Source organism: Podarcis erhardii (assembly GCF_964252035.2).
Source record: "Podarcis erhardii genome assembly, chromosome: 12".
Classification (NCBI taxonomy): Eukaryota; Metazoa; Chordata; class Lepidosauria; order Squamata; family Lacertidae; genus Podarcis; species Podarcis erhardii.
Genome location: NC_138513.1, coordinates 6,080,841 through 6,152,929, shown reverse-complemented (window position 1 = coordinate 6,152,929; position 72,089 = coordinate 6,080,841). Strand labels below are relative to the sequence as shown.

At 45.8% G+C, this 72,089-nt stretch overlaps 1 protein-coding gene across 1 annotated transcript; it reads left to right on the top strand.

The window, feature by feature from the left end:
• Nucleotides 1–26,475: 26,475 nt before the first annotated feature.
• AQP1 (aquaporin 1 (Colton blood group)) lies at nt 26,476–60,767 on the top strand. The gene is made up of 5 exons (XM_081834551.1): nt 26,476–26,493; nt 26,591–27,043; nt 56,125–56,289; nt 58,338–58,418; nt 59,310–60,767. Exons 2-5 carry the CDS (start codon nt 26,651–26,653, stop codon nt 59,481–59,483), a joined length of 813 nt encoding a protein of 270 aa, XP_081690677.1. The 5' UTR covers nt 26,476–26,493; nt 26,591–26,650; the 3' UTR covers nt 59,484–60,767.
• The last annotated feature ends 11,322 nt before the right edge of the window (nt 60,768–72,089 follow it).

The window sequence follows — 72,089 nt, the reverse complement described above, 5'->3', positions numbered from 1 at the left end:
CCCTGAGTCACTTCCAGTTCTTGGGCTCCTATATCTGTGGGGGTAGAATGCATGGGAGCATGCTTGCCAAACCAGTGCCTTTGTCTAGGTGATGGCTTTGGCTGGCTAGTTAAGAGCCACAATTATTGTAACCAAAGAAGTTACACTTCTTTTCTTCTATGTTCTGGTGTTCCTTTGGTGTTTCCCTTTTCCTTTCTCCCTCTGTATTTGTTTTTATTTAGATTAGTTTCTTTTATCTTATCTTTTATTGTACAGTGGTGCCTCGCAAGACGAAAAGAATCCGTTCTGTGAGTTTCTTCGTCTAGCGGTTTTTTCGTCTTGCGAAGCAACCCTATTAGCGGCTTAGCGGATTAGCGCTATTAGCGGCTTAGCGGCTATTAGCGGCTATTAGCGGCAAAGCGGCAAAGCGGCAGAGCGGCTAAGTGGCTATTAGCAGCTTAGCAGCTTAGAAAAAGGGGGGAAAGCGAAAAAAATCGCAAGACTCGCAAGACGTTTTCGTCTTGCGAAGCAAGCCCATAGGGAAATTCGTCTTGCGAAGCGCCTTGAAAACGGAAAACCCTTTCGTCTAGCGGGTTTTTCGGGTTGCAAACGCTGCAGGTTGCGAACGTGCATCCCGCAAAGATCACGTTTGCAACCCGAGCATCCACTGTATTCAGTTTAATGTGTGAACCAGCCTATAGTCACATCAAGGTTTGCAATGTAGTGTGTGCCAAGAGAGAGCGATACAAAGGAAACAAAAACACACACAAACTCAGCCTGCTCCCATTCCAGAATGTATTTCAGAATTCATCCGAGGAATTCAGGAATTGTGGGATGCCGACCAAAAGAGTAAGCCAGAAGAACACGGGATAGAAGAGAACAAAGCAAGCCCCTCACCCCTACCTCTTTCTGATATAACATTAAATATACAAAGCTCATTCCTAATTGCAGAGCTCCACCAAAATGTATACCTCTTCCCTGGGCTTTTTCTTCAGTTCCGGCATCTCTCAGGTGGGGCGCCATTGCCATTCTAAGAGAACGAGGGAGGTGTTCATGGTAAGTTCTGGCCCCTCTTTTTCTAGATAACACCGCCTCTTCCTATCTGCCTTCTAGATCCTTCACAAGCTCTCCAAGATTCATCCAGCCAATGGTAATGGAAAATCGGCTGGGAACTCTGAGTGTGCAGTTTATTTGCAGGCAGTTATTTCATTCTGCTTTTAGCAAGGAGTGGGAATTCTGAGTTCACCAAGTTTTATATATCTATATAATTCATGGTTAAGAATAGTCGGGGGGGGTTCATATTTGCCAAGTGGTACTGTAATGCCTTGACGGGTGACTAAAAAAGGAGGAACTTTTTTTTTTGCCCTGCTTGGTGACTCCCCAAGACAGAATCTGCTGGATCAGATCTTTCCTGGCTCGACTTGGTAACAGAAACAGCCACCTATTGTTCAAATGATGAAGTATTCTGCCGCTGTATTCTGTTGAAAGCGACAGCCACATTTTTATTTTTAACCAACAGGATTATCCATTTTGACGGATTTCTCCCTAAATGCACCACGTTCCTTCTGATCGTTAATCAGAACCTTGCCCATTGAACGGGACCCAAAATACACACATTACATTTTCTCTGGAACTTCTCCAACCTTCCACTCTTTTATGATGAGGATTTGATTTCCTTCCTTAAGCACAGGACGCAAATGGTACATCATGAGCCACACATGAACACACGTCTTGAGGGCCTCTCTTTTTTGGGTGGGAGGAGGAAACACTTTCATCTGTGAACATAACAATCCATGCATCACTTGAGAATCTGATGGGAGGCAGTCATCTTTAGGTAATAGAGTGAGTGGGGAGAATTGCACAGCTAATTCTGAAAAGCTGCCTTTGGAAGGGTAGCCCATGAAGTAGGGGGTCAGCAAGTTGCAACCAGCAGAACAAATGCAACCCAGGGGAGGACCCTCAGGTGATCTGCCAACATCCAACGAGGCAGAATATTGGAACTAGGACTAGGCAATATATCAATATATTGTCCAAAACTAGTTTGAAGTTCATATCGTCCTGAATGGGGTTACTGTGCCCCTGAAGGACCAGCTGCACAACCTGGGAGTCATTCTGGCCTCACAGCTGTCCATGGAGGCTCAGGTCAATTCTGTGTCCAGGGCAGCTGTCTACCAACTCGATCTGGTATGCAGGCTGAGACCCTACCTGCTCGCGGACTGTCTCGCCAGAGTGGTGCATGCTCTGGTTCTCTCCCGCTTGGACTACTGCAATGCACTCTATGTGGGGCTACCTTTGAAGGTGACCCAGAAACTACAATTAATCCAGAATGCGGCAGCTAGACTGATGACTGGGATTGGCTGTGGAGACCACATAACACCGGTCTTGAAAGACCTACATTGGCTCCCAGTACATTTCCGAGCACAATTCAAAGTGTTGGTGCTAACCTTTAAAGCCCTAAATGGCCTTGGTCCAGTATACCTGAAGGAGCGTTTCCACCCCCATCGTTCTGCCCAGACACTGAGGTCCAGCTCCGAGGGTCTTCTGGTGGTTCCCTCACTGTAAGAAGCAAAGCTACAGGGAGCCAGGCAGAGGTCCTTCTCGGTAGTGGCACCCGCCCTGTGGAACGCCCTCCCATCAGATGTCAAAGAGAAAAATAACTACCAAACTTCTAGAAGACATCTGAAGGCAGCCCTGTTTAGGGAAGCTTTTAATATTTGATGAATTATTGTATTTTAATATTTTGCTGGAAGCTGCCCAGAGTGGCTGGGGAAACCCAGCCAGATGGGCGGTGTGTGTGTGTGTGTGTGTGTATTCTGCTTGCTCAGCTCTCCCATGCCTCCTTCCCCTTGATCATTTTGGTTGCCATTTTCTGAACTTTCCCTAGCTCCACAATATGCTTTTTGAGGCATACTGATGTCAGGGAAGGATTAGAGGATTCACACCAATCAGGAAGCTAGACAAGAACTTTAGTAACTTCTTGTTTAACAGGACAGATGTGGATAACTGCTAAATCCCCCAAAATACAACCAAGTGCATTGACATCTAGTGGCTGAAGTGTATACTGATGCTATCCACATGATACAGCAAGCTCACAATTTACATCAGGGTTATGTTCTGGGGATCGCGCCTGAAGCTAAAAATCACATATAGTCAAAACACAAAGGGTGCAATGGTGGTTGGGGTACTTATAATTATTACCTTCATCTATTCATATTTTCTAATACACTCTTACAACATATCGTACCAATTTTCCTTATTTCTTTGTTATTATTTTACACAGGGGTCACTCAAATGCAACCATAGATGTCACACCGCTGTTATAGTTTTGTAAATATATCTTAAACATGACCCATTCTTGAATAAATGATGGTTTTGTATTACCTCTCAACTGATTAGTCAATTGTGCCATTTCTGCGTACAGTGGTGCCTTGGGTTAAGTACTTAATTCGTTCCGGAGGTCCGTTCTTAACCTGAAACAGTTCTTAACCTGAAGCACCACTTTAGCTAATGGGGCCTCCCACTGCTGCTGCGTGATTTCTGTTCTCATCCTGAAGCAAAGTTCTTAACCCGAGGTAATATTTCTGGGTTAGCGGAGTCTGTAACCTGAAGTGTATGTAACCCGAGGTACCACTGTATTCTAGTAATTTATTTTGCCATTCCAATCTCGTTGGAACCCTTTCCAATTACCCACAATATTCACATTTCTCTCAGTTGTGCCACGCAGCTCCGGGAACTGTAGCTCTGAAAGGCGTAAGGGTCTCCTAAAAATTCTCTGCGCGCTTGACAAACTACAATTCCCAGGATTCTTCAGAGGAAGTCATGTAGACTGGGAGTGTTGCGGAAACTCTCCCTTTCCACGCCTGATTACTGATGGAAAGCATATGTGCTCCAAACACACTGGATAAACTGTTCAATAACATTTCCTCCTAGTGGAAAAAGAAAAACCCTCTGTGTTTCTGCCAAAGAGACAGGGAACTGAGGCAATTGGCTGGAGAAGTGCTGCCGATGCAAGTTTGACCAAGCTGTGGCTCCTACAGGTGCCTGCAATGATGATGATGATGATGATGATGATGATGATAATATTAATAATAATAATAATAATAATAATAATAATTTATTTGTATCCTGCCCTCCCCAGCCGAAGCCGGGCACAGGACGGCTAACAGCAATAAAATAATACAACATTCTAAGATGATGTAGAGGGAGCATGAATGGAACAGCAGAGATTAATGGAAATTATATCACCCTGAGCGTGAATGAGACATCTTTAAATAGCTGTGGCTCACCACCCCAGGGGATCACGGAAAATGTAGTTTGAGAGTTGTTAGGCAGCCCCTGTTGCTCTCCCAGAGCCACAGTTCTCAGAGTTCACTGCCAAGAGGGATTGACTGTGAAATCTCTCTGCAGGGCCTTCTTAGTTGTGGCCCCACTACCTGTTTTAAGGTTTGGCGCCCCAGTTAATTGACTGGCCAGCTATTGCTGCTTGACTGTGCTCAAGTTGGACTGTGTTCAAATGCGGCCAAGCGTTCCAAGAGGAATATGAGCTAAAATCATGGAAAGCAACGAAAAGAAAGTTAATATTCCTAGAACCATAGAACTGTAAAATTGGAAGGGACCCCAAGGCACATCTAGTCCAACCCCCCCGCAGCGCATGATTTTAAGTGAATGCAGCAGACCCGAAATTTGGAGACGCCAAGGTACACCCACCATGACTCTCTGTTAAATCATTCTCCCTGAAGACTGCAGATGTCTTGGCCTGCAATCCCAGCCAGCACAAAACACCTGCGGGACATCGGCTTTGGGAGCGGTTTTGCTGGCCATTTCGTATACCAGCATTTAATTTAAAAAGAAGCCCTTCCTGAAATAATATTCCCCCGGGGCGCTCAACCTCTCTCCAGTGCACGTCTCGTCCGAGGTCTCTGATGGAGTTAACGCAAGGCCCCTTCAATCCTCTTAAGCGTCTTGCCTTTCAGAAGACAGTGAGATCATTTCATTGCAATTTCCCGTGGACAATCTTCCCATTATATGCAGAGGGACATCAATTATGGAGTTAGAGCGGATTGCTTTGTGTCTTCATAAAAGGCCATTTAACCTCGGGTTGCATGTGCCTCTCAAGACTCCGGATCTCAGGAACTGGCAAGACATCAAAGTAGGCTGGGCACACCAGTTAATTGACCACTCGGCTATTGACAATCGACTGCCTATTATTTGACTGTCGTTAGATATGGTCAAGCATTCCAAGAAAGCCGCTGGGTAAATGGTACCGAACCTTTCTTCTTTTAACAAAATCATTTTGATGCCCCTTGTTAGCAAGGGAGCAAATCACCTCCCTCTGTCTTTCTCCTACAACAGGGATGGCAGAAAAGTCCAGCAAGGACTGGAGAAATTCTAACAAAAGAAAAATGGCAAGAAAAACTGATTAACTATGTGGAGTTGGCAAAGCTGACAGACAGACTTTGGGAAAAGGACAATAGTGACTTTGAAAAAGAGTCTGGAACCTTTTATATTATATTTGCAGAAACAAAGAAAGGATATTGACTCGATAGCAGGATTTAAATAAACATTCACAATTTTGTGGATAGGGAACAAATAACGTAGCAAAGGGAAAATAGGATATATTGTAAAAACAGCAGAATACAATGGAGAGGATAACAAATCAGAAATGGAAGTTGAGGGAAGTCAAAAGAGAGGGAGGGGAATATGTTATTATATTTGTGATGAAAAAAAAAAGAAAATTAATATATATTTTTTTTAAAGAAAAGTCCAGCAAGATTGGAAGTGGGAGTTGAAATTGCCAATGTTCTGGCCTTGTCCAAAATATAAAATTGATTGCAGTGAATATTATTGGGACAATAGTGTCAACAAACTTAGCCATTTGGATATTCCAGAGGTCAGCCAGAGCTTTGACAGGGAAATAATTCATAATTGATTGTGCCCAACCCCAACAAATTTGCATCGTGTTTCTTTTGCACTGAAATGAATGTGGTAGAATAACAGAATGACTATGTAATTTGCACAGTCAGTTACATACTTTACCCGAGTTACTTAAGTTTGCCACCATGGATGGTGAGACAAATTGCATAGGTTTTGGTGGAAGAGAAACTGCAGGGGAACAGCAACAAGTGCTGCATGTGAATAATAATAATAATAATAATAATAATAATAATAATAATTTTATTTCTATCCTGCTCTCCCCAGCCGAAGCCGGGCTCAAAGCAGCTAACAACAGTAAAATAATTCAGCATTCTAAAATGGAGTTCTGTGAAGAATTACCAAAGGAGGGGGTCAGGCTATGCCTTGGCCAAAGGCCTGGTGGAACAGCTCTGTCTTGCAGGCCCTGCGGAAAGATGTCAAGTCCCGCAGGGCCCTAGTCTCTTGTGACAGAGCGTTCCAACAGATCGGAGACACAGCCGAAAAAGCCCTGGAAGTGACCGTCGTGTGGATCACAGTGGCTAGGTCAGGGCGAGAGAGGTAAAGAGCCAACTGCTTAGTTTGGAGGAGATGAAAAAATGCTGCCTTTGTTATAGCTGCAATCTGCGCCTCCATGTCAAGGGAGGTGTTGAAGATTACACCCAAACTCTTAACGGATGGTGCTGGCACTAATTACACCCCTGCAAGAGATGGGAGTTGCCCCCCCCCCCAATCCCAACCCAGCCAAAGGACCTCTGTCTTTGAAGGATTTAACTTCAACCGGCTCCCACGTAACCATCCAGCCACAGCTTCCAAACATCTGATCATCTGAACATCTGATGTAATGCAAGGTTGTTCTTCAACCCTGGATGTTGTTGAATCACAGCTCCTATCGTCACAGACCACTCGCTAAGAGTTTTAGTCCGGCAACACTTGGGAACTCAAGGTTGTAGGACCCTGGTCTAGATGTTTTTCAGCTCCAACTCCCATCAGCCCCAATCAGTATGGCCAACACTTAGGAAGGATGGAAGCTGTAATCTAAAAATATATGGTGAGTCAACATGGAAGATGGAACACTGCTGTGGAGCCCTCCCATTGGTCAATGTTCCTTTTTTTTGGCAGGAGTCAGTTACTGTACCAGTCCCATATTTCATGGATCGGTGCTCTGGTCAGAGCCTTTGCTGGTGTCATCAGTTTCTCATTAGTGGAGACAGTGGAAACAATATTGCACAGCCTGTATCTATAACTCCAGGAATGCGTAACTGGATTACAGCAAAGAGGAATCCCAAGAGATGAAGGAGATTAAGGGAAGAAGAGAAAGCTCAGGTCAGTGGAGATGGGGAGAAGATTGAAATGTGTAAGGAAGTCTCCAGAGCTAATTGGGGTCACCTACACTAGTGGAAAAATGCATGCTGGTTCAGCTGTCAGTCAATGTAAAGCCATCAGAAGTGGCCTGTTCATCATGTCAATGTAAACAAGCTGTGCAAAGCAACCACATTACTTGAAAAAAACATCCCACACGTCTCTGATGTTCTATCTTGGCACCATGTTCTTCCCCCCCTCGCCTTCACTGTCCTTGCCTTCATTTGCCTACCCAGCCTTGAAATCCAATCAGCTGTGGTGATTTTCTTGGCAAGCATCCATGACATTCCCAAGTCCAAAGTAGAACTGTGGCCTTGGGGACAAAACTGTGTGGATCATCACTGCAGGATTGAAGGGCGATGTAAGCAAATGAAGGCAAGGAAGTGCAATGGTCTTCCAAGAGGAATAGCCTGTCGGATGTGTAAGTTACAAATGGGAAAAGGTGGAACCCTCTCACCAAACAATTAAGACATAGGCTTATGGAAATGATGCTGATGATGAACTGATATCGAAGCATCTCATAGAATCGTAGAGTCGGAAGGGACCCCAAAGGCCATCTAATTATGGTAAACTCATTGCAATACAAGCACTTTACAAAGTACAAGAGGACAGGTGCTTATCCCAAGGAATGTACAGACTAAGATATGATACACAATAAACACATGAGACGTAACTGGCTGTGTTCCTAGACAAATAAGATATACTATTCATAGTATCAAATTGTAAATTTCAACAGAAGGAACTCATCATCATCATCATCATCATCATCATCATCATCATAAATTTTATTTATATCCCGCCCTCCCCAGCCGAAGCCGGGCTCAGGGCGGCTAACAATAATCAAATAATCAAACAATCAAATAATCACACATTCTAAAAATATTTCATTATAAAAATTAATTAAAATCAAAGTAATGGCAACCGATTAAACAAAATTCTGTGCAGGTTGCCAGAGGAGGGAGTCAGGCTGCGCCCTGACCAAAGGCCTGGTGGAACAACTCTGTCTTGCAGGCCCTGCGGAAAGATGTCAGGTCCCGCAGGGCCCTAGTCTCTTGTGACAGAGCGTTCCACCAGATTGGAGCCGCAGCCGAGAAGGCCCTGGCTCTAGCTGAGGCCAGCCTAACCTCTCTGAGGCCTGGGACCTTGAGGATGTTATTATTTGCAGACCGTAGGTTTCTCTGTGGGGCATACCAGGAGAGGCGGTCCCGTAGGTACGAGGGTCCTAGGCCGTATAGGGCTTTAAAGGTTTAAACCATAAAGTTCAACAAACGAACAAAGCAGAAGACCCGGTGGATCAGATCATTCTATGGTCAGGTCCATCCGTGGAATGGTGTCTGTTCCACCTGTCTGTTCATAAAGTCCAAACCATCCACACGAAAGGTTGTTACTGTTCCACAAAATCCTTTCACAAAGTCTAAGACAAGGATTTCCGGATTTTCTTAACCTCATTCTGGAGGTCCGTTCTTAACCTGAAACTGTTCTAAACCTGAAGCACCACTTTAGCTAATGGGGCCTCCAGCTGCCACTGCACCGCCACTGCACGATTTCTGTTCTCATCCTGGAGCAAAGTTCTTAACCCGAGGTACTATTTCTGGGTTAGCGGAGTGTGTAACCTGAAGCGTATGTAACCTGAAGCGTATGTAACCCGAGGTACCACTGTATTGGCCTTGTTTTGCTGTCCTGGGCTTCATCAGTAGTTGAAGCTCATATGTGGTATTACAGGGCAGTGGATCTTATGGCATAGTAGTAGAACTGTAAAGCGTGTTCTCACTAGCAGAGAGCACGTGTTGCGGTTGGGGAGCAGGCCACCATCATGACTAGGCAAATTTGGGAACCCAAGTAGGAAAGGGTTAACTGGGTCGCTGGGGAAATTTGGATGTTGCAAAGTTAGAGGAGGGGTTTAGAGTCTATATATTGAGGAGCTAGACCTGGGGACTTCCTCTTGGCCGTTTTGCATCGGATCACCCGCCCCCCTCCCTTTTATAGGGTGGTTCTTGGGTTCATTTGACCTTGCTATGCCTGTCACGGGGTCGTTCGCCTTTGAGCGGGGGCCTGGTAGGAATTTTGCCATTTGGCTGATTGGCTTGCCACTTGGTTTTTGCCTACTGCGTAGCAAATCGTCACAACTTGTAAGGTTGGCGGTTAGGCATTGGTTAAATTGGTGATTGGAGGGGTAAGGTGCCTATCCCTCCAAATGATGCGAATGGGAATTCCGTTAAAGGAATCCAGGGGCTTGCCATCCTTTCGTCCTTGTCCGTGGAGCCGGACCTGGGCCGGGCAAGACCCCACCGGAACATGAGGGTGAGAGGTGTTGGACTGTATTTTACCCAGCCTCATTTCTCCCCAATACTTGTTTCCCACGCTGGCTTCCGGTGGTGTCCGGAAGTGCCAGCTCTGTCCTTGGGGGGCAAGGACAGATAGTCATAACCAATGCCTAAGCAACCACTCACATTTTCTGTATTTAAATAAAGTTGTGGCCAAAATTATGCCAAAAACCTTAAACAAAAAATTAACGTGTGCTGTGTGAATTTTTTGGGGGGTGGCACTGCGGAACTCAACACGCAACAACCTTTGTTGAACTTTATGTGTTACTTCTGCTGAACTTTACAATTCGATACTATGAGTAGTATATCTTATTTAGCTAAGAACACAGCCTGTTACGTCTCATGTGTTTATTGAGTATGCTTTACGTGACCATAGGTTTGTTTGTTGTTGTTGTTAAGATATGATACAAGCAAGAATATGCATTTATCTGAGTTGCAGCAGTAAGATTTGACAGGATTCAACACTTTCAAAATGGCAGTCTTAGGTGACATTAGTTGACATTATTGCTCTCAGTGATTTTGCAGTAGTAAAGGTAAAAGGTAAAGGACCCCTGGACGGTTAAGTCTGGTCAAAGGCAACTATAGGGTTGTGGCGCTAATCTCACTTTCAGGCTGAAGCAGCTGGCGTTTGTCCACAGACAGCTTTCCGGGTCATGTGGCCAGCAGGACTAAACCGCTTCTGGCGCAATGGAACACTGTGACGGAAACCAGAGCACATGGAAATGCTGTTTACCTTCCCACCACAGTGGTACCTGTTTATCTACTTGCACTGTTGTGCTTTCGAACTGCTAGGTGGGCAGGAGCTGGGACCGAAAGACGGGAGCTCACCCCATTGCGGGGATTTGAACCGCCAACCTTCTGATCAGCAAGCCCAAGAGGTTCAGTGGTTTAGACCTCAGCACCACCCGCTCCCAGGTTTTTGCAGTAGTAATCGCTTGTACATGGACATTGTAAATGTTTTTTTTTTAAAAAAAAAAAGTTATAAAAAGGGGGCCTGACCCTTTTACCTCTGAAGATGACCAAGGACTTTGTGACTGACTTCAACGCAAACAGACACCATTCCAAAACTAGCTGTAGGAAATCCAGCATTTGGAATGTGGTTGTGTGTGTGTGAACCGGCCCAGGTGAGACATATAGGAAAGAATTTTCAGGTTTCCATTCATGTCACCTGAACAGCCTTGATTCCTTTTTAGGTCATTCTTAAAGCTGCAGGGCATCAGGAGCCAGGGATGGGCAAATGTGTTAACGTTGAATCCTCCCTTTTCTAAGCCTAAATTCCTCTCTCCACATCACTTTGCTTCCTTAAAATGTCCTCTCGAAAATCCATCACCATGTAAGTGCAAACTTCTGATACACCTGTTTTACACAATTTTGCCTAGCATGCACCTTGTCACAGAGCATTTTTCATCAAAATCTTGTCAGATGCATTCATTTGCATGTTTAACCGCAGTATGTGCAGTTTTGTATACATAATTTTTGTTCAATGACTGCACTGACAAATTTAGGAAAACGCCGGTTTTGAAGGTCGGCTGTCTTTCTGGTTCATGAATTGCTTCAGAAAGTGTAAATCAGGTGGGTTCACCTTTAAATGTGAACTGGCTTCCAATTTCACTCCCATCCTGCTTAGGAATACAGATCTCTTTGCTCTGAAGGTGGAGAGGAGCTTGAGGAATTTCCAAGAGCAACAGAAATCACCAGTAAATCCATAGAGCATTCACTGCGACCTGAAATTATCAATAATGCAGTGCTTTTCATTTTGGGTTAAATTCACTCTCAGTGTTGCCCATCTGAATTCAGGGAAATGCTGTTGTGGTGTGTTTGATTCCTGAGCTGCTACAAGCGGCTTGTGGAAGCTTATTATGGGATGTGGGTTGTTTTTTTTTCTTAAGTTGTAAGAGCAGAAGAAGGACCCACAACAAAATATCCATTATTCTGTTTACCCTTTGCCCCATTTCCCTCCCTGTCCCTGCTGGGAGGAGCCCACAGAGAAGAAACGCCATAGTGAATCTGCAGCAGCCCAACTGGACACCTTCATCTGCCCCGGCTGCAACAAAACATGTCCCTCCCATATCGGTCTCTACAGCCACAGCAGGTGCTGCAACCTTCCAAAAGTTTGACTTCCTCCCCAACGGCGCACTCCTCTTTATTGGCACCCTAACACCCATCTCAGTGGATGCGGGTGGTGCTGTGGTCTAAACCACAGAGCCTAGGGCTTGCCGATCAGAAGGTTGGCGGTTTGAATCCCCGCCATGGGGTGAGCTCCTGTTGTTCGGTCCCTGCTCCTGCCAACCTAGCAGTTCGAAAGCATGAAGTGCAAGTAGATAAATAGCTACCGCTCCGGCGGGAAGATAAACAGCGTTTCCGTGCGCTGCTCTGGTTCGCCAGAAGCGGCTTAGTCATGCTGGCCACATAACCTGGAAGCTGTCTGCAGACAAATGCCGGCTCCCTTGGCCTATAGAACGAGATGAGCACACAACCCCAGAGTCGTCCATGACTGGACTTAATGGTCAGGGGTCCCTTTACCTTACCTTACATTGTCCGTATTTCTTACATTACAAGTGGGATTAAAATCCTGCTAACGTGAGACAATTGGAAATTGCAGAGTTTGGAGAAAATGAAGGATAAGGTGCGAGACTGGTTACATTACGCTCAGATTAAAGAAGTTTTTAAAAATGACAAAAAGTTAGGGTTCCAGGTGGAGAAATCGAAGTTAGAAACAGAATTGTTAGAACCAAAGACTAAGGTACTATCTAGAATGTATAACTTGCTGTTAAAATGGAATACACAAGACGAAATGGTTAAATTGGCTATGATAAAGTGGGCACAGGACATTGGGCATAACATTATGTTTGAGGACTGGGAAAGGTTGTGGACCACTGGGCTGAACTTCACCGCATGTAATGCTCTGAAGGAAAATGTAATGAAAATGATATATAGATGGTACATGACCCCAGTTAAACTCGCCAAAATATACCATTCGTCTGATAATAAATGTTGGAAATGTAAAGAAAATGAAGGAACATTCTTTCACCTCTGGTGGACATGCCCTAGGGTGAAGGTCTTCTGGGAAATGATATATAATGAGCTGAAAAAGGTATTTAAATATACCTTCACTAAGAAACCAGGGGCCTTCCTTCTGGGTATTGTCGACCAGAAGGTGTTAAAGAAGGACCGAACATTCTTTATGTATGCAACAACGGCAGCAAGGATACTCATCGCAAAAAACTGGAAAACTCAAGATCTACCCACACTGGAAGAGTGGCAGATGCAGCTGATGGACTATATGCAACTGGCCGAGATGACTGGCAGAATCCGTGATCTGGGAGAAGAGAAGATGGAGGAAGACTGGAAGAAATTCAAGATGTATCTACAAAAACATTGTAATTTGGTTGAATGTTAAGAAGGATGCTAGATTATAAAAAATTGGCCACCACTAAATTAGATTTAAATTTGATGATAAGTGAGACTAAAGAAAATATAAATTTTTTTGGAAGAAGTGCTAGATTATATCTGAATGAGTGGACATGAGATTGCAAACAAGTTGATAATTTGTCTGGAAAAAACTTTTAACGATGTAAATGGGAGCGGGAGACGTGAGGGAGTCCAAAGAATTGATGAAATTATGTTTGTGACAGAAGTAAGACTGTTTATTATTTGTGCATTGATATTTAAAAACTTTAATAAATATTTATAAAAAAAATAAAATAAAATAAAATCCTGCTAACGTTTTCCTCTGCTTACAGTGGTCTCCTAAATAAATTATAAACTTTCCCCGTTCTTTCTTGAATTTCTCGTCTTCTTGGTCCCTGAGTTTCCCAATCAGTTTTGCCATTTCGGCATAATCTAACAGCTTAGTTTGCCACATTCCTGCTTAAACCAGGGCCACATCCACGCCATGCTTTTACAGCAGCATCATGCCGTGTTAAACCGCTGTGGCTTCCCGCAAAGAATTCTGGGAGCTGTAGTTTGTTCAGGGTGGTGAGCGCTGTTGGGAGGCCTCCCGATTCCCCCCCACAGAGCTACAGTTCCCAGAGCTCCCTGTGAAGGTTAAAAAGGTAAAGGTAAAGGACCCCTGAGAGTTAAGTCCAGTCACAGACAAATCTGGGGTTGTGGCTTCTACAGTCAGGGGTACCTTTACCTTTAACACCCATCTCAGCTGCTTTCCACATCTATTTGTGTTTTATGAAACTGGGACCGTGGGCTATGCGCTAATGTCATCGCAAATGCTATGCATCAAATGCATAGGGTAAAAATCTGTTTAAAATCTTGGTCTCATAAATCAGACAAAGTACCTGTTGCTTCTTTTTGTTCCTGAGTAGTGCAAATGCAGATTAACTGTGTGTTATAGTCTCCCCCTGAATAACAACACCCCAGCCTTAAAAGTTTCTTCTGCTGAAGTGGAATATGGATCCAGCTGCATCTTATGTGCTTTTTAAAAAAGCAGACATTGTGGAAGCTAAACAGGATATGCAACTATTATTTAAAAACCCCGAAGCCAGCTGAATTTGAATGGATTTTGTGTTCCAAGAGCTTGCTTTTGTTTCTGCCCTGATCCACTCTGTTGAGAAAGTAGATGTCAGCATTTCAAAAAGTGGGAAAGGAAAACCCTTTCGAAATGTTTTGCAAAAGTGTTCAAGCGACCCATGAAGAGCCGTGGCAGTCAGATTGCTTGGATCATAGTATGTCAAAAGGGAAACATTTTGCATGCTTTCTGGGGGCGGGCAGGCGGGTTGGTGTTGGTGGGGAGTTGTTCTTAAAAGAAATCTCAGCTTTGGCATCCTAGGAAACTTATTTTGTAAATTGAGTCAAGTCAGCCCATTTCCCTGCCCAGCTCTCTCTACTTTTTGGCAATACTAGTCAGTTTGGTGTAGTTGAACACCACTCCAGTCTCTGAGCGATGCGAAATTCCAGGGGTCCAAGCATATACCCATGCTTCTTTTAGATATACGATATCTTTATTGTCATTGTCCCATACAGAACAATGAAATTGAAAATCTACATAAAACATTCAAAAACTCCTAAAAACTCTAAAACCCCATTTTAAAATACAATATACTATAGAGACTCCTTATGCTGCGTTTAGAACCAAAATCGCATTTGGATAGAAACTGTTTCTCAGACAGCTAGTCCTAGCCTTTATAACCCTGTACCTTCTTCCAGAAGGCAGAAGCTGAAAGAGATCATTTCTGGGGTGTGCATGATCCTGCACTATCTCTGCAGCTTTCTTATGGCACCTGGAAGCATAGATTTGATCCAAGGTGGGAAGAGTGCACCCAATTATTCTCTCCACAGTCTTTACAACCCTGGACAGCATTGTTTTTTCCCTGGCCATGCAGCTCCCAAACCATACACACGGACCATAAGTTAATACACTCTCCACAGTACAAGTCCTTTGAGAGATTGTTTTTCCGGAGGATTCTCAGAAAATATAACCTCTTCCATGCTCTCTTCATCAGGTCTTTGCTGTTTTCTCCCCAGGTTAGGTCATCTCTCAACTCCATTCCCAGAAATCGAAACACCGAGACCTGTTTCACACACTTTCCCTCAATAATAAGTGGCTGAATATTCAATTTACATTTCCTAAAGTCCACAATAATCTATTTTGTTTTCTTTAGGTTAAGGAGTAAGGGAATGAGAGACAGTGGAGATTGTGGTGTCCTTATGACACATGGTTTATTTACCCATATATAAAACCTGAGCCTGCAGTGGAGGCATTGTTGTTGAGTTGTTTAGTCATCTCCAACTCTTTGCGACCCCATGGATCAGAGGACACCCAAAATGGTCTTGTTTCTCCCATAACTGCAACCTCAAATTCAAGCAGGAATCAAACATTTTTTTCTTCCACATCACATTTCAGCCCCAAAACTTTCACACAATCTCTGGCTTTTCCTTCCACAGCTGTGTGGGAATTAGAACCCAGATCTTTTTCTAAACCATGCCTAACACACTTGCCTAACGCAGCAAGAGGGCAGGGCAAGTCACATGATCACAAGGCCATCAACACTCCAAAGGCCATGGAAAGCAGCTGCTATGATTTACAAACAGGTGAACAACTTCTTGGGAGAAAAGCAATGACAAACCTAGACAGCATCTTAAAAAGCAGAGACATCACCTTGCCAACAAAGGTCCGTATAGTTAAAGCTATGGTTTTCCCAGTAGTGATGTATGGAAGTGAGAGCTGGACCATAAAGAAGGCTGTTCGCCAAAGAATGGATGCTTTTGAATTCTGGTGCTGGAGGAGACTCTTGAGAGTTCCATGGACTGCAAGAAGATCAAACCTCTCCATTCTGAAGGAAATCAGCCCTGAGTGCTCACTGGAAGGACAGATCCTGAAGCTGAGGCTCCAATACTTTGGCCACCTCATGAGAAGAGAAGACTCCCTGGAAAAGACCGTGATGTTGGGAAAGATGGAGGGCACAAGGAGAAGGGGATGACAGAGGATGAGATGGTTGGACAGTGTTCTCGAAGCTACCAGCATGAGTTTGACCAAATTGCAGGAGGCAGTGGAAGACAGGAGTGCCTAGCATGCTCTGGTCCATGGGGTCACGAAGAGTCAGACATGACTAAATGACTAAACAAGAACAGCAGAACAACTCCAGGTGCAAAGCATCCCAAAGGCCAGCCAAACTAATTTTCTATGGCACCAGAGGCAACTAGCTGCCTGGTGGTAGATCATCCTACCATCTAATCGACATTTGCCCCTTGTGTATACAGTGGTACCTCAGGTTACAGATGCTTCAGGTTACAGACACTTCAGGTTACAGACTCCGCTAACCCAGAAATATTACCGTGGGTTAAGAACTTTGCTTCAGGATGAGAACAGAAATCGTGCGCCGGCAGCGGGAGGCCCCATTAGCTAAAGTGGTACCTCAGGTTAAGAACAGACCTCCAGAATGAATTAAGTTCTTAACCTGAGGTACCACTGTACATGCCATGGTACAATGTCTGTTGAATGAAATCCAATTCAGACAGCCAGAAACATAGACTTACGCAAAGGAGATGAAGCTGTGAGAGTTGATGTCAACATGCAGGTCATTTCTCATGCTTATTGGTATCCCTGGGTAACAGTGTACTTTGGGAACCATAGGAACTCCCTTTTTCCCATGGCTCCCAACATCTCTAGTCTGCTGTGTCCACAGGTGTGCTTATGGTCCACCAGAGATGCTGCCAGAACACGGGACCTTCAAGTTGCCGCTGTGTCTCGTGAGCTAAAGGGGGATGGAGGAGTCCCTCCCTTGTGGGCCTCTAGGATAGCGGGGGACCGGTCCACTCCAGAACCAGACCCCCAATATTAAAGGGGAAGGCTTGAAAATGGGGGAGCGCCGGAATCAGGAGGGGAAAGGGTTATGGTGACGGGTGTGGCAGGGACAGAGAAGAAAGAACAAGGAGTGGGGTGGCAGGGAACAATTTCTACGGAGGAAGGAGCTGGAGAGGAAGAAAAATGGGGAGAACAGCTGTTCTAAGGACTGACAGAGGAAACAGAAAGGTCATCAAATACAAAGAAGGGCTTTGTTTCATCGGGAAGAGGCTCCCTGAAAAACACAAACAGGAGGAGGGGAGAAAAAGCTCACAGGCCTGTGGAGCTGGCCTGCATTCTGAACTGGTGTGGTATAGCCTTTGCCTCTCCACACCGCTCAGGAGAAGGGGTTGTGGCTCAGCGGTACAGCCTCTATCTTGCACGCCAAAGGTTCCAGGTTCAATTTCCAACATCTCCTGGGAAATGGCAGGGAAGAAGAAGAAGAAGAAGAAGAAGAAGAAGAAGAAGAAGAAGAGGAGGAGGAGGAGGAGTTTGGATTTGATATCCTGCTTTATTACTACCCGAAGGAGTCTCAAAACGGCTAACATTCTCCTTTCTCTTCCTCCCCCACAACAAACACTCTGTGAGGTGAGTGAGGCTGAGAGACTTCAGAGAAGTGTGACTGGCCCAAGGTCACCCAGCAGCTGCATGTGGAGGAGCAGGGAATCGAACCCGGTTCACCAGATTACGAGTCCACCACTCTTAACCACTACACCACACTGGCTCTCGGGGTTTGGGCATGCACAGAAGTGATTCCCGGCACCGTGGACATGCGCAGAGGCAATTTCTGGCATCTGGGCATGTGCAGAAACGATTTCTGGAACCGCAGAAGAGAGTCCCTGCGCCGTGCTGCACCGGTTTAGTGCAGCACGCGGGGACTCGCCGAGTGGGTGGCTCAGTTCGGGAATGGCTCATGGGCCGGCTAGACGGCCTCCATGGGCCATTTCTGGCCTATGGACCTGAGGTTGCCGGCCCCTAGTGGGCAGTTGGGCAGACTCAACCTAAGGCTGTTTCCTATTCTTCACAGGTGAACCCAAATGGAAAGCAAACTGGTTGGGTGAAATCTCAATGGCCATTACAAGTGACTCACTCCAAATGTAATGGCCTGGGAATCCGATTCAGAGGCTGAAGCGGAGGAACCCCAGCCTGCACAGGAGTCCCCGCCTCCAGGCGGGGCCTTGGATCTGAAGCACCTGCACCTGTGCCAGATCCTCAGGAGCAGGCACCAGGTGATTCCACTCTAGCTCCGGAGGTGATTGAGGACACAGTACCTACAGGTAAGTCTCCCCCTGGGTCCAGTAACCCTTCAGCCTCTCCTGAACTGCAGAGGCTCAGGGCAGAGAGGCGGAGGGAACTGGTTTCTCCCAGGAGGAGTGCTCGCCCTAAGGCCGGAAGAGGCGGGTCTCCTAGGGGCCGGGTCCGCCCCTGGCCTCAGAGAAGATAAAGGCCAGTCAGCCCGGTCCCAGGTTGTGGGAGCAACCTCGTTGAATACCTGCTCCTGCCTGGACCTTCCAGTGTTCCCGTCCCCGCCCGGCTTCCTGCTTCGGACCCCTTCGCTCTTTGTGAACTGTTTCCAGACTAGTGACCCAGGACCAGACTTTGACTACGCCAATGGTAAACCTTCCCCCCGGGACCAGCACACCAAAGTTGGAAGCAGCAATGCTACTGAATGCCAGTTGATGGAAAGCACAGAATGAGAGAGGGCTGTTGTGCTCATGGTCTCCTTGCTGGTTCCCCACAGGGATCTGGCTGGCCCCTGTGAGAACAGGATTCTGGACTAGGTGGACCATTGGCCTGATCCAGCAGCTTCTTCTTCTGTTCTTAGGTTCTTGCTCTGTCTGGTGTTTTGTTGCGGTTTCTTTTCTTGTATAAGGAAGGACCTGATCCAAATAACCGTATGGCAATATATTCTGAACATCTTCACTGTCCCTGAAGGACCAGGTGTGCAGCCTGGGAGTCATTCTGGACTCACAGCTGTCCATGGAGGCGCAGGTCAATTCTGTGTCCAGGGCAGCTGTCTACCAGCTCCGTCTGGTACGCAGGCTGAGACCCTACCTGCCCGCGGACTGTCTCACCAGAGTGGTGCATGCTCTAGTTATCTCCCGCTTGGACTACTGCAATGCGCTCTACATGGGGGGGCTACCTTTGAAGGTGACCCGGAAACTACAACTAATCCAGAATGCAGCAGCTAGGCTGGTGACTGGGAGCGGCCGCCGAGACCACATAAAACCGGTCTTGAAAGACCTACATTGGCTCCCAGTACGTTTCCGAGCACAATTCAAAGTGTTGGTGCTGACCTTTAAAGCCCTAAACAGCCTCAGCCCAGTATATCTGAAGGAGCATCTCTTTCCCCATCTTTCTGCCGGGACACTGAGGTCCAGCTCCAAGGGCCTTCTGGTGGTTCCCTCCCTGCAAGAAACCAAGTTACAGGGAACCAGGCAGAGGGCCTTCTCAGTGGTGGCACCCACCCTGTGGAATGCCCCCCACCAGATGTCAAAGAGAAGAACAACTACCAAACTTTTAGATGACATCTAAAGGCAGCCCTGTTTAGGGAAGCTTTTAATGTTTGATGTATTACTGTATTTTAATATTTTGTTGGAAGCCACCCAGAGTGGCTGGGGAAACCCAGCCAGATGGGCAGGGTATAAATAATCAATTGTTGTTGTTGTTCTCTAGTCCAGCATCCTGTTCTCACAGTGGCCAACCAGATGCCTGTGGGAAACCAGCAATCAGGATTCGAGCACAAAAGCTCTCTTTCCTTCTGTGGTTTCCAGCAACTGCTTTTCAAAAGCATTTTCTGCCTCCTACTGTTGGGGCAGAGTATAACCATCATGGCCAACAGCCCTAGATAACCCTCTGTGATTTTGTCCAATCCTCTTTTAAAGCCCTCTAGGTTGGTGGCCATTGGTGTGTCCTGTGGAAGTGAGTTCCACAGTTCAACTATGTGCTGTGTAAAGAAGTACAGGAGCATTGTGAGATCTTGCAATCACAGCGGGGCGCTTTTGGCTGGGATCACATTAGTCCCAGGTTGGTTCCTGCTGTTTTAGATTTTGCTGAGATCTTATCATGCTGTTTCTTGGAGGTTTCCTCCTCATGCAAGATGGAATGGGCTGGAGTTTTCCTTTTTTAAAATGCAGCTAGGTCTCTGTAAGGCAGTGGTTCTCAACCTGTGGGCCCCCAGATGTTGTTGGACTACAACTCCCATCATCCCTGGGCTCTGGCCTTGCTAGCTAGGGGTGATGGGAGTTGTAGTCCAACAACATCTGGGGAACCACAGATTGAGAAAGGCTGCTGTAAGGTAAAAGGTAAAGATAAAGGACCCCTGGATGTGTAAGTCCAGTCAAAGGCAACTATGGGGTTGTGAAACTCATCTCGCTTTCAGGCTGAGGGAGCTGCCGTTTGTCCACAGACAGCTTCCGGGTCATGCGGCCAGCAGGACTAAACCGCTTCTGGCGCAACAGAACACTGTGACAGAAGCCAGAGCGCACAGAAATGCCATTTACCTTCCTGCCGCAGCGGTACCTATTTATCTTTCTTGCACTGGTGTGCTTTCGAACTGCTAGGTTGGCAGGAGCTGGGACAGAGCAACAGGAGCTCACTCCGTTGTGGGGATTTGAACCGCCGACCTTCTGATCAGCAAACCCAAGAGGCTCAGTAGTTTAGACCACAGCGCCACCCGCATCCCTAGGTCTCTGTGTGCACACTCTTTAGAATGAGTGTCAAGGGAGATGTTTACATAGCACTTCATTCATTCTTTTGAGCATGGCTGACCCAACTTCATTCCAGGCCACTTCTCTGGCCATGGCAGCAACTTGGTGAGACTGAAAAAAAGAGAGAAAGGCTTGAAGTGGTGCCAGTAAGTTGATATTTCCTTATCACCTTTCTCTGAAGCAAGCACCATACCTCCTGCCTTGAGTGATGCTGTTCAACACTCCATGTCCCTCTTCTTTCCAAATTCCCTGGAGCAGTTCATATATCATGGCACAGGTAAAGGCAGCGAGTGTGTTGGCCCCAGGTTTGGGGGTAAAATCATACAGTCATACTTTGGAATTCGAATAGAATCCATTCCAGAAGTCCGTTAGACTTCCAAAACATTCAGAAATCAAAGCACAGCTTCTGATTGGCTTCAGGAAGCTCCTGCAGCCAATCAGAAGCCCTGTCGGACATTTGACTTCCAAAAGAATGTTCAAGAACCGGAACACGCACTTCCGGTTTTCAATCGATTGGGAGCCTATTTGTTCGGGAGTTCAGAATCCAAGGTACGACTGTAGAATCATACACTTGCAGAGTTGGATTGTCTTGTTCAACCCTGTGCAACGCAGGAATCTCAAGGATCCATGACAGAGGACCATCTAACCTCTGCTGGAAAAGCTCCTAGGAAAGAGAGACCCAACCATCTCCCGAGGGAGTCTATTCCACTGACTGATAGCTCTCCGTGCCAGAAACTTCTTCCTGATCTTTAGCCAGAATCTGCTTTCTTGTAACTCTTTTAAAGCCATCCAAGTTGCCTCCCCCAGCAGTGAGTTCCATAGTTTGACAAAACACCGCACGGATAACTGCCGTATTTTTCGCTCTATAAGACGCACCAAACCATAAGACGCACCTAGTTTTTGGAAGAGGGAAAAGCCCCGAAGAGCCTCACACACACTCCACGCAGCTCTTTAAAGGGAGCGCTGAGCAGAGCCTCCATAAGATGCACACACATTTCCCCTTACCTTTTAGCACGGGAAAAGTGTGTCTTATAGAGCGAAAAATACAGTACTTTTTTTTATTGGGGATCTTGTAGCCGGGGCGGAGGAAGGGGGATGCGGTGGGTGCGGGCCGCCCTGGGTGTCGCCACTGAGGGGGATGGCAAAATTCTGGGCTGCACTCACTACAGGGCCGGCACCTCGCTCAAGCCATGCGTCTCTCCTGGGAGTGACGCAGTGGCTTGGGCGCCCACAGGCTCTGCGCTGCTCCAAGTGGTCCGCTCACTGCCTCCCCCTCAGCTGTAGGGTGACTGAGGGGGAGGAGGCAGGCAGACTCCTCAGAGGCCCCATGGAGCATCCTGCCCCAGCTAGCCCCACCCCTGTAGGCAGCTGGCCCCACCCCCATGGATGTCTGGCCCTGCCCCTGGGCGCAGGGCATGGGCTCCGCCCCAGGCGCCTGATCTGGTTTCTCCGCCGCTTCTTGTATCAGGGGATCTTCTCCATCAGCTGGTGTTTAAACTGGGGGAAGTCCATTTCAACTCTTCCCCATCTATGAAATAAATAAGCAACCCAATGTTCTCTCATCTCATCCGACGTAAGCTGTATGGACACTGAATGCTGCCAAAGCTGAAATGTCAATGGAAGTTGGGAGGACAACAACAACAATATTTATTACGGCCATAGGCCCATACAGGTAAAAACAACACATAAATAACAGTTTGTGCACGTGGGAAAAAAACAGCCGCTAAAACACCACTATAACAATAAAATACTATAAGATATAATGGCATACTACGCCTTAGTTAGCTTGTAGTGCTCCTTGGCGTCGCTTTTGGGTAAGGACAGCGACCAGGAACCTTGCCACATTCAGGGTCGTATGAGTATCCTTATCCTGCAAGATTTGAGCAAGGTGGAATTTTGGTGGGGTACCCTCTAGTTTCTGTATGATTGATCCCAACAAATTTGCCTGTGGCACATTGAACAGGGGGCAAGTGAACATGATGTGCTGGAGCGACTCTGGCGTCTCCTTATCACATTCGCACGTGGCGGGGGCTTGGCCCTTTGAGAATCTATGTCTCAAGACGTTGGAGGGAAAAACGTTGAACCTCGCTTTGGTGAAGGCCAGTCTATGGGCAACAGTCGAAAGGGAGGAGAGGTATGATGGAACGCAGTAAGTTAAAGTGATACCAATGTTCTGGGGCGAACAAACACCTCCCCCCAGCATATAATTTTGCTGTAGATCGATGTCATCCAGTCTTTGGCGGATCAGTCTTTGAGCAGTAATTTGGTCTAGTTTTAGGGAATCTGAAGGAGAGATTCCATAACTCAGGAGTTTGGCATGAATTCTACTAGTCCAAAGGCTAGAGAATTCATCTCGCCATAAGCATTGGACAAGGTAGTGGTTTGGTAATCTATGCCACAATGATAACCAATAATTGAAGACTTGCTTCCACAGGCAAGTTTCTAAGGATGAGATCTTCAGTTCTAGTCGCATGGCTGCGTTGCTTACGCACAGGGGGAGCATTAGGAGCCGACGCAGGAATTGATTTTGCAGTGTCTCAAGAGGAGCAAGATCTGTCATCACGGCCCAAAGCGGGGCAGCATAAGCAAGCACGGCAACCACTTTTGCCTTGAACACCTTTAGGGCCGAGGGAACATGCAAAGCTCCATCCGAAAAAAAGAATCGGAGGAGCGCATGTGACAGAGTTTTGGCCTTGTTAAGTAGGTGTTGAATTTGAGCTTTCCACCCCAAATTGTGTTGAAAAATAACTCCTAGGCATTGAAATTTTAGGACTTGCTCTATTTTTGCTCCACCAAGCTTCCATTCGTATAATCTCCGGCTTCTGGAGAAAATCAGAATCTTGGATTTAGCATGGTTGATGGTTAATTGGTTGAGTTGACAATACGTGGCAAAGATCTTCAAAGCTCTGGTTAGTCCAACACGTGTATAAGATAGAATTACCGCGTCGTCCGCATATAAAAGGAGTGGGCAGCAGTAGTCCGCTAGTCTAGGCGCGTGTGTACTTAGAGGTGAGTTAACTAGGGGTGCTCGCATGTCGCTGATGAATAGGTTGAATAGACAGGGAGCCAATATACATCCTTGGCGCACTCCCTTGTTTATTGGTATCGAATTTGTGAGGTCGCCCGCAGGAGTAAGTCTCACTCTAGCAAGGGTACCTTCATGGAGCTGACTTATAAGCCATAGGAGTCTTCTATCAATGCCCTGTTTCGCAAGTTTCTCCCATAGAATATTTGTAGGAACGCTGTCAAAGGCTGCCTTTAGGTCTAAGAAGGCAGCACAGAGGTAGCCCCGGGGAGGAGAGGAGTACTTTCGTGCCAGATGGTAAAGAACTATCGCATGATCGGTTGTAGAGCGTTTAATTCTGAACCCTGCTTGTTCGTGGCCAATCTGATTAGTCTCATCTACCCATCGCAATAGTTTAGTCAGCAAAAAGCTGGCATAAATTTTCCCTATGATCGAAAGGAGGCTGATGTTACGGTAGTTTTCCGGCTCCATTGGAGAACCTTTTTTATGAATTGGTACTATAATGGCCTCCTTCCATATTTTGGGGATGAGGCCAGAAGCGTTGATTGCATCGAAGGTTTTGGCCAAGATGCCAGCCCACCATTTTGGGTGTAGTTTAATGGCTTCAGCAGGGATCAGATCGGGCCCTGGGGCTTTACCCGGTTTCAGCTGAGCTATTAGCTTGGCTATTTCGTCAGGATCGGTGGGAGGACACTTTCTGGGAAGAACTTTTAAGATTCACAGGGTGTCGCCATGTGTGTGTGGATTCTATACATCTTTGCTAGTGAATGCCCAGAAAACCTTAATGCAGGCCTCTTAATCCTCCCATTAGCAATGGTTTCCTGAAGGTACATGGTGCATCAGTTTTGAGAAGTGGAGTTAGACATGGGTTTGGTCCGTTCCTGGGAGCCTGACGGTGCAAGGCCATATGTGTCTACTGCAAACTAAGCTTCATTGAGTTCATTGGGACTTGCTCCCAGGTAGGTATAGGATTGCAAGCCTAAGCCATTCTATAATTAGAAAGGTAAGAAGAAACAACAACAACAACAATTTATTTATTATACCCCACCCATCTGGCTGGGTTTCCCCAGCCATTCTGGGCGGCTCCCAACAGAATACTAAAAACATGAAAAAACATCAAGCATTAAAAACTTCCCTACACAGAGCTGCCTTCAGATGTCTTCTAAAAGTCTGATAGTTGTTTATTTCTTTGACATCTGATGGGAGGGCATTCCGCAGGGTGGGTACCACTTCCGAGCAGGCCCTCTGCCTGGTTTCCTGTAACCTCACTTCTCACAGTAAGGGTACCACCAGAAGGCCCTCGGAGCTGGACCTCAGTGTCCGGGCAGAACGATGGCGGTGGAGACGCTCCTTCGGGTATACTGGGCCGAGGCCGTTTAGGGCTATAAAGGTCAGCACCAACACTTTGAATTGTGCTCAGAAACATACATATACATGTACATATACAAGGTTAGAGTTGTCATCAATTTTTCTCCTTACGATAATATTTGAGATGATCTCGAAGGGTTCTGCTCCAGCTATGTGAGGAATTTGAAGGAATGAGTTTAGCTAAAGCTAGCACAACTTCATAGAAAGTTTCATACATAGTGTGGCATGTGGAAAAATACAATTCAGTTCTCATCCAAAGGCAATTCTATCCACTTGTACATTCTAAAATAATGTGAGGAAGAACACCATCCATCGGAATTCATACTTGACTGAATTTTGCAATGCAGTTGCCAAAAAATAAATAAAAAAATTCGACACTTTGTGTATTCTCTAAGTCGTGTTTATTTTATTAAGGGAAAGTGTGCTTGAAAAGCAAACATATTTGGGAAGACAATGTACCATAAATGTATGATATTAGGGGGGAATGCTGCCAAAAAAGTCTGTGTCAATCATTACTGCATGCGAACATGTATTGATTAGGAGTAATGAACACAAAAAATGATGGTGAATTTTCATGAGGATTTTGAAACGTGTCTGTGTGTATCTGGGAGACCAGGACTCAACCATAAAACTCATTGGGTGACCTTCGGTCAGTCACCACCCCTCAGTCTAACCTACCTTAAAGGGTTGTTGTGGGGTTTAAATGAGGCAGGAGAGCCACCTTGGGCTCCTTGGAAAAAAACAGGTGAGATATACATGCAACAAACAAGAAGAGCAACAACATATCCAAACTTGGTGCAGAACTGAATTTAAGGCTGGGGAAACGAGAAACAGAGGGGACCAAAATTTGCAGATGCTTCCATCCCTAGTTGGGATCAGAAGCTATTCGTAACAACCTTTTTTGAATAAACCAAGCAGGCACTGCCATGTCTGTTTGCAGCTCTTTAGCATAAGTAAAACCACTTACCTTGGAAATTGCATAACCCAAATTTTAGAAAGAGCTCAGTCCCCATGGAGCGCAATGGACTCCTATGGTTGATAACAGGTGGAAAATATGCAATGGATTTTCCCACTCCCTTTTATTGCAGCAATCAAACTTTTCTTTTTAGCATTCAATTTGCTGTCCCTCCTTGTTCACCAAAGGGGAGAATAAATAGCCCCTGAGCATGTACAGAGACCCAGTTAGTTCAGAGAGAAAGGCAGGGAAAGAGGGATGGAAGAGGAGAGAGATTCAAAAGCCTGGTAAGAGCTTTCGCTCAGGTCTGCCTCCTGCCTCCCTCGCTATCTGGAGAGCGCAGCGAAGATCTTAGCAGCTCTGCAGACAAACCCTCCCAACGGCTCTTGCAGTGAGAATGCCTTTAAAAAGCACTTGGGAACAAGAACGCAGCAGAGTTTGTGAAGGAAGGCAGAGAAGTTGCCTGGGCGGGGGAAGCCGGTGGAGGAAGGAGGGAGGGGGGAAGAAACAAATTGGCAGGCAACTCGTGGTGCCTTGCATCCGTACCAGAGGCAGCATCAATTGTCAGTGTTCCTTTCCTCCCTTTGTACAACACCCCTTTCCCTCCTACAGACCACCCAAAGCCCTATAAATAACCGGAGCACTCTCTTCCTCCCTCAGACTCCTCTCTCTTCTGCAAGGAAGCCTGCGAGCGAGAAGGCAAGAAGGAGCAGGGCAGAGATGGCCAGCGAATTCAAGAAGAAGAAGTTCTGGAGGGCGGTGGTGGCAGAGTTCTTCGCCATGAGCCTCTTCATCTTCATCAGCATCGGCGCGGCGCTGGGCATCAACTTCCCTATCCCCAGCGCCAACGACACCGTGCCGCGGGTCCAAGACAACGTGAAAGTCTCCCTGGCTTTCGGGATCTCTATCGCCACCATGGCCCAAAGCGTGGGGCACATCAGCGGCTGTCACCTGAACCCGGCCGTGACTCTGGGCCTCCTGCTCAGCTGCCAGATCAGCATCTTGAGGGCCGTCATGTACATTATCGCCCAGTGCTTGGGGGCAGTCGTGGCCACAGCCATCCTTTCCGGGATCACGTCCGGGCTGTCGGACAACTCATTGGGGCTCAATGCGGTAAGGCGAGCACATCCCAGACTTCCTTCTCTGCTCCTCCTCCTCTGTACCTGTACCTGTCTGCGGGTTAAGGCTCCAGAAAACCACAAAAGGAGATTTGCTCTACTCAGCTGCTTTGGGGGGCAGGTTATAAAGACATAGCAGAAATTGATAACTGAACAGGTGATGTGTAGGGAGAAGGGATGGAGTTTTGAAATGAAAGTTGGAGATCTTATTGTACTTAGGAACAGCAAAAGAAGAAGGAAAAATAGAAGGATCAACGGGGGGGTGGGGGGGAAGTCAGCTTTTAAAATTGCATAAAATTTGTACTAATTTGGTCAGTTTGTTAAAAAACGATGAGAAATCAATTTTAAAAACTGGCAACCCCCCCCCCAAGAAAACCAATAGCCTCGAAAGGCCAGATGTTTGGCCACTGGTTTCCAGAGCCACTTGTTAAAAGGGTGTGGAGGTTGCTGGGTTTCTTTCCAGGGATGTTGGAGTCGTAAGGTGGCAAAGGTAGCAGATGTGCCAGAAGGCGGCCAGCTTTTATTTTCATTGGTCCAGCAGGACCCTTTCGCTTCTACCCACTCAGCAACAGGACAGGGTTCAGCAGGTGCCCCGCGTTCTGGCTAGATGCAAAGGGAGGCGAATGGGTTTTGCAGAACGAAGGCATCTGGGGAGAGGCAGCTGACAAGTCCTCTCTTTTACAGGAAGGTTCCAAGCTTGGCAGTTGTGCTGGCTGTCTCTGTGGCTGGTCACACTGGGTGGGAATTTCCATACACAGCTGTGAATGGCCATACAGCCCTGCCAGAAGAAAGTTGACAATCCCATTAAGATTCTCTCTCTCTCTCTTTCTTTCTTTCTTTCTTTCTTTCTTTCTTTCTTTCTTTCTTTCTTTCTTTCTTTCTCTCTCTCTCTCTCTCTCTCTCTCTCTCACACACACACACACACACACACACAAGCTATGGAGACAAATGTAACAGGAGTGGCAGATGGGATGGATGTAAAATGAGAGTTCCCCTTGAAGACCATATTAAAGGTGTTCAGGATTTCTGTGGTTTTTCTTGGAAATAGCTTCCTGGCAGGTAGAAATTTCAGCTGCTGGTGGTAACCAATTCCCCATCTCAGCATTTCATTCCAGGGGGAAAAACCACACCTGTTGATTTTCTGCCTGGCAGCTGCTATTCTGAAAATCACAGGAACTGGGAGACACCTGCTTGTCTGGCTAAAACCCCTTTGGCATTGCTTCGCGTGGGCTTTGACCGAATGCATTTACTGGCGAAAAGCACTAACTCCTGGAGAGCGAAGGATTCAACCCTAACCTTTGCCGCCACATGCATATATTGTCATCGTCAGCAACTGTGTATTTCTTATCCCTTTCTCTGGTTGCTTACTACGTTGGAGGTATTGAGAGTCACCAAAGCCATTGTAGGGCTGTCCAGTGTTGAGTTCAAGTGGGCTGAAGTATCTTTAAGAGTGGCACTGAAGGGAGAATTCTGCCAAAGGCACCCCTTTCCTTACCCAGAACAGTAACAACAGTGGCTGGTTCCTCCAGTCCTATGCTGCCAAGTTTCCACAAGTGGGAGCTGCGACAGAAAGTTGCAGTACATCCTTAACCCCTAACAGGACTGCTCCTAATCGGAGTCCCAGTCATGCCTTTCCATTGTTAGGGGCTAAAGCCAATTCACTCTACTTTCTTGGCTTCCCGTCGCTCTTTTCCAACTCAGCAGTTCTTGACTTTTGGTGATCCCTGAGCGTGTCGAATCTTCATTAGCCTTGCTTTTGTTGCGGGGGGAGAGTTGGCCTCTTTCCATGTTTTCATTTTATTCTTTAAAAGATCACCTGCCCTTTTGCAAACCTTGAGGCTCCTCTGAGCATGCTTCTCTCTGGTTTGGCTCCAGTTTTGCTGGCACTGGAGGAAGCAGTGGGTTTGGTCCTGGGGTACATGGGGTACATAATACCTGTACTCCACACCTGTAGAGGGATTTGAGCACTGAGCCCAGGCATCTTCTGCTCTTTGCTGACTGAAGTAGAACCATAGGAACACTGGCATTTGTTGGAGGCAATCTGACTGGTCGTGCTCTACCAGAAGGGATAATTGCTACAGTTGTCTCTTGAGAGCTGACCCATCTCTCAAAGTAGATAGGGCTCTTCTCCTAGAACAGGGAAACCGACACCCTCTAGATGTTGCCGGACTACAACTCCCATCATCCCTGACCGTTGACCATGCTGGCTGGGACTGTTGGCAGTTACAGTCCAACAATATCTGTAGGGTCATAAGTTCCTATACCCACCCTGGATTCGGGGACAGCCATCTCCAATTTGGCATCCTCCACTGTTGTTGGACACCCCCCAGCCAGCATGGTCAATGGACACACTCAGATTGATATTGGACCACAACTCCTGTGGTCAATGGACAAGGACCATGGGAGTTGTAGTCCAATGGAGGTGTGAGGTGGAAGGCAGCATTCAACCACCATGGGGGGGGGCTGAAAGAAGGAGGGGGTCCCACCCATGTCCCGAAGCTGCTTTTTCCAGAGGCCCAGAGTCATAGCAAACTGGGACGCGGGTGGCGCTGTGGGTTAAACCACAGAGCGTAGAACTTGCCGATCAGAAGATTGGGAGGGGGGAATAAAATAGTCTAAACCACTGAGCCTAAGGCTTTCTGATTGGAAGGTCAGCAGTTCAAATCCCCACGATGGGGTGAGCTCCCGTTGCTCGGTCCCTGCTCCTGCCAACCTAGCAATTCGAAAGCACATCAAAGTGCAAGTAGATAAATAGGTACCGGTCTGGCGGGAAGGTAAACGGCATTTCTGTGCGCTGCTCTGGTTCGCCAGAAGCGGCTTAGTCATGCTGGCCACATGACCTGGAAGCTGTACACCGGCTCCCTCGGCCAATAAAGCGAGATGAGCGCCGCAACCCCAGAGTCATCCACGACTGGACCTAATGGTCAGGGGTCCCTTTACCTTTACCTTTAGAGTCATAGCATGTTGTCTGCATCTCCACCGAGGGCCAAAAAGCAGCTAGAGGAGGGGGGAATCTTAAGCTGAAAAGGGACAAGGGGGAGGGTTAAAGACCCTCTCCCTAGTCACTCAGCCACCTTTCACTAAGTTGCAGCTTGCCTTGGAATGTTGTGTGTTAAAAGAGAGAGAGAGAGACCTACAGAGAGTATCGCCCAACTCCACTTAAACATGCCCTTTGGAGCCTTAGAGAGCTCTCCAGAAAATTGCAGTGTCTGGTCGCCCCAGCCGCCTCCCTCCCAGCTGGCTTCCATCCAGCGCACCAGCGGAGCAGTACTTCATTCAACTTGTTTTTATTATTGCTTGTTAGCTGCCCTGAGCGCAGCCATGGCTGCTGAGGGCGGGGTATAAATAAAAAATATTCTTCTTATTATTATTACCGCTCCAGACCTTTTAAACATTTACTCTGCCCTGAACAAGCCCCCTCCTTCTCCGCGGCTACTGCAGACGGGCTCATAGGTTTCGAGGGAGGACTGTCAGAAATTGTGGTGGGGGCGCGAGGGTGTGTGGAAGGAGCCTGCCCCTCGTAGGAGGCGTACAGCAAAGCTAGGGGATGTCGATGGGCTACAACTAAGTATGTACATCCCCCTGAGGTCCTTAGAGAGAAAAGTGGGATATAAATGCAAATGACAACAATGGCAATCATAATATTAATTTCAGTTCCATTTGTTGTTCCTAGTCTTGGGTTTGGTTTACCACTTTTCTATATTGCTTTGTCCTCAAAAGCACTCACGGAAATTTGCCAGCGTTTCAGTGTGCGTTCCTCCTAATCTACACATTTTTGCACACACCCCCAAAAAAACTTAATGCATTTTTGTATGTGATTTTCACCAAATATACGCATCTTCACGAACGTGTCTCTCTAATAAGTGCATTTTCTTGCACGTATTTTTGTTGCTGGCGGAACTGCATTGCAAAATTCAGAGAAGGGAAAATTTCGGATTGCTGAGTCTCATTTTGGGCATTGCTTTTGGAAAGTGCGAATTTAAGTACCAAACTGAATTTCTTCCCCATCCTCGTCTACTTTTTTTAAAATAAAAAGGCACATTAATTGCTTCCACACAATAAATGTGAAGTGCAGTTTGACCCCGAGACGCTGTAAAATATCCACTTGACAGTTAGACAGGCAACACCTAGAATTTTTATCCATTTGCTGCTTTTATCCGTGCTTTATTGTCAGTTTTCTAAAAGTAGTTTTCTCTTGGGTTGCAAGCCAAGTTGGAAAAGCAAAGGGCCGGCCAGCAAATTGTATAAGTAAATCAGCAAATAAATTAGCGGAACGACCGCCTGACTCAGTAGAAGGTAACCACAAATGCCCACGATGAATCAGAAAGAGTTCTAGCCAACGCCCAGGAACATAGGAAGCTATGTTATAATGAGTCAGCTCAGTAGAGTCTACACTGGCTGGCAGGAGCTCTCTGGGATTTAAGATGGGGAGCCCCCAACCAGCCCTACCTTGAAATACCAGGAACTGAACCCAGAACCTTCTGCTTGCAAACCCACAGAGCCACAGCCTGCAGTGAGCCATACTGGTGAGATCAGAAAAGCTTCTGGTCTTATCAACACTTGATTTGCTTTCCTCAGAATCGCACAGGCTTTTATCCTCAGGAGGAAATTAATCTTCACTGATAATTCTTTTGCTTTGGGCACAATGAGGGGGGAGCTCTAAGGCCTTATCAGCTGTGGCTGAGAGATCTTCTTCATCAAGCTCTTTGTGGCTTAGGGCCCTTGTACTTATGGGAATGTCTTTCCTGGTATGCCCTGCAGAGAAGTCCATGAATAATCATAGTTTAGAGGTCCCGGGCCCTAAGGAAGTTAGATTCTCCTCCACCAGGGCCAGGGCCTTCTCAGTGGTGGCTCCGACCTGGTGGAATGCTCTGTCCCATGAGACAAGGGCCCTGCAGGATTTAACTTCCTTCCTCAGGGCCTGTAAGACAGAGCTATTCTGCCTAGCTTTCAATTTGAACCTGACCTGATCTTTTGTTCCCCTTCCTCCCCTCCCCCTCCCCTTTTTATGAAGATTACCCACTCTGGGACCCCACAGCTAATTCTCCCCTGGTCTCCACGCTGGCCCAAGTGGGACTAATTTAGCCAGCGAGTCCTGGTGAAAAGGATCTAGGAGTCTTGGTTGACCACAAACTTGACATGAGCCAACAGTGTGACGCGGCAGCTAAAAAAGCCAATGCAATTCTGGGCTGCATCAATAGGAGTATTGCATCTAGATCAAGGGAAGTAATAGTGCCCTGTATTCTGCTCTGGTCAGACCTCACCTGGAGTACTGTGTCCAGTTCTGGGCACCACAGTTCAAGAAGGACACGGACAAACTGGAACGTGTCCAGAGGAGGGCAACCAAAATGCTCAAAGGCCTGGAAATGATGCCTTATGAGGAACGGCTAAGGGAGCTGGGCATGTTTAGCCTGGAGAAGAGGAGGTTAAGGGGTGATATGATAGCCATGTTCAAATATATAAAAGGATGTCACATAGAGGAGGGAGAAAGGTTGTTTTCTGCTGCTCCAGAGAAGCGGACACGGAGCAATGGTTCCAAACTACAAGAAAGAAGATTCCACCTAAACATTAGGAAGAACTTCCTGACAGTAAGAGCTGTTCGACAGTGGAATTTGCTGCCAAGGAGTGTGGTGGAGTCTCCTTCTTTGGAGGTCTTTAAGCAGAGGCTTGACAACCATATGTCAGGAGTGCTCTGATGGTGTTTCCTGCTTGGCAGGGGGTTGGACTCGATGGCCCTTGTGGTCTCTTCCAACTCTATGATTCTATGATTCTATGATTCTATGATTCTATCTAATATTTACTGGATGGATGTCCCCCCTAAATTGATTTTTGATTTTATTGTTATTTACACTTTATACCGTATTTTATGCTGGGTTGTTTTGTAGCATCAATTAAGTGTTTTAAATTTGTTGTTAGCCGCCCTGAGCTGGTATTTGTATAAATACAAATTTATTATTACTATTATTATTATTATTAGCCCTAAACTCTCAACAAGACCTCTGGTGCTGGTGAAAGACTTTCCAGGGGTGTCAACTTGACGAAAAAATTTTTTGTGGGGAGGTAAACCTCACCCCACATAATCAATCCCATGACGCAATGCACACACACCATTTGAATGGCAATGCCCATCTTTTGGGGGTCAGAAGTGAAGGGACCTCAGCCACTAGGAGTTGGCTCCTACAAGTCTTCCCAACACCCAAACAACAGCTTGGGACCACAACATGGGTTAAAAGGTTGTAGCGTCATATCCCCGCTGGGCCCCAATCCAGTTTACATTTCACCTTGAGCTCATGGTTCTGCCCCCTCCTCGCTGAATTCCCACAACAGCCTTGTGAGGTAGGCTAGGTCCTAGTCCAACACTCTAACCACTACACTACACTGCTGGCCTAAATATGAAAGCCTGCTTACTTTGAAGCAGACTCCGCTGAAATGACAGACTGACCTTCCAGCAAGAATAATGAAGGCTTGGCCCATAGCCAACTGCAGAGCTGCTGTGTAGGGCGGGGTGAATCTGTCAACTGGACTTCAATTCCCATCACCATTGACCATGCTGGCAGGGGCTGATGGCAACTGTAGTTGCAAATCTTTGGTTTCTCCTTTTCTCTGTCTTCAGTTCTCCATAGTCCCACATCAATTTACAACATTCCGTTTTAAGTCCCTGTGAAAATTCACAAGCATTTTAGTACAGATCTTTCCTGATTATCTACTGCGTGCAGTTCATTTTTTGCAAAACAATTTCCCCTGACATTTCCCCTCTTCTGTGCATTTGTTATGTCTGCTCTCCCCCAGCACATTCACCCTTGTACATATTACTTGCCGGGGTTGGGGGTTGGGTGGGGGGTTTGCATTGCATAATTCAGTGAAGCCTGAATTGATTCCCCCCCCCCTCTTTCTTTTTTCCCCCTTTCTCCTTCTGTGATGGAACTCCTATTTGGGGACTTCCCTGGCTTTTTTCTGGCCCACGTAGGACCAGTCTGGATAGTTAGCCTTGGTGAAGACTTGACGTTTTCATCCCCCCAAAAAGTTTTTGATTTGAGTTTGAGTTTCTACTGAAATGAGGCTGCATTTTAATGTTGTGTTTTAATCTTGTTTTTTAAGTTGTATTTCAATCAATTGTTTTTATACCTGGTGTTAGCCGCCCTGAGCCTGGTCTTGGCTGGGGAGGGTGGGGTATAAATAAAAATTATTATTATTATTATTATTATTATTATTATTATTAGTATTAGTATTATTATTATTTGCAAAGGATGGCTGTGTTTCGGTTTATGTATTCCCCCCGAAAAGTGACAATTTAGGTAGGTTTGCCTTTAAATGTGATTCAAATCATTTTCCCTCCCCTCCCCTTCCCTCCTGCCACCCCCATTAACCTGAAACAGCTCAGAGTCGGTCTCTAAAACTGAGGCTTGCTCATTCTCTCCGAAACCGCCGCTGTAGAACTGGCCCACGCAGCAAAAAAGAAGGTAAAGACCGTGCTGGTCGCGATGCCACGGGATGCTGTGTCCTCCAGAAAACAGTTGGAGGAGCTGACCAGAGCTATTAAAGATGTGTGGTCTGGTTTCCAAGGGAGCACGGCTTCCCCAGAGTCGTCATAAAAGAAACCTCTGGTGTTCTGGGATTCCTCAGCTAAGAGACAGCTTTTCCCTTTCAGAAGAATCTTTATTTACACCAGCCACTAGCCACAGCAATAAAATAAAATACAACATACTGAAGACAGAGGTGAAAACTTAGCAATACAAAATACATTCTAGAGCAGGCATAGGCAAACTCAGCCCTCCAGATGTTTTGAGACTACAATTCCCATCATTCCTAACCACTGGTCCTGTTAGCTAGGGATGATAGGAGTTGTAGTCCCAAAACATCTGGGGGGGGCGAGTTTGCCTATGTCTGTTCTAGAGGTTTAAATCAATAATCAAATAATAGATATTATTCTAATTGCCGCTGCCAAAAAATTTGCAGTTTTTGCTGTCACCTGATCAAGATAATTTTTTAGCAGGGGCAATTAGAATACTTCTGCCAGAAGTAAGTAGCAATGGTTGAGTGACCAGATATGGGTATTAATGGAGGGGTAATAACTCCACTCCTCAAATCTTTATAAAGAATGCAAGCTAGAAGCCCATGAGCTACTGATTCAATACTGCTATCTTCACATGGTCATAACCGTTTTTTTCCAGCAGGATTTTTTGAAATTGACCCTCAGGTACACCTAAAGGCAGTATATTTAATCTCGCATAAGTGAGAGCACGTTTGTATTTTGGAATGGTCAAATTTTGCAAATAGGGTGCCAACGTGTCAAAATGACTTTGTTGTTGTTTAGTTGTGTCCAACTCTTCGTGACCCCATGGACCAGAGCACGCCAGGCCCTCCTGTCTTCCACTGCCTCCTGCAGTTTGGTCAAACTCATGCTGGTAGCTTTGAGAACACTGTCCCACCATCTCGTCCTCTGCTGTCCCCTTCTCCTGGTGCCCTCCATCTTTCCCAACATCAGGGTCTTTTCCAGGGAGTTTTCTCTTCTCATGAGGTGGCCAAAGTATTGGAGCCTCAGCTTCATGATCTGCCCTTCCAGTGAGCACTCAGGGCTGATTTCCTCCAGAATGGATCGGTTTGATCTTCTTGCAGTCCATGGGACTCTCAAGAGTCTCCTCCAGCACCGTAATTTAAAAGCATCAAATCTTCGGCGATCAGCCTTGGACAAAATGTCCTTATTGTGGCCAAATTATTCTGTCACTCAGTATCACATAGGCACTGTCTAATTAAATTATTTGCTTTACTGAAGGCCAGTGCTAATAATGGTTGTGGTGATAAACCAGAAAAGTAAAGCTTTTGGTTGACAGTTTTAGTCCAAGCACTCTCAGGACAATCTTGTGATACTAAGGGTCATAGACCGGTGGGGTTTAAATTTAGCCGACGCCAATAATTAAATGTCCTTCACCAAATCTGTAATTCAACTGAGGGGACATTAGCCTCCAAGAGCAATGAAGCATTTGGAACACAGGATAGAAAAGGAAAATGTTTTCCTTAGGAATTTGATTGAACAGCTTCTGTAGACCCAGCATGGAGAAAGCTCCGGAAAAGCAAGCGGTTGTGTGAAGAGGGTTCGTTTCTCCTGAACTTTCTGCTCCTTTATCATTTTGGTTTGATCTTCTTCTTCTTGAGTGATGCAAACTGGGAGTCACGGCCGCCCCTGGGAGACAGGGCTGAAGCCAACAAAGGGAGCGAAAAAAGGAACCAGAGTGAGGCAAATTCACGCCAGGCACTTAAACCACTCATGGCTCCCGACAAATAATTCTATGAGCTGTAGTTTGTTATGGGTGCTGGAGTTGTTAAGAGGCTGCTTATTCCCCTCGGAAAACTTCATTTCCCAGAGTTCCCTGTGAAGAGCGATTTATTGTTAAGTCGCTCTGGAAATTGTAGCCTTGTGAGGGGAATGGGAGGTCTCCTAACAGTTCTCAGCACTCTTCAACTGCAGCTTTGGGGGAAGCCATGACTGTTTAAAGTGGGGTCATAGTGCTTTAAATGTAATATGTGAACGTGGCCCATTTGGGCGAGGCTGTCCCTGGATAACTTTGTCGAGACTCATAATTTCCCAGATGTTTTCCCTCAGGAGGAGCGGCCATCTTAGCTCCAAATGTCACACGAGGTGAAAACCTAGGGGGCTGTAGGATAAATTCCTCCCTTTCCAGGTCCCATCGGCACCAAATATTTAAGACAGTCTCACACCACGTTAAGCAGGCCTGGCTCCCCCACAAAGTCTTCATAGAATCATATAGTTGGAAGAGGCCACAAGGGCCATCGAGTCCAACCCTCTGCCAAGCAGGAAACACCATCAGAGCACTCCTGACATATGGTTGTCAAGCCTCTGCTTAAAGACCTCCAAAGAAGGAGACTCATAAGGCATTGTTTCCAGGCCTTTGACCATTTTGGTTGCCCTCTTCTGGACACGTTCCAGTTTGTCAGTGTCCTTCTTGAACTGTGGTGCCCAGAACTGGACACAGTACTCCAGTTGAGGTCTGACCAGAGCAGAATACAGTGGCACTATTACTTCCCTTGATCTAGATGCTATACTCCTATTGATGCAGCCCAGAATTGCATTGGCTTTTTTAGCTTCCGTGTCACACTGTTGGCTCATGTCAAGTTTGTGGTCAACCAAGACTCCTAGACCCTTTTCACATGTACTTCTCTTCTGGGAACTGTAGTTTATTAAGGGCGCTGAGATCTGTCAAGAGGCACCAAATTCTCCTCAGGGAGCTACATTTCCTAGAGCGGTTCGAAAACCAACCGCTCTTCCCAGGCACCTCGGGGAATGGTAGCTATGGCTACGGCTTCAAATGGTTTAGAAAGAACATCATAAAAATTGCAAATGTGACATGTTAAAACGACTGTAGGAGCTGAAACTCTGCTGGGTCTCAACAAAAATTACCCTGCGCATTTGCATTAGGGGAAGGGCAAAGGAATCTCTCCAACTGCATTATCCCCGCATGAAGGGATGGACAGAAGTGCTAAAAGTGGTTCTCCGGGGAGAGAAAATACATGCCCAATTATCTCGCGGCATCAAGCTGCCAGCTCCTTACCTGAATATGAAAGGTTCAGCTTCCCCCATCCCCCAGTCGCCCGACTCAGTTCCCCTACTCCATCCTCTCCCTCCCCCCTAGGTCTCTACAGACCTCCGCCTGCAATCCTGCAACCCACTCTATATTTATACGGTTTCGAACTATATTATTAACTGTCCCCGGAGCCTTAAAGTTTCCACAGACTTGCAAGAACTTAAAAATATAAGAACTGCTGGAGTGGGTCTGGCCAAAATGAGCCAGGCAGATGTCTCGAGAAAATTCCAAGGTGGGGAAAGATGTGGATATACCCAAGTTTGTAGAATCTGCAAACATTTGGACACTGGAGTTACAGTGTCTCTGAAAATGGAATTCCTATGTTTTAGCTCTTTCAACTTTTTTAAAAAATGTTATAGATTATGTAATATAATGTACTTTGAATTATACTTTTCTTTCCACCTCCTCCACCTCACAGAGGGATGCTTCTCTAAAAGCCTTGGCAACTAATGAACAGAAGCAATAAAGCCTTTGAATCTGTACAGCCCGCTGCAACAAAATGTTGCAGCCTGAAGTGCTTCTGTTCAGGGTTCAAGCCACCCTATTCCATGCTTCAATGGTTTTCTATTCTTGCAGCTCCACCCGACAGACACTCACCATTCTGTAGCCACCGAGCCACTCATATTTCATTGGCGTGTTTCTTTGTTTTTCCTGCAAAGCTTAGGATCCCTTAAACTTTCTGATCCCTTCGTCTTGTGCACGCAAGGCACCTCTTTTTGCTGCATAAGGATTCACACTCAGAGAACAGAGCTTAGTATTAGTATCTGTGGTGGCTGATCTAGGGCATCTTAAAACATAAATGCATCCATTCATTCATGAACTCACGTCAACACTGGCTTGGAACAAATGAGTTTTGACATGCCTTTGAGAAACAGCTAAACGAGGGTTTCCGTCGATCATTCAAAGGAAGACATTTCAAAACCAAGGATGCCACCATCCAACAGATCCAACAGATCTTGCCTCATTGGGAGGCCGTATACAGGATAGGATCTTTCCTAGGGATCACCATCTTCGGTGGGGAGTGGTCTTCTGGGAGAAGCATAAAGGTAAAGGGACCCCTGACCATTAGGTCCAGTCGTGACTGACTCTGGGGTTGCGGCGCTCATCTCACTTTATTGGCCAAGGGAACCGGCGTACAGCTTCCAGGTCATGTGGCCAGCATGACTAAGCCACTTCTGGCGAATCAGAGCAGTGCATGGAAACGCTATTTACCTTACCTATTTATCTACTTGCACTTTGACGTGTTTTCGAACTGCTAGGTTGGCAGGAGCAGTGACCGAGCAACGGGAGCTCACCCCATCACGGGGATTCGAACCACCAACCTTCTGATTGGCAAGCCCTAGGCTCTGTGGTTTAACCCACAGCGCCACCCGCATCCCACTCCAGGGGCCCTTTACCTTTACCTTTTTACCATGGTACATGCTCATTATGCACGGCTGAGCTGTTTGACGCAGCACTAAGTGGATGCAGCAGGTCTCAGATAAAATGAAGCCACTTTTTTCTAGAATGGCAATATACCCCTATTCTCAGCAGCCAGGTTGGGAAAATAAATGCACTGTCTAATGAGCACACACAGAGAGATACTCCCTTTCCCTCTGACATATGCTTTGCATTAGAGGTGGGAAAATGGAAGGGGTCTCCATGGAAATGGGTAGGGCGGCAGCTGTTGTTTTTCAGCAAGAGCAAAAGGGGAGGAAGTTTATGAAGCCTAGAACTGGTGCTGTAGGAAAGGGAGGGATAGGAGGAAGCGAATGTCCGCATGGGAAAGAAATGCAACAATACCAGAGCAGGCTGGAAGTAGATTTTCCGGAACTCTGCTTGAAGGCAGCACCAAGAGAGAAAGAGAAAGACACACACACACACACAGAGAGAGAGAGAGAGAGAGCTGCGATACTACGGAATCTTCACAAGCATTCCAAGTGCTGAGGTTGGAGGGAGACGCAGGGAGTGTTGAGATCTAATGCTTATAATAGGCGAGGGAGCCTCACACAGGATCTAGGAACAGATCGAGCTTTGTGAAGTTCTGTGAGGTTGATGCCAAGTGCCAGGATCCTGTCAGTTCATTGGTAGGCATGTAATAGAAATCTTGGCTTTGCAGGATGACTCAGTAAGAAAATAATAATAATAATAATAATAATAATAATAATAATAATAATAATAATAATTTCATTATTTCTACCCCGCCCAGCAGTATGCCCTTACTGCAGAAGGAGAAGCCTAGTTCATTTTCAGCAGGGTGGGCCATAGTTCCCTTCGGCTCTAACCATTGCACCTTTAATTGATGCATGATGGGCAGGAACACAGTAATTGAAGTTTCTCCTGGCAGGGAGGTACAGTGATGGGAAACGCCTGCCGTGCCCAATCTCTGCCAAAACTGCAAAGGAAGGTGGCACCCTGAGATCTCAGCAGCGGATTATGGCACTGTGGGATCTCTTTCCTATAAATCCTCACCCACCTTGATCTGCAGTGCATGCCAGTGCAAAACCCAGCAGTTTTCTCTCACCCTGTCTGGCACATGGGCCACTGAAATCTTCTCCACTGTGGTCTTCCATTGTCTTCCCACACATCTATCCAGGACTGTGCTGGCAAAATCTCCCTCATTCCCTCACTTTACATGTACCACGTGGGCCTTGACTTCCAATTCAGTCCTGGATCTACTTGGGTGTGAGACTCCATTCTCACACCCAAGGCTTTTTATCTCGGCTGTCCTGCTTTGATACATCCCAGCAAGGGAAGGGAGATCATAGAATCATAGAATCATAGAGAGTTGGAAGAGACCACAAGGGCCATCGAGTCCAACCCCCTGCCAAGCAGGAAACACCATCAGAGCACTCCTGACATATGGTTGTCAAGCCTCTGCTTAAAGACCTCCAAAGAAGGAGACTCCACCACACTCCTTGGCAGCAAATTCCACTGTCAAACAGCTCTTACTGTCAGGAAGTTCTTCCTAATGTTTAGGTGGAATCTTCTTTCTTGTAGTTTGGAACCATTGCTCCGTGTCCGCTTCTCTGGAGCAGCAGAAAACAACCTTTTCCCCTCCTCTATGTGACATCCTTTTATATATTTGAACATGGCTATCATATCACCCCTTAACCTCCTCTTCTCCAGGCTAAATCTGCTATGTTTGCATTTCAATGCCAGCCTACTAATTCTGCCTTTCCGAAGCAGTATTTGACCGGCAAAGCAGCTTGCCTTGGGAATTTGCACTTCTCCAAATGTTGTGATCAGTTCCCCACCCAAATAATGTGTACCCAAAAAGTGGGGGCAAATTGTCCATAGATATGCATATCATAGCAAAAGCAACATATAGAAATGCATTACCGTATTTTTTGCTCTATAAGACTCACTTTTTCCCTCCTAAAAAGTAAGGGGAAATGTGTGTGCGTCTTATGGAGCGAATGCAGGCTGCGCAGCTATCCCAGAAGCCAGAACAGCAAGAGGGATTGCTGCTTTCACTGCGCAGCGATCCCTCTTGCTGTTCTGGCTTCTGAAATTCAGAATATTTTTTTTTCTGTTTTCCTCCTCCAAAAACTAGGTGCGTCTTGTGGTCTGGTGCATCTTATAGAGCGAAAAATACGGTATATTAGGGGGAATTGGTTTGTAGAAGCGTGTACCTCAGGTGAAATTGCATAGAAAAAAGTGTGTACATTAGGAAAGATTTGTTGGTGAATTCTCAAGACGACTTTCAAAAAGAATAATTTCCATCTGATGTAGAAGTCTGGAGAACCAAAGGCTGGAAGAGTCTCTGTTCCGAGTCTGGGAGGTGCTGATCATATCACTCAGATTGGACTCAGCAAGGATCAAATCCCTCAAGCATCCGTACTTGTAACCAACCCTAAGGGCATTGAGCTGAAATAACCACACATAAGAGGCAGTGGTGGTGTAGTGGTTAGAGAGTTGGACTAAGACCTGGGAGGCAAGGGTTAAAATCCCCACTTGGTCGTGATGCTTGGGCCAGTCACTGCCTCTCAGCCTGACCAACCTCACAGGATTGTTGTGAGATTTAAAAATCAGGAGGAAGAACCATGTATGCACCCTTGGAAGAAAAGGTGGAATGTAAATGCAAGAAAACAAACAAATATATAAATTCTGCAGCCCAGCCTCTGATTTTCTTCTCTTCATCTGTTGCTTCCTCTGTGCTAAATATCTGATTGTAGGATCCTTGGGGTAGAGACTTTTTCTCTTTTACTCTGCAAAGGGCAGGCATGTTGGTGGTGCTACATAAAGAATCACCACCTAAGGAGGTAACTTTTGCACTCCTCATTTGCTTGCATCCTGGGACTCTACTTTCTCTCCATCTTCCATTATGAGACACACTTTTAAATTTGTACCATGTATTTTATTCCCCTTCCCAATCTTATTCCATATACTATCTTAAGGCAAAGGTAAAGGCAAAGGGACCCCTGACCATTAGGTCCACTTGTGGTTGACTCTGAGGTTGCGGCGCTCATCTCGCTTTATTGGCCAAGGGAGCCGGCATACAGCTTCCGGGTCATGTGGCCAGCATGACTAAGCCACTTCTGGCGAACTAGAGCAGTGCACAGAAACACCATTTACTTTCCCGCCGGAGCGGTACCTATTTATCTACTTGCACTTTGACGTGCTTTTGAACTGCTAGGTTGGCAGGAGCAGGGACCGAGCAATGGGAGCTCACCCCGTCATGGGGATTTGAACTGCTGACCTTCCAATCAGGAAGCCCTAGGCTCAGTGGTTTAGACTATTTTATTCCCCCCTCCCAATCTTATTGCACATGCTATCTTATTCCTTCCTAAACCTGGGACTTTCTTTATGGCAAACATATATGCATAGCCAACTGAGTTATGAGCGCTTTTTGCCTGACAATTGCAAGTCAATGGGTTTTTATTATTATTATTTTTGGTTGTTGCTGTTGTTTGCTTTTATGCCTAATCACAGATGTAGCTGCTGCTTTTGACATTTTTTTTTATTGTGATTGATCGTATACAGTTATCAGTTTCTTAATGGTCTGGAGGAACGTTGAAGTTTTTGGTTTCCTAAAAAGAAAGTGGAACAGATCCCTTTTGTTAGTGATGCTCAGGTGGTGAGTCCTGTTGGTTAGGAACAGGTACAGAACCGCCCACATACAAATGACAGGCGCCAACAGGCTCAGCGGAGCCCCAAGGTTTGCAAAAGCTAAAAAGAGAAAAGAAAGAAAGAATAGAAGAATAGAATCCCTAAAAGAGAGAGGAAGGAAGGAACAGCCAACAGCCAGATGAGAAGTGGTTGCTTAGTGGCTGTGGCAATGTTGACTGAAAGTTGGGGTGCAAGGATGGAAAAGTGGGAGGAAAGGGGACAGAATGGAGGGGTCAAAATCCCCCAGAAAGGACCATTCCACACTGCAACACTTGTTGCGCATCCCACCTGTATATTAATTTAAACACAAAATTCATTTCAAGGTGATTGCTTCAGGGCTTTGTTGGAGCTGGAGATGAAGAGGGCTGGGTTTTAGGAAGGGAAACTGTTTTTAAGATTGTAGAATCATGGAATTGTAGTAAAGTTTAAAGGAACCCAAAGGGTCTGTGCAGGAATCACAGCTAAAGAATCCCGGAGAGAGGGCAAGGGCAGTCATTGGGCTTTCAAATTCCCACAACACCCTGAGCAAGGTCAAAATTTGGTGCCCCTACCCACTACCTTCCATTCTGTTCAATTCACTATGTCATGGTGAGAACACCCTGATAGATTACGGTCGGAGACCAGCTTATAAGACACACTTGGGGGTACAATCTCAAAAGGAAAACAAACATTTAAAACAATGTACAACAATAAATTTAAAATTTATAAATGCGATAAACGTATAGACACTTAAAACTTAAAGATAAGCTACCGCAGAGAGATGACCCAGAGTCACCCATGGTGATCAGAAGGTCGGCGGTTCGAATCCCCGTGATGGGGTGAGCTCCCGTTGCTCTGTCCCAGCTCCTGCCAACCTAGCAGCTCGAAAGCACACTAGTGCAAGTAGATAAACAGGTACCGTTTCAGCGGGAAGGTAAATGGCGCTTCTATGCACTCTGGTTTCCATCACGGTGTTCCATTGCACCAGAAACGGTTTAGTCATGCTGGCCACATGACCTGGAGAGCTGTCTGTGGACAAACACTAGCTCCCTCGACCTGAAGGCAAGATAAGCACAATGACCCCATAGTTGCCTTTAACTGGATTTAACCATCCAGGGGTCCTTTACCTTTTTTACCTTTAGGGGGGACTGTCATTCCTTGGAGGCCTTTAAGCAGAGGTTGGGTGGCCATCTGTCATGAATGCTTTAGCTGAAATTCCTGCATTGCAGCGGGCTGGACTAGATGACCGTAGGATCCCTTCCAACGCTACAATTCTATAATTCTAAACAGATCAGGAGACCTTTCTCCCACCAAACAGGTAACCGTGCCCAGCTGGGATCCAGGCTAAAGATTTGTCAGGGATGGTGATGGAGGACTGGACAAACTTCTTGAGACTTGCTTGCCAAACGAAACTTTGCCATCCAGACCGAAACAGGAGAGGAAGCCTTTGAAAGTGCCAGCGGAAGGGCTTTAACTTAGCAATCTAGGCCAGGGATGATGGAGAGGCCAAGGGTAAGGTGAACAGATCCGGCCCTAAGTGTTTCCCTAAGTGTTTGATATCAAGGCAGGATTACTACTGGAATGACTGCATTTTTAAAAATGTCTTGATCCAGATCTCAGCGAACTGAGTGGCAAAAGCTTCTGGTTCGCAGCCAGCAGCTAAAAGTCGGGGAATGTGTCAACACTTAAAAGGCTTGGCTCCTTGAGATGCCTAAGCTGGCAAACACGGTTAATTGAGTAAAGCTACTTGTTTCCTCTTCCAGCTAAGTCTCTCTTCCAACTAGCCTTTTACAGTTGGGTCTCCCACCCATCCACCCCACTTCAAATGCTTTCGTGAGAAAAGGTCGCAGCAGGAGGTGCCAAGACATTGGGAAAATTGCACACCCAACACTTAAAGCCCATTTAAAACACATGGGGGAGAAGCCTGGGAAGTGTAGTTTGCCCATCACAGAGCGACAATCCCAGCACCCTTAAAAAACTACAGTTCCCAGAGTTCTTTGCAAGAAGTCATGGGCTTGATTTGTGCTTTAAATGTATGGTGTGAATTTGCAGCCCTGAGGATGCCCTGAAAGAGAAAAGGCTTGGGAAACTCCTTCAACTGTCAGGAAACGCTAATAGTGTGAGGGATTTTGTTGTTGTTTGGGGTGGGGTGGGGGGAAGCAGGCTAAAGCCTCATCCACAATTGGACCGTGCCTAGAAAACACAGATCCTCCAAGTGTCTCTATTTTCCAGGGACAGTCCCAGATTTACAGAAGCTGTCCTGGTTTCTCACTTGATCCAGGAATGTCTGGCTTTTCCTTAGGACATCCCTATTTCCATCGGAAAAATATTGGAGGGTACGGAGTTATGCAACCCCTGAGCCAAGGAGATGAGTAACTAGACAACCTTTAGAAGACATCTGAAGGCAGGCCTGTATAGGAAAGCTTTTGAATGTTTAATTATGTTTTTATATATGTCGGAAGCCACCCAGCATGGCTGAGGCAACCCAATCAGATGGATGGGGTATGAAGATTATTACAGTGGTATCTCGGGTTACATACGCTTCAGGTTACAGACTCCACTAACCCAGAAATATTACCTCGGGTTAAGAACTTTGCTTCAGGATGAGAACAGAAATCGTTCTCTGGCGGTGTGGCAGCAGCGGGAGGCCCCATTAGCTAAAGTCGTGCTTCAGGTTAAGAATAGTTTCATGTTAAGAACGGACCTCCGGAACGAATTAAGTACTTAACCTGAGGCACCACTGTATTATTATCAACATTATTATTATTGAATAGGACACCCCTATTTTCATTGTAGAAATGTTGGAGGGTATGAAAGCACGGGGCTAAGTGTTTTGCCTTTGCCTCACCACTTTCCCCGGAGAACTCACTCTTTAGTGCTAAATCGGAACAAACAGCAATTCGCGGAAAACCTGATTGCTGTTTGTTCTGGTTCCACACTGATCTGTGGGTTTTCCCAGGGCAAACAGCAGGGCAAACAGAAGAATGGACAAGCCCCCCTGTTGATAAGCATGAGCCACTGATGTAGTGACTTGAATGCAACACAGGAAACCCCGGCAAGCGTTGCTATGTTAGGAAGATTGTTTATGCAGCAAGCTGAAATCCATCGTTCGGATGACACACACAGTTGTGGTCACTTAGGGTGCCATGGCAAATTTGGGACAAACAAGGGTGTTCAGCCTGATTGATGGGGCTTCTCCATCTGCAGGTTCCCTGGATACGTTCCCCTTCGTTTCTTCGCTTGCCACACCCGTGTCCTTGGTGATGACATTTATTCCCCTAACATTGGTTTGGTCGCAATCCATTGTGGTTCTGTTTCAAAAAAGGAAAAGTTGGGGGTGGAGAGCGGTTCATATTCCCCCTTTGCTGTTCTTAAATCACTTTCTGAGTAAGTGCCTATTTTAGTAGTTGCATCTGTACCTATCTTGCTGAGATCAGCGGAGTTTTAATTTATTTCTCCCCGTGGCAAAACGCTTTGGCTTCCAGCTTCATCAGCTACTACTCCCCCCCCTTTCCCCTCTTTCATAATAGTAATACTTTGGGTCACCCAAACACACACTGGCAGGAGATTCAGGCTGGGCCAATAGAAATACCGTATTTTTTTGCTCTATAAGACTCACTTTTTCCCTCCTAAAAAGTAAGGGGAAATGATTGTCTGTCTTATGGAGCGAATGCAGGCTGCACAGCTATCCCAGAAGCCAGAACAGCAAAAGGGATTGCTGCTTTCACTGCACAGCGATCCCTCTTGCTGTTCTGGCTTCTGAGATTCAGAGTATTTTTTTTCTTGTTTTCCTCCTCCAAAAACTGGTGCATCCTATAGAGCGAAAAATATGGAACTTGATTAAGCATGGATTAAGCAATGGGGGCCATTGCCCCAGGTGAAATTTCTTCAAGGAAGCATTTTGCTCCACATGCCAGCCCCACACTGCCTTGCAAATCCAACACCACATCCCAGCCTCGCAAAGCAGCATGATCTGGACTGATTCTGTCTGATCTGGACAGATTGAAAGGGCGAGTGCTTGCCCCACTGCCCCCCCCCTCATATCGCCCTCCATGCCCCACCCCACTGGCATTCTGGTGCACGAACACCCTGGGTGCCATGAGGACACGCTCTGGCACTGGTAGAGCATCTCTGCCTTGCATGCATGAGATCTTCAGCATCTCTCTAAAATCTCTAGCATCTCTCTAAAACCCTGGGGAGAAAGCTGTTGCTTGTCTGCATAGACAATAGTGAGCTAGATAGACAAGGTAAATGGTCCCCTGGATGGTTAAGTCCAGTCAAATTTGACTATGGGGTGTGGCACTCATCTCTGCTTTCGGTGTTTGTCCACAGACAGCTAGGTCTCTGTAAGGCAGCGGTTCTTAACCTGTGGGTCCCCAGATGTTGCTGGACTACAAACCCCATCATCCCTGGGCTCTGGCCTTGGTAGCTAGGGGTCATGGGATTTGTAGTCCAACAACATCTGGGGAACCACAGGTTGAGAAAGGCTGCTGTAAGGTAAAAGGTAAAGGTAAAGGACCCCTGGACGGTTAAGTCCAGTCAAATTTGACTATGGGGTGCGGCACTCATCTCTGCTTTCAGGCCAAGGGAGCCGGCGTTTGTCCACAGACAGCTTTCCTGGTCATGTGGCCAGCATGACTAAACCGCTTCTGGCACAACGGGACACCGTGACGGAAACCAGAGTGCACGGAAGCGCCGTTTACCTTCCTGCTGCAGTGGTACCTATTTATCTACTCGAGCTGGAGTGCTTTCAAACTGCTAAGTTGGCAGAAGCTGGGACAGAGCAACAGGAGCTCACCCCATCGCGGGGATTCGAACCGCCAACCTTCTGATCACCATGGGTGACTCTGGGTCATCTCTCTGCGGTAGAGAGGGGGGATTTGAACTGCCGACCATCTGATCGGCAAGCCCAAGAGGCTCGGTGATTTAGACCACAGCGCCACCTGTGTCCCTGAACTAGATAGACAAATGGCTTGACCCAGTTTAAGGCAGTTTTTTATGATCCTAAAGATGCTGGACTCAATCTCTTTTCAGCCCAATACAGCAAGACTCTTCTTGTGTTCCTTCCTTCCCTCCCTCCTCCTCTATTTCCCCAACATAGAGTTGCCCATGGCAACCATTTGTTTATTTGGGAGACGTCAATTGGATCCTTTCGGGGGGGGAGGGCTAAACTTGCTCAAAACGATCTGAAGTCATTGCAAACGACTTCATTTGCATGACCCCCTCCAGGGTGGCTGCAAGTGATTCGAACATCCTTTCCAATAAGAGCCACGCAGGGCCCTGTTTCTTGACAGATGCTTGTTCCATGATCCAGCTATTAATTCAGTTGAGGCAAAACCCCATGCAACACATTTGCTTTCCCCAATAGTGTTCTGGGATCCATAATGATCCCCAACTCGGCTTGCCACACAGATGATGCGTCACCTCTTGGTACATATAAACCAGGGGTCAGCAAACCTTTTCAGCAGGGGGCCGGTCCACTGTCCCTCAGACCTTGTGGGGGGCCGGACTATATTTCTGGGGAAAGAAATGAACAAATTCCTATGCCCCACAAATAACCCAGAGGTGCATTTTAAATAAAAGGATACATTCTACTCATGTAAAAACACACTGATACCCAGACCGTCTGCAGGCTGGATTTAGAAGGCGATTGGGCCGGATCCGGCCCCCGGGCTTTAGTTTGCCTACCCATGATATAAACAATGAGCCGCTTGCGGTAAACTTTGCTGCTGTTTCCAAACTGCTTGTGTTTGTGCAGGGCGAGTTGTCAGTCTAACATCTGCCTTGCAGAGAAAATTTAAGGATGGTCGAGCTGGAACTGCTAGCCCACAAAATTCACGGACCACTTTACGTTTCCTTCGTCTTACAGTTTCTCTCGAGAATCAAACTCCTTGCATTGTTCTCCTGAGATGCAGTTCAGTTGGTTTCTTGAACACTTTTCCTTTTGTGGTTGTGTGTTTTCCACTGTAAACTTCTAAACTATGGTTTATTTGTTGTCACCCATCCTATTGAAAACTCTCTCGCTAAACCTACCGGCTCACACCCTTTAGTTTGCCATGTCCAAAGCCTGTCAGATTTATTCCCAGCTGTCTTTTGCCTCCCTCCATGAAAAGCATTCCCACAGGGATGAGACAATGGCATCCTCTAAACGAGACAACTCAGCAAACGGAATGGTTCTGCGCTGGCAACCATGAATGAGAGACCCAAAGAAATACAGATAGTTACTGTCTGTCTGTTAGGCTCATAATACTCTTCTTTTTATATACCTTGAAGCTAAAGGGGACCATAATTCTTCTCTTTACAGTCTGTTACCCCCACCTGCAACTAAGGCACACAAAAATGATTCCTGGTTTCCTGCCATGCTCTAGAGTTATTGGGGATCTGCCAGTTTGTTGTTAGTTGAGGTTGACTGAGGAATGAGCCATGCTCTCTCTCTGACAAGGACTGGAGCACCTTAGTCTGAAAATGAGGGGCTGCTTGCTTGTCCCGCCTCTCTGAAGAAACCCCACCCCTGACATGGTAGTTGCTTAATAATAATAATAATAATAATAATAATAATAATAATAATATTTATTTATTTATACCCCACCCTCCCCGGCCAGAGCCGGGCTCAGGGCGGCTAACACCAGTAAAATTGCAGTAAAAACATAATAGGGAAAGAAACCAATTTAAAATACAGGTTAAAATGCAATTTAAAATGCAGCCTCATTTTAAAAGTAGCCCATAAATCAAAACCATAAGGGGAGGGAAACATAAGGGTCAGACCGAGTCCAAACCAAAGGCCTGGTGGAACAGCTCTGTCTTGCAGGCCCTGCGGAAAGATGTCAAGTCCCGCACGGCCCTGGTCTCTTGTGACAGAGTGTTCCACCAAGTCGGGGCCAGTACTGAAAAGGCCCTGGCCCTAGTTGAGACCAATCTAACCACCTTGCAGCTCGGGACCTCCAAAGTGTTGTTGTTTATGGACCTTAAGGTCTGCTGTGGGGCATATGCAAAGAAGTCACACCCGTTCCAGAAGTGGTGCAAACTTGGATAGAAAGCTCTACCTCCTGCTCTTGCCGATTGCATGAACTGGGCTTTACTGGGGAATCCAGTTAGGAACGTCAGTTGTTGAAATAGAGAAGTCCTTCCAAGCTTTTACAGAACCCCAATTAGAAACGTTGCTAGTTCTGGGTTTGGAAGAATGTCAAAACGCATCTCAAAATTTCCCTGGGGGCAAAACAAGGAGGCACCTGCTGTGATGCATTGTGGGGTAGTCTCCAGTTCAAGATATTGTTCTCCACCCCTGTCCCTAAATGATCAGCACTTGGTATGTCCTGAACATGCTCCCTTCTCATTAGGCTGTTTTTAGACACCCCTCCCCCAGTTTTTCTACCCTCTAAAGGTATTTTGCACTTCTGCAAACTTTAGAGTTTGCTTGAGCCTGCTGACACATCTGTGTATAGATAGTGCTGTTTCTGCTGCAGAAACTGTGGCGTTCGTAGAATCTTGGAATTGCAGAGTTGGGAGGGACCCAAAGGGTCATCTACTCCAGCCCCCTGGAATGTGGGAATCACAGCTCAACTTCAGAAACAGAGCAATAGATTCCATGCGGACTGTCACCCAGCCTCACCCACCTCAAGCCTGGAGTGGTACAGTCCATGAAATGTTCAATGCCTTGATTCTGTTGAAATTGGACCTCGCGATGTGGTGTGTGAGAAAGGGCCAACAGATGGCGTGGAATTCATGGTGCCCAGATGACCCTGTTCCTCCTCTTTCTCCTTCTTCTTTCTTTGGCAATCATTCGTAGCCAAGTAAGATTGTCTTCCATGAACACAGTTTTAACAATGAGTCCGTAAGTGACTGTGGAGGCCAGTTCTGGATCCACACGTCCTTCCACAGTGGGGACATTGGTTTCCAGGCGGGAGTTGGTCATGGTGTGGATTTGCCAAGCGTGCCTTCCTCTTAGCACGTTTCTCCCTTGCGTCCTGAGTTCGAGTGTCTTCAAAGCCCAGGACACCTTTGGTAAAGGCTGTTCTCCAATTGGAGCGCTCACAGGCAAGTGTTTCCCAATTGCCGGTGTTTATACAGTGGTGCCTCGCAAGACGAAATTAATCCGTTCCATGAGGCTCTTCGTATAGCGGTTTTTTCGTCTTGTGAAGCAAGCCCATTGACAGCTTAGCGGATTGGCGCTATTAGCGGTTTAGCGGCTTTTAGCGGATCTGCTGATAAGCGGCTTATCAGTGGATCAGCTGATAAGCGGCTTAGGTCTTAGGAAAAGGGGGGGAAAGGGGGGGGTAAACCCCGCAGGAACTCGCAAGACATTTTTGTCTTGCAAAGCAAGCCCATAGGGAAATTCGTTTTGCGAAGCGCCTCCAAAACAGAAAACCCTTTTGTCTAGTGGGTTTTCCGTCTTGCGAGGCGTTCGTCTTGCAGGGCACCACTGTACTACATTTTTAAAGATTTGCCTTGAGACAGTCTTGAAACCTTTCTTGTTGACCACCAGCACTATGCTTTCCATTTTTAAGTTCGGAATAGAGTAGTTGCTTTGGAAGACGATCATCAGGCATCCAAACAACATGACCAGTCCAATGAAGTTGATGTTGAAGGATCATTGCTTCGACACTGGTGATCTTTGCTTCTTTTAGTACACTGATATTAGTTCACCCGTCTTCCCAAGTGATTTTTTGGAGACACCATTTTTTGATGGAATCTTTTGAGGAGTTGGGGATGGCGTTCATAAGTGGTCTATGTTTCACAAGCATACAGTAAGGTTGGTAGTACAATAACATAGTACAGTGGTACCTCAGATTACAGATGCTTCAGGTTACAGTCGCTTCAGGTTACAGACTCCACTGACCCAGAAATAGTACCTCGGGTTAAGAACTTTGCTTCAGGATGAGAACAGTAATCACGCAGCAGCAGGAGGAGCCCCATTAGCTAAAGTGGTACTTCAGGTACCAAAGTTTCAGGTTAAGAACGGACCTCCAGAACGAATTAAGTTCTTAACCCGAGGTACCACTGTACTGTCCTAGTGGGGTGGTTTGACCTCTGATTTGCATGTGGGAATTGCAAATTCGTAAGGCCAGAGCCATAAGGCAAGGTGAGGTGGCTGCTTCAGGCAAGAGGATCCAATGGGACAGCAGATCCCGGTGTCAAACTTTCTCCCCTGTCCCTGTTCCTGATGTAGATCTTCCATGACCCCTTCTTCCCTGGTGGGGAAGGGTGGGGTGCCATTTTAGGGCCCACCTCAGGCGCCAAAATGTCTTAGGCCAGCCTTGTCCCTCCTTAAATCCTTCCTGCACGTGCAACCCATCAAAGGAAGAAGAAGAGGCTTCTCCATGGCGTGCTAGGCTTTGCAAGCCAAGGGAGATTTTAACATCTGCTAGAGCTCAGTTTTATAGACGTTTAATAACCCTGTCCAAACATTTCCTATTGCGACCTTTCGCATTCTGGTTTACTGAAGTTTTATGGGTACACTCAAAGTTTCTAATGCACCATGGCCATATTTTGCATGCAATTGAAATTATTGCCGGGGTGGGCTTTCTGTTATAGATTCTTGATTCAGATTTTCATAGTGTTTTCTCCATCAGTTGTGTGCGCGTGATGAACCAGCCAATCCCAGTTTATACAAAAACGAATTTAATCGCAGATATCCTGTTCCCTAATGAAAGGCTGTTTTGATCGTAAGGGATTGTGCTTTGCACACCATGGTGTCCTCTTGCATAACAAACAAATAGCATCATTTTTCCTGCCGTGTTCAGCAATCTTCCCCTCCCCATTTGCTACCCTTTGTAAAAATAACAATGCTAATCTAACAGGGGCAGAGGATATCTAGCTGCTGGGAAAGAATGTAGGCTGGCTTACCTTGATCCGGTTCAATTTCCTGTTTCTTTCTTTTTATGTAAGCGAGATAGCAATGGATATGAAACATTCTCTCTTCATTACTCCCACGCTTCCTTAAAATTCTGGAAGTGGGTCTCCTGTTATGGGAGGAACATGCGCCAGAGCTTGTTTATGCAACCATAACACAAAGGTCAGGTTAGTTTCTGAGCAGAATTCAAACTCCTGGCTTTGACCTATAAAGCCTTAGGTGGCTAAGGACCTCAATACCTCCAGGACCACCTCACTCCACATGAATTGAACGGGACCCTGAGATGGTCAACTGAGGCTCTTCTCCACGTGCCCCTTCCAATGGCAGGTCCTGAGAGTGGCAACATGAGAACGGGCCTTTTATGTGGTGGCTCCCCACTTGTGGAATGCTCTGGCAAAATCCTCAACTATTTTTCAGTGCCAGGTTAAAAGCTTTCCCTTTTATCCAGGCCTTTTGTGCTTAATTTGAAGGGCACCAGGCTGCAGGTTCTGTAGAACCCGTATAAATTGGGTTTTAGGTGTTTATTGATTTTGTCCGTTCTAATTGACTTTAATGTTTAGACCATTTTTGTAAGTCATTTTGGAAGACAGACAGACAGACAGACAGACAGACAAATAAAGGGTGCCATCTCAAAGTTTTCATTAGGAGATAATGTCCTTGGTCCAGGACTTTATGACCTAGTTTTCTATGACGTAATAAACTTGGGTCTGTTCCATACCATATTAGAGGCTGACATCTCGGGGTGCTTCTCCGTATTGAAACAAACAAAAACTAGATGTTCAGGAAAGAGATTCTGCCTTAGTTTTTCCCCCTGATAGGCTAGCTTTCTGTGAGCAGACTGCAAATAATGGCTATTTCACTCCAAATGTGTTGGCTCCACTAAGCGCATGTTTGGATATTGTTAGCGAGGCAGTGGGAGATGATGATGGCTCTAGATATGAGTGGATCTGAAAACATGAAAGAAACCAGCAAATGTTGAAAGACAAAGCATTCTACCCAAAAGCCATGCATTAAAGTCTTCTCTGAAGCCACAGCAAATACTTATCTCCAGGAAATTGTGCTTCAAATTTTGGAGAACAGATTGCTTTCAAGTTTTTCTGAGCACGATTTCCTGTGTTTTTCCTATCCCAGACTGGGCATGAGATGAGTTCAACATGTTGTTGTAATGTATGGTTTTGTAAAATAAAATCCTGGACGTAGCAATAGACTGCTATCAGCTTGTTTCAATAATATATTGAGCCATTTCCCACTTCTTCTTTTTTTTTCAATAATATCTTTATTGAGCAGTTTAAAATATATACACACTTTAGAAAACAACCACATACAGACATACAACATACAACATACAACATACAAAGGTGAAAAAGAACTTCTTATTGTCTTATTGTGGTGGCCTTTGCTGTGCCATGAAGATTTGGAGAAGAAAGAGGGGAACGAAATGGGTGGTTTTCTAATAATAACTTTACGGTGTCTCCTGCAAATCTCCTAGGAAGCTCTTATACAGCTTCTCAGATTCACACAATGCCATTTTTCACACTGGGTGCATGAGAACAGGGCTGCTGCTGTTTCCAAGAATCTGCATGTGTAGAATTGCTTCGTAACACAGTGAACATCTGCTGTCCTCACTTCTCGAAGTGAAATGCACACATTCACAGCTGTGCATTCTCAAGCTTTGCCACATTGCATTTTCCATAGTTGATTTGTTGTGTTTGAGATCATTCCCGAAGTAAATCAAGGAGTACCAGAAGCAGGGTGTTTATCCTCAGATGCGGGGAAAATTGGCATTAACGTACTAACAAAGTGGGGGCTCATTTACCTAGAAAAGTGCATTGAATATAAGTTTGCATAGTCTGAAAATTTCCAAGAAATAGCTTTAGTGTATCCAGAACATTGAAGGCATTCCCTCCCTTTGGGGATGTAGAAAAATGAAGGCTAGATGTTTGCTGCTGACTTTTATCCTCTCAGATACAGATGACTTTTTACATCAGAGAGCAGATGTCTAGTTCCAATTAACACATTCCCTAGGAAAAGGTACCACTTGGACGTGTTGGTGCAAGCCACAACAGCAGCAATTCATATCTGGTTGGCTGGGTTCATGCTTCTATGTTGTATCACCCAATTCTGTTTTGATCAGGATGCTGTTCTCAACAACTGGGACTGTGAACCTGTTACCTTTCCTCTTTGGACAGGGCAAACTGTAGGCTCATGCCAATCCACACCACTTGTTGCAAGTAGAGATGGGAAATTTGTTTTGGTTTTCATTTAAATGTGACCCTACCTAATTCACAGTTTCGGAAGCAACACACAAAGTAAAACGCTTCTCTGAATTTTGCAATGCAGTCCTCCAGCCACGTAAGGTTTACAAAAGTGCATACACTGAGCTGAAGTGCGCACCTGTCTGTGAAAACAGCGTACATAAATTGCATTGCATTAGGGAATGTTGTATTGCAAAAAAATATATGTGTATCTCACGCAAAAAAAAGTGCACGGTAGGAAAAATTCGCCGTAAAATACTGATGAATTTCCATGAGGGTTTTCTCTCTTTAAAGCAAACTAATGTGGAAAACTGAAATTAAGAGAGGGAAAACGAGAAACCAATAGAAGCCAAAACAGATTTTCCCATCCCTAATTGTTGGTCTGGTCTACAGAGTGAGGGAGTGAGAATGAGAGCCAGTGTGGTGTAGTGGTTAAGAGCGGTAGACACGTAATCTGGGGAACCGGGTTCGCATCTCCGCTCCTCCACATGCAGCTGCTGGGTGACCTTGGGCCAGTCACACTTCTCTGAAGTCTCTCAGCCCCACTCACCTCACAGAGTGTTTGTTGTGGGGGAGGAAGGGAAAGGAGAATGTTAGCTGCTTTGAGACTCCTTAAGGGGAGTGAAAGGCGGGATATCAAATCCAAACTCTTCTTCTTCTTCTAAGTAGGGAGTTGAGAGGAATGCTTTCTTGAGTTTCAAACTCAGACTGTCCTTCAGATCCTGTACTTCTTCAGATTTCTAAATGCAGTCCTCGGTTCAGAAGCACGCTAACATTTCTAGCGACTGCCATTAAAATAAGGGCACAATGATGTGCTGCGAGTTTTACATTACATCATTTTAATTTAGTCTGTCCACTGTTTATCTGGCCAGTTCTGTTTGCATATCCTTGCATTTTCTACATAAACAGCCATGGCTGGGTGGCTGATAGATTCTTCAGTCAAGGACAGACAATTTGGAAATGTTGGTAGCCGACTTATTTAATTATGTTGGCTTGGACAGCCTGCACAGAAACTTTGTTTGTTTGTTTCAGGTTCTCCTTGTTAGGTTCTAACCTATAATATCCATCGTCCATAAGATTTATTGTATTTCTCCTAAACTTTGGACTGGCCCTGCTCACACAGAGGAGTTCTGGGTTCTGAGTCATCAAGTGGCAAAACGCTTATGCAAAGGAGACCCTAATACTGAACTGTTGTTTGTGTGAAATTCTCCATCTCAGATACAGGATTCGCAGGTAGAATATTGCCTCCTTCAGCATGTAAGAAATAACTTCTCCTTCTCTTGGCTTTGCCCTCTCACAGCTAGCAAATGGAATCAATCCAGGACAAGGCCTTGGCATCGAGATCATTGCCACCTTGCAGTTGGTGCTCTGTGTGCTTGCCACGACAGATAGGAGGAGGACCGACGTCACTGGATCGGCACCCTTGGCCATTGGCCTCTCAGTGGCCCTGGGGCATCTTCTTGCTGTGAGTATAAACTTGGATCAGAGAACGCTTTGCAGTCTCCGGGACGGCAAAGCACATTAAGGCATCCGCTTGTGAACTGCTGAGGATGAGCAAATGCATAACATACACACACAGGCAGAAGAAGCTGCCCATTTGCAGAAAGCCTGCATATGCTAAGTTGTGCATATGCTAAGTTGTGAAATGAAATAGAAATGAACTGCATCTTGCTATAGGGGAAGTTGCCAGGGACTTCTGTGCCAGCTTAGCCTGCTGCCAGGTGCTTTGGATAGATGACTTCAGTTACTTCAAACAGAGCTGAAAACAAAACTAGGTCTCTCCACACACAGCCTGCATTCAAGCCTGTTTCCTCCTGAAGAGAGATATTTAGCACACCATCCTCTTTGGTGGCTTGAGAGAGAACCAAGACTAACTCACACAAAATGGAGATTTGCAACTGAATACCCCTTGTGCGTGATCTAAGTTAAACACCACATGGGAGAGTAGCAGAGATACATCAACAGTTCATCATTTACCTGTTAGACTCTCCTTTGTTCAGCTACAGTGGAAGTTTCCATGCTGTTTATTTAGCAGCACAAAATACAGAGTTATACAGAGTTGTTTTCCACTTCAGTGTGCAGTTAAACAATTATACTTAACAAATGAGAGTTCCTCTGCAAAGCAGGACACAGGTTCATCTTGGGTTGTATTCAAAAAAGGATGCAGTAAAGACTATAGAACCAGGATCAGTGGGGGTGGAGGTGGTAATCCAAAGGTCTCTCTCCCCAGAATGGCCTTTTGCTCATAGGTGCTGCCACCTTCACACAACTCCTCTGCTCTGGGTTTAGTTATAAAATGGCATAGAAGGTACCGTATTTTTCGCTCTATAAGACGCACTAGACCACAAGTTTTTGGAGGAGGAAAACAAGAAAAAAAATATTCTGAATTTCAGGAGCCAGAACAGCAAGAGGGATCGCTGCGCAGTGAAAGCAGCAATCCCTCTTGTTGTTCTGGCTTCTGTGACAGCTGCGCAGCCTGCATTCGCTCCATAAGGCGTGCACACATTTCCCCTTACTTTTTAGGAGGGAAAAAGTGAGTCTTATAGAGCAAAAAATATGGTACCTCATACCCGGGTCAGACTATTGGTCTGAAGAACACTGTGATGCCCACCTCTTCCCGATCCATATCCGAGTCCTGACAAACATAAACACATAAGAGGAGCCCACTTAGACCACTATCCTCTTCTCACAACAGCCAGTCAGATGCCCAGGAAAGTTGATAAGCAGGACTTGAGTACAACAGTGTTCTCCCCACCTGTGATTCCTATAATTGGGTGTAGAGAGGTATACTGACTCCGCAATGGATGCTCTCAGGAACCGTGCTGAGGAGGGCTGCACTGAGGAAGAATTGTGGGAGCCACCCCCTCCTTCTGATCCTGATCCTGAATCTTCCCAGGAGCAGGAGGACAGTATAGATTTGGAACAGCGGTTTGCAGAGGGGTATAGTTCAGAAGGCAGAAGCTGGGAAATACTGGATGGGGAACAGCTAGCAGTAGAGACACTAGAAGAGAGAGAGAGTTAACAGATTCACAGTCTCTGGGTAGTATCCACCCCCCTTCCTCAAAGTCCCAGAGAGCTCAGAAACTGTCAGAACAGAAAGCACAGAGGCTACAAACTCAGATTACAAGATGTAGGAGTGACGCAGATTAATAGGGATGGAGGGAGGGGTCACCTTAACTGGGAGCACTGCCATTCTGGTTAGATGCTTTCCTTTGTCCTTCGCTTTGTTTATTAAAGAAATTAACGGGTAAAAATTCCCTTTCGTTTGATCTGCTCATTTACGGCCACGGGGGAGGAAGTCGATTCCCCAAAGCCTGACAGATGCTCTCTTCGAGGGATGCTTCCTGAGATCTTTTTCACTGGAAATGTGGGAAAGCAGTTTCAACGTGCAACTGGATATGAATTAACTACCCGTTTGCATTTGGGAGGTAGACAGGGTCCCTCAACAGACTGCCAATACCTGATAGAAAACCTGCCTCCTTGTGATTGTCGCTCTCTCTTCACTCACTTTAGATTGACTATACTGGTTGTGGAATCAACCCTGCAAGATCTTTCGGGTCCGCTTTGATTACCACTAACTTCACCAATCACTGGGTAAGTTTCAGGTCTTTGCACTGAAATGGGTGCCCGTTTGCAGAGCTACCGAATATGCTACTTGTGGTATGTGCTGGAAGCAGAGGAGAGTTCTGCTATGACTGTCAGTTGCCATTTCCGCCTGCTGTTTGTGGGTTGCCCATATAGGAGATATGATAGCCATCTTCAAGTATCTGAAGGGCTTTCACACTGAAGGTGGAGAAGACTTGTTCTCTGCTTCTCCAGAGGGTGGGACCAGAACCAGTGGATTCAAATTACAAGGAGATTCTGGCTAAACATTAGGAAGAACGTTCTGGCTGTTAGACAGTAGACCGGACCGCCTTGGAAGGCTTCATTGCGGTTTAAAAGAGAGGTTAGAAGGCCATCTCTCAGGAATTATTTATCTGTGATATCTGCATTTGAGGAGGGTTGGACTAGACACAGCCGTTTTTTTGTTTGTTTGTTTGTTTGTTTGGAATATTACAACAAAACAAAACAAAACAAAAAACAAAACAAAACACAGAGACTGGATTAAAAAGGGAAGCAAATAACTTAGCAGTGTGCTGTTACCAAGCTATGGGCAAAACTAAAACTAATCCGATCTTCTTAGCTTCTTTTCCCTGCTGGTGTCACCCAGAACTAATCACCTGCATACAACCAGCTCTAAATCACTTTAGTTCCTGCTCACATTATGCCACCTACTGACTACAGCACTATTCATCTTCTTCTCTAAAAATCTTCTCTTGGGTGGAGACAGTTTGAGGACCTCTCTTCATTGCTAGGAAATGACGAACTGGGAGAGGGTGGAAATGGGACAATTGCTTACGCCTCTGAAATAACTGGTGGCAAAATGGCAATGTTTCTTTGTGAACTGCTCTGTCAAATGCGTCTTCTGTTAACCTTGCATTTCAGATTTTCTGGGTTGGCCCGCTGATTGGAGGCGCCAGCGCCGCCCTCATCTATGACTTCATCCTGGCTCCTAGGAGCAGCGACGTAACCGATCGCATGAAGGTCTGGACCAGTGGCCAGGTGGAAGAATACGACCTCGATGCTGATGACTCCAGGGTGGAGATGAAACCAAAATAGAGGCGAACCGAGACAGGAAGAAAAAGAAGACAAACAAAACCAATCTCTGAAGATTTTTATCAGTATTATAGACTCTTTGTAAAGCAACAAGCAATTCTTCCCAAAAATTTTATAAGTCATTAGAGTTTTCCTTCTCTTATTTTGTGCCTATTCTTTCCAGACTTTTAGATCTGTGGCTGCACAGTGAAACAAAACAAAATTGGTGGGGCGGGTGGGAAGGAGATGACTATATTTTGTACTATATATGTGTGAAAGAGCTAGGGAGAAGATTTGCAAGTAATGATTCTGGAAGCCCAGGTTTAGATTTCTTAATCCAAAGGGACTGGCTTCTCCTGCAGTTTGATGGGCATATTGCAATGAAGCCCACACGAATAGCCTACAGGCAGTCAGAAAGGGATATCTGAAGAGATTTCACCTGCCAAATTCTAGAAATGAAAAATAAATAAATCAATGGAAGTGCCTGGTGAGAAGATTTTGAACACGGAGGGCCAATTTTCATATTCTACAGATTGTGCCGATCTCTAGAAAGTGTCTGAGACACCAGAAGTGGTTTGTTGTTTTTAAAAATCACATGCAGACCCATTTAAGAACAGGCTCCAGAAGGAAGTCAGTGTTATTTAGTGCTATTTTTCCAGAAAAAGAGGTGCTGGAACTCACCATGAACATTTCCCTTGTTTTCTTATAATGGCAATGGCACCCACCCAACTGAGTTCTGGTGAGTTCCAGCTGAAAAAAAAAGCCCTGGTGATACTTAGGTGCATAGTCTTACTTACAAATAATATGCATTTATATATTATATGCATGTCGCTGCATACAAAATCCAAAAGAGAGGCATAAACGCTAAAGTATGGAATATCTCTTATTTCTTACAACTTGAAAGGACTTCTCTTCCCCTTTGTAGACATCTGTTGGCAATTTATTTATTTTCAAAGCCACAGCTTGACGAAAAGTTGGCAGGGGCCAGGTATAATTTTTGTCATGAACTGGCCCACCGATTGCCTTGGAGATCAAAGGCTAGCATACCAGCTACAAGGAAATTCCCAAGTCAAGCGTCAATGAAATTAGTGGGGGTTAATGCAATTGGTTTTTCAAAGCTCCTCTATATTCCCAATGAGGTTTGTGCAGGGTAATCACCTGGTGGGTTGTGCCAGTAACTTTATTGTATGTAATTAACGTCAGCCCAGGTTTATTCATGTCTGTTAACACGCATTCCTCTTCACAATGCACCATTAATTCTGCCGCATGTAAAAACGCTACCGACTCCCAATAAATGTTTACACCTTATAGTTTTGCATGTATGTAAACTGTATCTGTACATACCCGTATTATAAATCAGCTCCCCTCCCTGCCCCACCAACCTGCTTTGGGATGACATCAGTCATCAACTCCAATCAACATGGCAGCGGATGATGGGATTTGTAGTCCAAAACATCAGAATGGGGCCAGAGAATACACGTCTAAAGAATAAATCAAATACTTTCACAAATTCCAAATCAGGAAAAACTTCCAAATTCTTTTATTGTTCAAAAGTTTGCTTTGAGGGATACTTAAGGTAAAGTATCAAAATTTTGTGGATGGATTTTATAGCAATGACGTTGTGCATTAGCTTGAACTCATTAGATTTGCAAGTTTATTTAATAATAATAATTTTTATTTGTACCCCACCCTCCCTGGCCGGAGCCAGGCTCAGAGCAGCTAACATCATATAAATAATACAATATGCATAAAAACAAGCAGTCAATCGATTAAAATGCATCCCAAAATTAATTAAAATAAATTAAAATTAAAACTGGAAAAATGGCAATCCTCAGGTTAAAATTGAAAGCAGTTAATACTCAAAAGAACCAGCTGTTTCCATTGATATTATAAAGACCTGTGAAACCTTTCTCCCCCATGCTGACATCCCACCAGCAACGAAAAATGCGATCCTATCCCGGGTTAGGAATATTGGAGGAAAAAATAGATGGGGATAATCTGAACTGGATTTCTACAAATGAATTTAAATTAGAAGAATGTACTGGAGATTCTTCCTCCCGGAAAAAAACACTTCAGCCCTAAATCCTCAATAAACAGCAGTAACCAGGAAAAAGATACGATGGTAATTTGTCCTTTATCTCTCTTTCAAGAGCAACATCCATTTCCCAAGGTATTCTGGAGTAGTTCAGTTCTCACAACAGCCCTGTTAGGTAGGCGAGATGGAGCGATAGGGACTGTTCTGAGGTCACCCAGTGGGCTGAGCTATATGGCAAAGCGGGAATTTGATTCAAACTCTCTGTAGTTTACCTCTGGCACTATTTTACTTGACCTCTCTGGCTCAGTTTAGCAAACACTCAAATCTTCATAACCGTCACAACACCCATATAGGGAAGTCGCTCCCCTAGGAGGAAAGATAGCGGTCTTGGGGATTTTTTTTAGTTCAGAGAAAAGGTAACTAAGAGATGGGGTAGGAGAAAACAACACATATATATTGGCTCCCAGTACATTTCCGAGCACAATTCAAAGTGTTGGTAAAGTAAAGGTAAAGGTACCCCTGCCCGTACGGGCCAGTCTTGACAGACTCTAGGGTTGTGCGCTCATCTCACTCTATAGGCCGGGAGCCAGCGCTGTCCGCAGACACTTCTGGGTCACGTGGCCAGCACGACAAGCTGCATCTGGCGAGCCAGCGCAGCACACGAAACGCCGTTTACCTTCCCGCATGTAAGCGGTCCCTATTTATCTACTTGCACCTGGGGGTGCTTTCGAACTGCTAGGTTGGCAGGCGCTGGGACCGAGCAGCACATGGAACGCCGTTTACCTTCCCGCTAGTAAGCGGTCCCTATTTATCTACTTGCACCCGAGGGTGCTTTCGAACTGCTAGGTTGGCAGGCGCTGGGACTGAGCGACGGGAGCGCACCCCGTCGCGGGGATTCGAACCGCCGACCTTTCGATCGGCAAGTCCTAGGCGCTGAGGTTTTAACCCACAGCGCCACCTGCGTCCCTACAAAGTGTTGGTGCAGAACTCTAAAGCCCTCAACGACCTCGGTCCAGTTGAGGGAGCGTCTCCACCCCCATCGTTCTGTCCAGACACTGAGGTCCAGCTCCAAGGGCCTTCTGGCAGTTCCCTCACTGCAAGAAGTGAAGTTACAGGGAATCAGACAGAGGACTTTCTCGGTAGTGGCGCCCTCCCTGTGGAACGCCCTCCCAGCAGATGTCAAGACAATAAACAACTATTTTACTTTTAAAAGACACCTGAAGACAGCCCTGTTTAGGGATGTTTTTAATGTCTGAAGCTGTATTGTTTTTGATATTTGGTTGGAAGCCGCCCAGAGTGGCTGGGGAGACCCAGTCAGGTGGGTCGGGTATAAATAATAAATTATTATTCTTATTAACTCTCCAACATGCTAACTCTTCAATGGCTTGGCTTCATCTAAGAAGCTCCACACTTCCACTGTCTCCCAAGACAGATGGATTGCCAACCATGGTAGAATTTAATAAAATTATGCATGGAGAAAATGGATAGATATATTTCTCTCTCTTTCTTGCAACACCAGAACTCTCAGACATGCAATGAAACTGAATGTTGGTAGATTCAGGACAGATAAATGGAAGTACGTCTTCATGCAGAATATAATTAAACTTTGGAACTCACTGTCACAGGATGCCATACTGGCCATCTTTGAAAGAGGCTTGAAAAGAGGATTCAACAAATGTATGGAGGACAAGGCTATTAATAGTTCTCTCTCTCTCTCTCTCTCTCTCTGTATATATATATATATATATATATATATATATATATATATATATTACCTCCACTGTCAGAGACAATATGCCTCTGAGTATCAGTTTCTGGGAATCGCAGGTGGTCAGAGCATCCTTGCATTCATGTCCAGTTTCTTAGTTTCCCACAGACATCTGGTTGGCCACGTTGAGAACAATATACTGGACCAGATGCTGAACCGCGTTGTTGTGATGTACGGAAGCCCTCAGGAGTCAAACTGTTTTTCAAGTAGAGCTTCATTCCAATTACTGTCTTGCATCCCCGTAAAGCAGTCTTCTTAACATCCAGGAATCAGCACACACAGGCAGGATTGCATACAAAGTGAGGAAGTCTACCAAGAAGAGATAGGGGGAAGCAGGTTCTGGCACCTGCCGGTCTTGCCCATAAGTTTCTCTGTTTGTATTCTGTTTCCTTGAATAAAGAATCAACTTTACGGATCGTCTCTCAGTCTCCGTGCAAACCTGCAGCTGAACCAGACCTGTCACAGAGCAACTTATAAAATACAAAGCCTTTTTTTACAAAAATCGGAAAGCACAATACAAGACCTAGGACCCATGTACCTACGGGACTGCCTCTCCTGGTATGCCCTTGAGGTCCACAAATAACAACACTTTGGAAGTCCCGAGCCTCAAGGAGGTTAGATTGGTCTCAATCTCAGCACTGGCCCCGACTTGGTGGAACGCTCTGTCACAAGAGACTAGGGCCTTGCAGGACTTGACATCTTTCCGCAGGGCCTGCAAGACAGAACTGTTCCGCCTGGCCTTTGGTTTGGACTCAGTCTGACCCTTATGTTTCCCTCCCCGTATGGCCTTGATTTATTGGCTACTTTAAAACGAGGCTGCATTTTAAATTGCATTTAACCTGTATTTTAAATTGCCCCCCTTCCCCCCATTATGTTTTTACTTTAATTTTATTGGTGTTAGCAACCCTGAGCCCAGCTCTGGCTGGGGAGGGCGGGGTATAAATAAAATTCATTATTATTATTATTATTCCTAAAAAGTTCAATGTCACAATAAGACAGGCAACAGCTAGCTCTAACCCAACCCCACCAAAAGATGGGCAACACAGAATTGGATACCTTAACTACCAAAGGCCTTAGTGTACTAAGATGTCTCAATGTTGTCGGGGGGGGGGCGCATTTCCCTAGGGACAGCATTCCACACACAAGGGGGCACCCTTGAAAAGTCCAAGTAAAGTTTGTTGCGCAACTGCAACTTTTCAAAGAGGTTTTTTTTAATATAAAAAAGACAACTTACTCAGGGAGTGGGGGAACTGGCTCTATGATGGCACAGAGGCTAGCCAATCAGAGCTGTGCGCAGATGGCTTTTGCTGGAAACACAGCAGAATTGGTTCCTCCTGGGCTCGATTTTGTAGGTAAGATGGCGCAGGTGGCCCCAACAACTTCATGGTGGCTTGACAGCGCTAATAATAGCCTTGCGTGCCCTGAAAACAAAAATGTTAATGAATCCCACTAGGCAGGAAGTTTCTATTGTCTTCCTGATACGCAACAGCTGCCCGCCGGTTCTTTTGTTAAAATGAAACATCATCTTTCATAACATTGTCGTTTGGGGGGAAGGGGCTTATGTTTCTCTTTGTCCTCTGGCAGTCTTGCGTGTTGGACTCAGATAAAACCAGGAAGTGAGGAAACAAAGACAATTGTGACACTGAAAAGAAAGGGAGGGGGGAGACAATGGCCTTTGGTTTGGTTCTCCAAGGTTTGCATATAAATTCCAGCGTGGGTCCCATCAGAACAGAACCAAATTAAGAATTCATTAAACACATGAAGAATTGAAGTAGGAGGTTTAGGGAGGAACTCATGGAAAACAGAGCAAGCTTATTGTCTTGTGCTCTGGAGGCTAGGACTCAAACCCATGGATCCAAGTTACAAAAAAGGAGATTCTGACTAAATATCAATAAGAATTTTCTGACAGTAAGAGCTGTTGGACTGGACTCCCTTGGGACATTGTAGACCTCCTTGGAGGTTTTGAAGTAGAGGTTGGGTGGCCATCTGTCATGGATGTTTTAACTGAGATTCCTGAAGTTCTATGGGGTACGTTGGCAGGACACATGCTGTGCATGCAGAGGGTCCCAGTTTTCAGTCCCTGATAACTCCAGCTAAAACGATCAGTTGGCAGATATGACAAGTCCTCTTCCAGAGACCTTGGAGATCCACTTCCAGTCAGAGTAGACAATGTGGGCTATCATCATCATCATCAAACCTTTTATTGGCATCACATACATCCATCCAAAACAAATCAATACAGAATTACCGCTTGTGCCCCAGTGGCACAAAACATTTGCTAAAAGAAAGGGGGCAGAGAAGTCTATCGTCACATCTCTAGGTCTCCGGGGAGATCAGACGTCTGCAGTGTGTTTCGACGACAAAAAACCAAATAGAGATATTTAGCCACTAACTTGGTTGAACTCCTGATCATTTGCCAGTAATAGAAAATGTATGACCTCCGACTCTGGTTTCCATTTGGGGATACAGAGTTGATCTAGAAATTGCTGGCGGAGATCAGCATACAGTTTACAATTGAGAACCATATGTGTAAGGCTTTCCACCAGGTGGTCTTCACATGACCAAGTTCTTCATCCTCCTCCTCCTCCTCCTCCAATCCTCCATTCAAAGATCCCAGTGCAGTTCACAGGATAAAGTTACAAAATTTTGTTGTTTAGTTGTTTTAGTCGTGTTCGACTCTCCGTGACCCCATGAACCAGAACATGCCTTGGAAACTCTCACTTTTCTTCTCAAAGCTTCTCCTTCTTTATGTCCATGGAGTTTTCTTGGCAAAATGCTGGAGTGGTTTGCCAGTTCCTTCTGCAGGTGGATCACATTTAGTCTAAACTCTTGGCTATGACCTGCCCATCTTGGGTGGCCCTGCATGGCATAGCTCAGAGCTTCTCTGAGTTATTCAAGCCCCTTCGCCATGACAAGGCAGTGTTCCATGAAGGGGAAAATTACAAAATAAGAACCCACAAAAAAATGACAAAAACATTTTCGTCCTATGGTTGGGGAAAGCATTCTGCAAGTGGGGAGCCCCTTACCAAAAAATGCACCAACAGATGTGGAAAGGTGAAAAACTGAATTTAAGATAAGGATATAGGTGCAATGGCGGGAAACCAAAATGGACAGATCCTTATTCATGACCCACCATGACAAATGCAATCTGTGGGTAATGTATTGCTCCCAGGTGGAGCTGAAAAAAAATATGTTTTTTACCCAGCTTGCTTGATGCTGCAAAAAGGAATGGCAGGATCTGGCTTATATTGAAGGCCTTTGGGACAGCGCCTTTGGCTGGCTAAGACCTTGGAGAGTTCCTGCTTATGCAGCTGGAGAAGCTAGTAGCTAGTCTGAGAGTATATAAAGCAGTTCCTTATATTCTTGGGAAGATTGTCTTGCAAATTTCCTACTGGTTTGACCTGCTATCATTCTTGTTTCTGATATCATTTCCAGCTAAGGACAAAACAAAGCCATGCTTTCTGCGATTGCAACGAATAAATGTGGTTGCCAGCCAGAATAGATGAAAAGCAGGAAATGGTGTCTGAAAAATGTATTTCTGATAAATTTCTAGTCTATAAACATGGGAAGGGAAAGGCCAGCACAGTTCCAATTTCAGCTCGCTCTTCTGAAATCTTGGGCTGTGCAATGATCTCCAAATTGGCCCTCCATGGGGAACACACACACAGACACATCTCTGGCAAGCTACAGAGGATATTGTGGAAGTCCAAGCAACTGATGGATTTTGTGACAGGCCAGAGCACCACAATACGTGCCGATGTTTGCGCAGAATTTGGGACAAAGAATCATAGCTGATTTGGGCTTGAATCATCACAGTGCTTCTAGTTTACAGGGCAGATGGGACCCAACAATGGCAAAGGGCAAAGTGACCTCCATACCCGGCAAGTGTCCTGGGAAAACTAGGACAGCTTGTTTTTATCATGCGAAAGCATGGTGGCCATTTTGGGCACTGTGATCTCATGGAATTTCACAGCGAGATCTCACCTTGAAAAAGCTCTTTCTTCGAGGCTGTGATCTCACAAGGTGCCCCAAAATGTGTGTTTTGGGGCACCATGCTCGCCCTGAAAAAAAAGAGTGCCTTTGGGACTCCATGATCTCGTACACATCCTGTGACTGGTGTGGCAGCATGACTAGGAAAATACGGGTCACTGGTTGGGCCCTGGTTCAGGCTGGATCACTCTGGGCCCAGCCCAACCTGTGTCCTGAACCAAGTCAGAGGCCATGGATTGCCCTAGGATAGGTCAGCAACTGTGATGGCCTGGGACTCGGGCTCGGACTTGGAACTAGAGGAGACTCAGTCCGCACCGGATCCTTTGCCTCAGGCATCATCTGAACCAAGTCTGGGGCCTGATCCTGAAGAGCCCCAGTCTGCACAGGTTCCCCTGCAACAAACACCAGCTGGGCTGAGTCAGGGGTCTGAGCCTGCCCTGGCTTCAGATGCGGGGATGACCTTGTTGCCTTCAGCTGGGCCATCACTTACAGCTGCTCTACTACTGGTTGGGTCAGGGGAGGCTGAGGTGCCCCCTGGGTCTAGTAACCCATCGACGTCTCCTGAGCTGCAGAGACTGAGGTCTCAGAGAAGGAGAGATCTGAGTACTCGGAGGAGGAGTGCTCGCCTTCAGGCAAAACAGGGAGGTGAGTCACTGGGGGATCAGGACCAGCCGCTACCCCGACAAAGATAAAAGGCTGTCGAACCCTGCCCCAGGTTGTGGGAGCAATGTTGCTGTATGCCAGATCCTGTACCTGTCCTTGCCTGGTTTCCTGCCTCATGTCCTGCCTTGGCCCTGTCGGACTGACTTCCAGCAGATCCTTCAGATTCTGGACCAGTCCTGGACTGCGTTTCACAGGTTACCCCCAGAACCAGCACAGCAACAAATGGGGAGAAGGAGAGCATGCAGGCAGGACTTTGTTTAATTAGGGCTACAGTGGTACCTTGGTTTTCAAATGCAATCCGTTCTGGAAGTCCGTTTGAATTCCAAAATGTTCGAAAACCAAAAACTGAAAGCAGAAGCCTCAAAATGGAAGCCTCACTATGGTAAACTCAAAACGGAAGCCGTGCTTCCTTTTCAATTTCCGGGGCATGTTCTAAAACCAAGGCGTTTACTTCCCGGTTTTTTACGTCCAAGTTCCGGAACATTCAGCTAGAGAGGATCTCGAAAACTGAGGTAATACTGCACTTTAAAATGAAGCCAGTGCACAGACAGGATCTTGAAAACCTTGAAAAAAAGTTCTCAGTGGGGATAGATGGATCTATTTTAGTTCTCATCTGTTTCCCACATGTCCTTGTCATCGATTCATCCTCTCCCATTTCCTTTCTTTCCCTTTTTTATGTTTCTAACCTTTTGGCAATTATTAACTATAATCAACAAAACTCTGCCCCTCCCCCCAAAACCCCCCCTTCAAATAATAATATTTTGCATCCTGCCCCATGTTTCACATTAAGCAGAGATGGGGGGTGGGTTGGTATAAGACCCACTAGAGGTCAGGCACAGGCCAAACCATTAATATTTTTGAATTCACATATATGCTTCATGCAGCATGAATTAGGCAAGTTCACATTAACACGCGGACCAAAGAGAATTCTTGCTCCATTCCTGTTTGTTGCTAACTTGAAACACACACACACACAGGCTTTTTAATACTTGCTGACCAGCTTCTATAATGCATGCAGATGGAACAAGGAGGGATTTATTCGTTCACTTTGCCATTTGGAAGACAAAAAGCTCCCTCATGCCACAGGGAAAATGGAGGAAAACATGCTTGGCAGAGATGTGGAGTTTTTCAAGGCTATTTCTGGGAAGTGTTTGCAACTCTCTGCTTAGAACTGACTGCTGCAGAACACTGACTGCTGTCTGCCGAAAATGCATCTTTTGGCCACGTACAATTGGGAAGGGTGTAGAATGAAGGGCTGAGGCGGCAGTGAAAATTTGGCTCAAATGGAGTATTTGGCTCAAATGGGGGAAGTTCAGGGTTTGTTTCTTTTAAAACTTCCCTCCCAGGCTGACTGATGATGTTTTCAGGTGCATTCAGATGTGAGGAATACTGCATTAGTTTTCCTGATTGAACCTTGATGCTAGATTACTGCAATGCACTATTTGTGGGGCTGCCCTTGGGTCTAGATTGCAAAGTCCAACGGGCACAGAATTCTGCAGCCAGATTGCTTCGGGTTGAGAACGTGGGACCCCTTTGTTAAAACAGCTGAACTGGCTGCCCATTTACTGTTGAGCCAGGCTCAAGGTATTAATTGTATCAATTAACAAACCAAACAACTTAGGTCCAGGGTGCCTCAGGGACCACATGAACCCTTACACCTCAGCTCAAGTCTCTGAGATCATCTGCAGGAGTGTCTTTGGTCTTTCCCCAGGTTGGGGAGGCTTGCTAGACAACAATGAGAAATGGCGCCTTTAGAGTCATTGGCCCAGTCCTGTGGAACTCTCTGCCACAAGAGATTCAACGGGTGCCTTCTGTGCCAAAGCCATTTCCGAGCTTGGGAGGAGAGGGGGTTGCAGGCTACCCCCTCCCACACACGCAGGGGCTGGCCTTTTGCTCCCCCGATAACCAGGGAATCCCCGGTGGACTGGGGAGGTGTGGCCTATCCTATTTAAGGCCAGGCACACCCGGGGACCGCCCTCTTTCCCCTTTCCAGCTGAGCGGTTTTTCCCATCCCACCCATCCTTTAGGCTTAGCTAGCTATGACCTTGCTATGGACTCCGGTTGGTCGCCGCAAGGGGCCTGGTAGGAATTTTTCCAATTTGGTGCACTTCCAGGCTTTTGGTTTTTTCGCCTACCTCATAGCAAACGTCACAACTTCCGCGGTATTGGCGGTTAGGCATTGGCAGGGGTTAATTGTTATGCAAATGAATGGGGGGGAGAGGAAGCGCCATCACCTTCCCCCAAGGAAAAGGGTAGTCCGGTAGAGGACTCCGGGGGGCGTTGCCTTGTCCGAAGCCTAGGGAGGTCAGGGCCCCCGGCACGCCCCCGAGCAGTGACACCCGTGGGATCCTAGTTGGCGTACTTCAACAGGACTCCCACGGCTTGTGGATAACCCTTCCCAGTCTCCGTACCGGGTAGTTGATAGGAGCCAATGCCTAAGGCCAATACCTTTCAATTCTGTAATCAGTTAAGTTGTGGCCTTTTCATGCCCATTAACCTTAAATAATGTGTCCAGTGTCTTCATTTCACATGGGGGAGGGGACTTGCCACGCAAATTTTAAATGCCTGCTGAAAACTTTTCCATTCTGCCAGCCCTATGAATGTATCCCCCAACATGGCTTATTGATGTTTACTTTAAAATATCTTTTTGCAGAACTGGCAAAACTGACATACAAGCTACGGGACAAGGATAACTGTGACTTTAAAGATGAATGGGGACCCATTACAAAGTATTTGAAGACGCAACAAAGCGAACTGGACTCCTTGGCTGGTTTTGAATAAACATTCACAAACTTTTTATTGGTAATTATCAGCTAAATAGTTTGGCGATCTATACAACCGTGTAACATGCAGAAAACAGCATTTTTAGAGAAATCAGAGTGGAACTGAGGGAAGTCGGGGGATGGGGGTGGGTGGGTTCTGTGGGGGGGAGGGAGGAAAAATAGGGGGAAAATAAGGACGACATGTTTCTGGATAATATGTTTTGTTTTAATTTTGAATAAAAAAGTAATTAAAAAGTAATTTAAAAAAATCTTTTTGCTTTTAACTTGTTTTTAACTTTGTATGATATCATTGCTTGGCTTTACGCTTTTATATTGTTGTAAACCACTGTGATATATATATATTTACAACACAGGGGTATATCGATATTTTCATAATCAACAAACAAATTATAATGCTAGTGCTTCTGTCCCTTTTTTTGTTGTTCCTTTCACAGCACAGTACCTGTTGCATTACGAACTGTAGCAATCTGACCGCCATGCCAGTGTGTTATTCTAAAGTTAATGCACACAAACTTTAACCAGGTACAAGGTAATAGGAAGCTCCAGCAACCAAATATTTGCCTCTCTTACTGAACCTTAATAGATAGATAGTTTATTACGGCCATAGGCCCATATTCAATAGATCATGCAGCAAAACAGGTATAACAAAGTAAAATTAATAAATTAAAATACGTTTAAATCAAGTACATCTCAAACCGTAAATTTCTACATTCCATTAAAATAAGAACAATATAGCGCTTAAAATATCAAATTATCAATATAAATCAATATTCTTTAGGCAAAATCAATAATCATAGAGTAATCCATTTTTCCTCTTATAAGCTAATACTGTTATCAGAAATCTGGCAACAGAAAGAGACCTACTCGGATCAGAATCTTGCAGTAAATGTATTAGCTGTTTTTCCAAGGAGTCACCCGAGATTTCCAATAATAAAGGGGACAAAAATCTGATCCGAGAAACTGAATGTAGTGAACAACAGAATAGTATATGTTGTAAGGATTCTATAGATCTATTATCACATACACACACCGCTGAGATCTGACCATTGGAAAATCTATTATTCAAGACATTGGAAGGAAAGGCGTTAAATCTTGCCTTAATAAAGGCATATCTGTGGACCGCTACAGACAAAGAAGTCAAATAGGATGGTAAATCTTACTGAACTCTGGAGAGCAGTTGGCAGAGGGTGCCAAGCCATGGGTTAGCTGCCAGACTGTGGCCTAATTTCTCTGGGACTTACCCAAACTGAAATCAGTAGTTACTATGTGGAAGAGAAATTCTTTGGGAAAGAAACTTCTCTAAAAAAACAAACCAAAGAAAAACTCAAAAACCACACAAAAGGTCCCTTTTGAGGCCTAAGAGTGTGAATAACAAAGCAGCCTTGACTTTC

Coding starts and splice junctions, on each gene's coding strand:
- AQP1 (XM_081834551.1), top strand. CDS start 26,651: ATGGCCAGCGAATTCAAGAAGAAGAAGTTCTGGAGGGCGGTGGTGGCA. Junction 27,044..56,124: donor ACTCATTGGGGCTCAATGCG/GTAAGGCGAGCA, acceptor GCCCTCTCACAG/CTAGCAAATGGAATCAATCC. Junction 56,290..58,337: donor CCCTGGGGCATCTTCTTGCT/GTGAGTATAAAC, acceptor CACTCACTTTAG/ATTGACTATACTGGTTGTGG.